This window comes from Delphinus delphis, chromosome X (genome assembly GCF_949987515.2).
Source record: "Delphinus delphis chromosome X, mDelDel1.2, whole genome shotgun sequence".
In the NCBI taxonomy this organism is placed as follows: domain Eukaryota; kingdom Metazoa; phylum Chordata; class Mammalia; order Artiodactyla; family Delphinidae; genus Delphinus; species Delphinus delphis.
In genome coordinates, this window is record NC_082704.1 from 94646805 (window position 1) to 94698918 (window position 52114).

The following is a 52114-nucleotide window of genomic DNA, read 5'->3' on the forward strand; positions in this document are numbered from 1 at the left end:
TTGCAGGGTTGGACAGGGAGATGCCAACCTCTACACTGCACTGTCTCCAGTAATGAAGAAAGTCTAAACATATTTGATGATCTTATTTCAATATATTTCGAGGAAATACTTCACCTCCATCCAGCCAAATGATAATGAATCAGTTGGAGTATCTGTTGCGACAAGTTATGGTATGTAATTAATTAGACAAAGCACGGAGACTTTTAAAAATTGGAATTATTACTGAAAAAGACATTTTAACTCTCAAGATAGGAGGAAATTTGCTGGTTTGTTTGTCTTTAGGGCAACCTAGTTGTGCAGTCTGAGCTATAATTTTGCCATTTCAGAGGTATAATACAAATAATTTAAAAACAAGATTTCTCAGTTCACTATGACTTAAATTGTGGCCATGAAGAAAAAAAGCAGTGGCTTCTCTTCCCCAAAGTGACTAGACGTATATGGCCCCAAAGCAGGGGTATCTGCATATCAAGAGTTAAAGATGACAAAATGTCCAATTTAGTTACCAAACCTCTTTATCCTTTTAAATGTGGCTTATAATTGGGCTTTAGGAGTGTGACAGACCATCACTGTCAGTTTGGTTTGGGGTCACTCAATAGGCTTACCTACATTCTACCTTAAAATGATTTTAAATGTAGTTGAAGGCCCAGATTTTGTAGTGGTTCTTGAGACAGGCTTCCAAACCAAGGCTGGGGAAGTACCAGTCTCTCCATCCCTGGCTAATTCTGGCCATAACTCCTACTCAAACTCACCATTTTAACCTGTCCCCTGACAAACTAGCTGTTAGAAACTCCATGGGTCAGAAAGTTCAGCCATTATGAGTCCTAAGACTGTCAACCCTGATCGACCTGCAATGTCCAGCCTCGTCAGTGACGTCACCTGCTCCCAGGTGTTTCATCATCAAGGTTTTTATGGTAGAAATAATGGTACTAGATCTAGGCATTTTTCCAAGACAACTGAGGATATTCTACAAATCCTTTTATGAAAGAAATATGGTTCCAGATCAAAGGAGAAATTATACTGAAGATAGGAGAGTGTAGGAGGATAAAATTGAAGTTCTTATTCAAATTAACTCATAATCATACCAAATCAAAATGCATTCAGTTAAAGATAAAAATCTTCTGGTCATGTTAGCTGTTTGCAAAATTTAAAAGTTTCTGAAGTCAACATCTAACTGAAGGTGGGGAACCCTTTTCCTTCAAATAATGAAAATTAAAATGGCCTATATACATATGCTAGGTGAGAAATTTCTGTGTTTTCTAGAAGAACTTAGGTTAACCAAGGTAACTCTTGTCTAAAACTTTCCTGACAGGCAAGGAAGAGGTGGAGTAAAGACTATGGGTTTTATTTTCTTCTTTCCTAAGAAGGCAAATCCTAGCAAATTCTACTAGAAATTTCCCAGAACTGTAAGACAGGACTCAACCTTGATGAGGTTAAGCCTACCTTCTAGCAGATTCATCTTAAACTACCACAAGAAGGTAAGAACTCTGCTTATAAAAGCCTACAAACACTTTGATATTTTAACAACCCTCTTGATCCAGAATTTCTTCAACATATTGAAGGAACACAACTTTTCTAAAATTCTAGGGCTTCCATAACCAAATTTAGAATTCAATTTTGAATCCATGGATCCTTGAGAATAAAGTCTCCAAGGCTGCTACAGTTGGTTGTGTACAAAGAGCCCTGATGAGATGAAAATGGAACATCTGTCTATTCAAAAACCAAACTTGAACAGCCCTCTCTGAAAACTCTGACAGGACTGTTGTGGCTGATGGCAAAACCCCAGTAACCATCTGTGGTCATCAGATAACTCTTGGGTGAAAACTACGTTCAGGGATAATAAAACATTAGGCTACCTAGACCAGCAGTCCAGAAAACTAGAAAACAAGTAAGCCCTTGCCCTCATTCTACCTGATGGATCTAACCAGCCCAACTCAGATATCATGGGTACTTTGTCAATGAAAAGGCCAGTAACGTCTGGGAGAACATGGTCAACTGTGAATGGTGATGCCTTAGGCTGCCCCTGCAACGCTCAGCGGTTTCCCTGGCTTCTCTCCATGGTTCCCACATGCCCACCCGAGAGCTCTCCGAAGGGGAGAGACTCACAAGGAGTTGAGAGATAACTTCCTGCTTTGTTAACTGTGCAGGGCCCATCACTTGTATGAAGAACAGGGATCAACCCAGCAAACAATACATCTGTGCCTCAAGAGACTCAGGTCCCATTAAGCAGAAAAGAGCTCATCGGCATTCAAGATCTGGCTGGGCATAGAACTTATTTTACTGCTAGAAGGGGTTTCCTCTCTGTCTGCGGATGACCTTAGATCCGTCTTTTCTGCAGACTCAGAGGATTTCCGCCGCCTGCAGTCACAGCAAGCACACTTTAGCCACTCCTGAAAGCTTTCAGAAACACTAGAGGAAAAGAGCTTTTTGCAAGGGTGGAAGAATTGATAGAACACGATCATGAATAGAATGGCCGTGCAGTACCCAATGAGCAGCTGCAGGATCAGCAGGGGTGCGCACACATACATGTAGATGTCAGTCTTGTAAAGATACCACATGAGGAGGAGGAAGGCGTTCTCGATGAATCTCAACATGTAGTACACCAGCAGCTGGTACCAGTTCTGGGACTTGCTGATGAGGTCGGGGTTGTTGATTTTCAGCTGTACCGCTGACCAGCAGAACATGTTGATCCCGGCGTACAGTAAGGTGAGGAAGCACAGCACGATGGTGGTGCCCACCCGACTGAGGGCCTTCTCGATGTTCTCAGGGAAGGGGGAGCCACTGCACCAGAAGAGGATCCAGGGGTAGAAGAGGAAGCTGAGGAAGTTGAGGAGTATGTCTATCACCACCCAGGTCTTCAGGACAGAGGTAAAGAGGACCAGGACAATGACTCGAGTGGCAATCTCAAAGCTCCTCCAGAGGAAGATACAGACATAGGCCAGGGGCTTCACTTTGACATCATATTCATCGTATTTGATCTTGATGGCGAGGATGTTACAGCGCAAGGCTCCATACACGATGGACAATAGGGAGAGGACCATGAAGAGACCTGAGGAGAGAAGAGAAAGAGCGCTCTCAAGTCTCACCTACACCAAGAATCCTACTGTGGTGGCTGCTGGCAGTCCTCTACCCATATTCCTTGGACCCCTCTGTTTCATGTGCACGGGCTGGCTTCCAGCTATCAGCGTCTGCTCACTGCACCTGAGGGCTTTTCCCAGGGCTGCAGAAGCCTGCTGTGCCCAGGTGCTGGGCAGGCTGAAGTGCCCAGGAATTAATACCCCTGGGAGAGCCCTTCAACACCCCAATCCTAGCCCTGAGAAGAGCTGGAATATAACGAGCCCAGTTCCCCTACCGTTTGGGTAGAGTAACTCGGAGGTGTGTGTTCTATACTGTTTACCGGTGTTTCCTCATAAGATTACTTTCTAGTCACCCACGGTGACTGTTGTCTAGTAACGTTGTCACCTTTATTGGCCGCCTTCCCTGTCTCACTTCCCTTCTCCCACGCTTCTTATACCTTCCTCCAGACAGACATGCACTCAAGTGCTTGTCTCAGGGTCTGCTTCAGGGTCAGCTGAAACTAAAACACCTTTCAGACCCCATCTGCTCTGTCTGAATATGTGGAGTCCTTTACACGGTGCGTTTTGTTTCCTCAATCAGCTTACAAGCTCCTGAGGAGTCACGAGTGACCATGTCTGATATTTCTTCTTGATACCCTCAACATATACCAGTGTAGAAACTGAAACAGAAAGCACTCAATAATAAATTGTTCATGAGTTCCTCTCTATCTGCAGGACCTTTTAAATTTATATACTGACTACAGATTGCTCACTTTTCTTTGCTCTTCAGTTATATTCTTAAATTCCATACAGTGCTGAAGAAATGAGAACCTCACTGTTACTGAGTCAATCTGTCTTGGTCTAAAAGGCCTTAATGTTTCAAGGGGTCTCAACTCTAGCTGTTTATTTCTTCAAATGACTGACGGCTAATGGGTTTACCCGGTTTATACCGAGCAGCAGTGTTAGGGGACAAGATGTGGTTCATTTGAATGGAGCATGGTACTATGTTTCAGAGCATGACACTGCTGGCTGTGAGTTCTATTATCTAAAAAATGTACTGCCAACCCATGAGCACAGACTGTGTGGTCAAATCTGAAATACAATCACTTACTGCAGGCTGCCACGACCTCCAAATATTGGAGCAGGGAGGAACCGAGAGTCTGGCTGGGTTCTGTTTTCTTGCCCATAAAATTGAGATAATACCTTCCATGCCTACCTCCAACGTACATATAACAAAATTGTTTTTACTTATAATTTAAAATGCATGGGAATAAAGGGTTCATTTTCTTATTTAAGTTCTGAATCAATGGAAGACATCTACATTTGATGGGCATAAAAACTCGGAAGCTTGGGTAGTTAGTTGCCTGGGAGAAGCTCAGTTTTACTCAAAGCATCAACTCCTCTCATAGCCTTTTGGCACTGATTTAAATCATCGATATCATTCTCTGGAAAGACTGCCATGTACTAATCAAATTTAAAAGACAGAAATACTATCACAGGAGTAGCCTGGGAAGTAATTGGACTGAGTTATTTTTTCTGAGAGGCTAGTTCAATGGAGCATTATAAAGCAGTACATATTGCTGATACACTGTTTTTATTGAAATACAGTTGATTTACAATGTTCTGTTAATTTCTGCTGTACAGCAAAGTGACTCAGTTATACATACACATTCTTTTTTATATTCTTTTCCATTACGGTTTATCCCAGGTGATATACTTTTATATGTATTACACATTTCTACAAACCTTAAGAATCTAGTATTGGATCCTTTTCTTTTAGTCCTTCTGTTTTTTCTACTACAAGAAAAATAACTTCAAATGTAGAATATGAGCTAAGCGTAAATTACCATATAAATTATGTATTCATACACATGCAGTATTTACACTGTTAAATTTACGGTACTTCATCTCCAAGTTACTTATTACTTTTAACAATGCAATGACCCAAACAATTTTTTAACCATCAATCCATTTTTCTCGTTAGGTCAATTATTTCCAAATTACGTTTTTTTTCTCTGTCAAGAGAGTTAGCCAATTATTACCCAATTGCTGCTTAGTAGGAATTAACTGCTAAGGCCTTCTGAGAATGCAAAGAAATGACTGTGAAATCACTAACTTCAATTATCATTACCAATGTTGGGTGCTCCCTGCTCCCCAAGAAAGGGGCCAGGAAGAGAGAGATACTTGGGAGACAAGAAACTTGAACAAAATGCTTCGAATGTATATTTCTACCTCTAGAGTTAAGCTGTTATCTAATGAATAGCTAGGATGATATTTATGCAAATATCTACTTATTCAGACTTAAATGGAGAAAAGTTCCTGACATCATTTCCCAACCTTCTCTTCCCAGAGTCCACACAACAGGGGATCCGTTGGTGGTCCTGACCTTTTAAGTGGCATGTCATAGAAGTCTAACAGCCCCCAATAATCTTTTTTTCTAAACATCTTTATTGGGGTATAATTGCTTTACAATGGTGTGTTACTTTCTGCTTTATAACAAAGTGAATCAACTATACATATACACACATCCCCATATCTCCTCTCTCTTGCGTCTCCCTCCCACCCTCCCTGTCCCACCCCTCTAGGCGGTCACAAAGCACCGAACTGATCTCCCTGTGCTATGCGGCTGCTTCCCACTAGCTATCTATTTCACATTTGGTAGTGTATATATGTCCGTGCCACTCACTCACTTTGTCACAGCTTACCCTTCCCCCTCCCCGTGTCCTCAAGTCCATTCTCTATGTCTGTGTCTTTATTCCTGTCCTGTCCCTAGATTCATCAGAACCATTTTTTTTTTTAGATTCCATATATATGTGTTAGCATACAGTATTGGTTTTTCTCTTTTTGACTTACATCACTCTGTATGACAGACTCTAGTTCCATCCAACTCACTACAAATAAGTCAATTTTGTTTCTTTTTATGGCTGAGTAATATTCCATTGTATATATGTGCCACATCTTTATCCATTCATCTGTCACTGGACTTCAGGTTGCTTCCATGTCCTGGCAATTGTAAATAGTGCTGCAATGAACATTGTGGTACATGACTCTTTTTGAATTATGGTTTTCTCAGGGTATATGCCCAGGAGTGGGATTGCTGGGTCATATGGTAGTTCTATATTTAGTTTTTTAAGGGACCTCCATACTGTTCTCCATAGTGGCTGTATCAATTTACATTGCCACCAACAGTGCAAGAGGGTTCCCTTTTCTCCACACCCTCTCCAGCATTTATTGTTTGTAGATTTTTTGATGATGGCCATTCTCATTGGTGTGAGATGATGTCTCATTGTAGTTTTGATTTGCATTTCTCTAATGATTAGAGATGTTGAGCATCCTTTCATGTGTTTGTTGGCAATCTGTATATCTTCTTTGGACAAATGTCTATTTAGGTCTTCTGCCCATTTTTGGATTGGGTTGTTTGTTTTTTTGATATTGAGCTGCATGAGCTGCTTGTATATTTTGGAGATTAATCCTCTGTCAGTTGCTTCGTTTGCAAATATTTTCTCCCATTCTGAGGGTTGTCTTTTCATCTTGTTTATGGTTTCCTTTGCTGTGCAAAAGCTTTTAAGTTTCATTAGGTCCCATTTATTTTTGTTTTTATTCCATTTTTCTAGGAGGTGGGTCAAAAAGGATCTTGCTGTGATTTATGTCATAGAGTGTTCTGACTAGGTTTTCCTCTACAAGTTTTATAGTGTCTGGCCTTACATTTAGGTCTTTAATCCATTTTGAGTTTATTTTTGTGTATGGTGTTTGGAAGTGTTCTAATTTCATTCTTTTACATGTAGCTGTCCAGTTTTCCCAGCACCACTTATTGAAGAGGCTGTTTTTCCTCCATTGTGTATTCTTGCCTCCTTCATCAAAGATAAGTTGACCATATGTGTGTGGCTTTATCTCTGGGCTTTCTATCCTGTTTCATTAATCTATATTTCTGTTTTTGTGCCAGTACCATACTGTCTTGATTACTATAGCTTTGTAATACAGTCTGAAGTCAGAGAGCCTGATTCCTCCAGCTCCGTTTTTCTTTCTCAAGATTGCTTTGGCTATTCGGGGTCTTTTGTGTTTCCATACAAATTGTGAAATTTTTTGTCCTAGTTCTGTGAAAAATACCATTGGTAGTTTGATAGGGATTGCACTGAACCTGTAGATTGCTTTGGGTAGTACAGTCATTTTCACAATGTTGATTCTTTCAGTCCAAGAACATGGTATATCTCTCCATCTGTTTGTATCATCTTTAATTTCTTTCATCAATGTCTTATAGTTTTCTACATGCAGGTCTTTATCTCCCTAGGTAGGTTTATTCCTAGGTTTTTTTTTTTTTGGCAGTACGCGGGCCTCTCACTGTTATGGCCTCTCACGTAGTGGAGCACAGGCTCCAGACGCGCAGGCTCAGCGGCCATGGCTCACGGGCCCAGCCGCTCCGCGGCATGTGGGATCTTCCTGGACCAGGGCACGAACCCGTGTCCCCTGCATCGGCAGGAGGACTCTCAACCACTGCGCCACCAGGGAAGCCCTATTTCTAGGTATTTTTTTCTTTTTGTTGCAATGGTAAACGCGAGTGTTTCCTTAATTTCCCTTTCAGATTTTTCATCATTAGTGTATAGGAACCCAAGAGATTTCTGTGCATTAATTTTGTATCCTGCTACTTTTCATATTCTCATTTCCTATGTGAGTGTGTGGAGTGGAGGGGCGAGGTCGGAGGGCATTTTGCTGTTTTTATCTTTTGTTAGAAGGTAAGACATCACTTTGGGTAAAGCTGAAAGGAAGGCTTTGGCAATATTCCAAACCCCTGCCACACTTACAAAGTTTCTTCCCATGTAATTCCAGCCAAACGAACTCCTTCCAAAGGAACTCTTCCTATTTCACAGAGAAAATAATTGCTATTAGGAATGAACTTGCTAATTTCCTGACTTGACATCAAGACCTTAATCTTTGTGTTAAGTGGTGGAGAACATTTTATTGCTCAGGATTCCTCTTCGGAGGGGAATTCTGTTTGTAGGACAAGGCAAGCACTTTCTCTGTGGCTTATCCTAGCATTCATTATAATAGCCTCTCAATTTTTTGTATGTAGGAAAATTTCTATTGATATAATAATGCTAAAAGGAAGAAAGGAGGGAGGGAAGGAAGGAAGGAGGGAGGGGAGAGAGGGAGGGAGGGAGGGAAGGGGGAAGGAGAAAGGAAAGAGGAAGGAAAAAAAGGGTGAGGGAGGACCCTTCCCTTTACCCTACACTCCTTTCTGTCTACTGCCACACTCTCTTTCACACTTTTCCTCAACCCTCTTACCACTAATCGAAACACTCGTTTTCCAATCCTCAACTCCTTGCAGTCTGGATTCTAGTCTTGCTCCTTCCTCATCTCTCTGCAACATTTGACATTGTTCATTCCCACTTTCTTGAAACTTCTTCTGTGGAAGTGATCATATCATTTTCTCCTAATCATCCTCTCACTTTTCTTGCAGTCCCTTCTCAATTTCATTCATAGGCACATCTTTCTCTTCTACTCAGGAACCATGGTCTTATTTTTCTCCTTCCTACCAGATTTCTCTTCCGAGATATCTTTATAGGTGCCTCAAAACAAAACAAAACACAAAACAAAACTTATATTTCCTTGAAAATCTCCTCTTACATTCCCTCTAGCAGCTCACAACACCATCACTCCAGATCATTCTATCCAGAAATTTACATGTTAATTAGGACTTTTCACTTTCCTCTCCCATCCCACTCAAATAGATCTCTAAGCTCTTGTTACTCAGTGTGGCTCATGGATCAGAAGCACTGACATTGACTGGGGGTCAATGAAGTGCTCTAGCTTAGACCCTGAAATTCTGAGTCAGAATCTCTATTTTAACACGATTTTCCGTTTTTCTCAGGCTTTAATGTATGACCATTAATGTCTGAGAAGTACTGCTCTAAGTTCATTTCTTCCTCCCTTTCTGGCTGTGTCCCTTGTTAACTCTCATAATGGCTCTTACCACAGGGTCCTAACTCATTTGTTTCTCTGCCACCAGCCTTCCTCTCCTCTTCGTCTGCCTGGATAAACCCTACTTGTTCTTCAAGGTTCAGTTAAAGTGTTACCGCCTCAATGATGCCTTTTCTCGGCCTTTATTCAACTATATTTATTCAGTTGTGCTAAATGCTTCCAAGACTCTTCTAAGCTCAGTTAACTGCCACTCTATTGGGAACTCACAGTCACTTAATGCATACGTCTCTTTCCTCACTTGGTACCTTTGGTTTAGTGCAATCTCCTAGAGGCAGCTACTGTTTCATACAGAGTTTTATTACAGCACCTAGCACAGTGACTGGCACAAAGTTGGTAACTGATATGTCCGTTGAATAAGTGAAATAAAAATTGTACAATCTGTGACCTGCCCTTTTTTTTTTTAACCACTGAATGAGTAATTGAAGCTCCAAATCTCTCAGAGACACGACTGAAGTGAGCCATGAGAACTCTCAAAGCCCCTTCCCAGATGGTGACTTCTGGGGTCATGGGCTTCCTATGCAAATGCATCTGCTTTATGTGCCTTTCTCAATCAAGAAGTTGCACGTGTTTCCAGCACTTCCAGAGAAATAGGCTCCAAATTAGAAAAGGTCTTTGAGATTTAAGTTTACACTCTAAAAAAAACTCTTCTAGGTATATGAGAGGCTTGCAAAGCAGGGGGATTTAGGAACAGTGCAGTACTTTCTGACCACGGGAATAACTAAGGAAGGTAAGTCCTGCTTCAGGATGTCGGGCCCAGCCAGGATTAAGACAAGTCTGGATTATCTCAGCAGTGTTATCTTCCTGGTCAGTTATCCAGATCACTGCTCTTGCTGGATTCCATGACTTACTCTTACTTGAGTTACCTTTGACCATGTATTACAGGACCCAGGGTTCTGCTTTAATTCCACCCCAGGCCCTGACAACTGGTCAGCAAACTTTTTTTTTTAACATCTTTATTGGAGTATAATTGCTTTACAGTGGTGTGTTAATTTCTGCTTTATAACAAAGTGAATCAGCTATACGTATACATATATCCCCATATCCCCTCCCTCTTGCGTCTTCTTCCCACCCTCCCTATCCCACCCCTCTAGGTGGTCACAAAGCACCGAGCTGATCTCCCTGTGCTATGTGGCTGCTTCCCACTAGCTATCTATTTTACACTTGGTAGTGTATATATGTCCATGCCACTCTCTCACTTCGTCCCAGCTTACCCTTCCCCCTCCCCATGTCCTCAAGTCCATTCTGTACGTCTGCGTCAGCAAACTGTTAATGAAGAGAGTGAAAATGAGAGAGATCGTCAACACCATGAGCTTGTATCCACATCTGTCACCTTCTCTCCCCAGTTGCTATCATAAATATTGCTTTGGTCCTTTATTGTAACAGCTTTATTGAGACATAATTCGCATACCATACAATTCACAATTTAAAGTGTACAATTCAATGTTTCTTTTTTGTTAACAATAATTTTATTATCACAGTTATTACTGAATAATTATGATGTCCCCAACACCACGCACTTTACATATATGATCACATTTAATCCTTATCAGTTGGTTCTAGTTTATACCCATTTTCCAGATGAGAAAGATGAGGTTAAATAGCTTTCCCAATGTCATACAGCTAGTAAGTGGTCATGCTTGGATTCAAATTGAGAACTGTTTGTCTCTAAACTCTTTCTTTTTTAGTTGGAGTATAGTTGCTTTACAATGTGTGTTAGTTTCTCCAGTACAGCAAAGTGAATCAGCTACACATATACATATATCCCCTCTTTTTTGGATTTCCTTCCCGTTTAGGTCACCATAGAGCAGTGAGTAGAGTGCCCTAAGGAGGCAAGAAAATACAATGGAGAAAAGACAGTCTCTTCAATAAGTGGTGCTGGGAAAACTGGACAGCTACATGTAAAAGAATGAAATTAGAACACTCCCTAACACCATACACAAAAATGAACTCAAAATGGACTGAAGACCTAAATGCAAGGCCAGACACTATAAAACTCTTAGAGGAAAACCTAGGCAGAACACTCTATGACATAAATCACAGCAAGATCCTTTTTGACCAGCCTCCTACAGAAATGGAAATAAAAACAAAAATAAACAAATGGGACCTAATGAAACTTCAAGGCTTTTGCACAACAAAGGACACCATAAACAAGATGAAAAGACAAACCTCAGAATAGGAGAAAATATTTTCAATGTTTCTCTAAAAGCAGATTCGCAGATATGTGTATCTACTTTTAGTACGTTTCATCACCAGAGTCACATTTAGTACGTTTTCATCACTTCAAAAAGAAACGCTGTACACTTTAGCTCTCATTCCTCTACCCCCCTCCCCCACCCAGTCCTAAGCAACCACTAACTACTTTCTGTCTCTATAGATTTCCCTATCCTGGACTTCTGTATGAATGAAACCATATAATGTGTGGTCTTTTGTGACCGGTTTCTTTCACTTAGCATAACATTTTCAACACTCATCTATCTTGTAGCATGCATCAGTCCTTCATTTCATTTCATGGTCAAATAATATTCCATTGTATGGATATACTACATTTTGCTTATCCATCCATCAGCTGATGAAAATTTGGGTTGTTTCCACCTTCTGGCTATTGTGAATAGTGCTTCTACAAACATTTGTGTGTGATTTTTTTTTTTTTAATTTGGCTGCATTGGGTCTTCGTTGCTGCACATGGGCTTTCTCTAGCTGTGGCGAGCAGGGGCTACTCTTGGTTGTGGTGCGTGGGCTTCTCATTGCAGTGGCTTCTCTTGTTGCGGAGCATGGGCTCTAGGCACGTGAGCTTCAGTAGTTGTGTCTCACGGGCTGTACAGTGCAGGCTCAGTAGCTGTGGCACATGGGCTTAGTTGCTCTGCAGCATGTGGGATCTTCCCAGACTAGGGCTCAAACCCGTGTCTCCTGCATTGGCAGGTGGATTCTTAACCACTGCACCACCAGGGAAGTTCCTATGAATATATTTTTATTTCTCTTGGGTCTATAGGAGTAGAGTTGCTGGGTCATATGGTAACTTTGTGTTTAATTATTTGAGGAACTGCCAGACTGTATTCCAAAGTGATTGCACCATTTTACATTCCCACCAGCAGTGTATGAAAGTTCCAATTTCTCCACACGCTCACCAATGTTTGTTATTATCATTAAGTTCAATTTTTATTATAACCTTTTGATTCTAGTCATCCCAGTGGGTGTGAAGTGGTACACCTTTGTGATTTTGATTTGCGTTTTCATGATGACTAATGATGTAGAGCATCTTTTCATGTGCTTATTGGCCATTTGTACATCTTCCTTAGTTGCTTTGGTTCTTAACTATAGAACAAACTCATAATAGATTTCACAATTTCTCATATGTATCCCAAAAACTCTACCAGAATTCAAAGGCCAGATTTGCATAGACTTATTTAAGGACAATATATTAGCTTCACCCTCAGGTGTCAATGAGCATTTAAAATGAAAAAGAGAGAACAATTCTGATTTCTCGTGCTTTTTAACTTCCCTTAAAAAGGCATTAAAAAGCAAAAAAGAGGATTTCCATGCTGACAATGGCAGATTAGTTTGTTTTGGTTCAATATTTCTGCCAAGAGCAACTGGACAAACACCTGTTTAAAGGCATCAGAGATCTACCAAAGAAAGCAGTCAGTACTTTCGGGCCAAGATCTTAAAGAGAAGAAAAGTCCTAAGAGAAAATTCTGAAGCTGCTCTTCCCCTTGAGACATATGCCCATATGATACTGGGTACAGTATTATGGAACATGAACACAGCTTTCAGCAGTCTCTCAAATCTGGTGGGTGTGGGAGCAAATATTGATATTGTGGCCCTATAATGGTCCTGGAGACAGCCAAAGCTTTCTGGTGGGAACCCCGAAGACTAGACACTGGGAGTAAGGGTGACCAGAAATAGATAATCCCTCATAAAGGCTGAAGTACACATTTCAACCAACTCAAGTTATGACTGGATCAATTCAATCTATATCTAACCCAATTACCTGCCATAAACAAAAGTAAAATCTTCCTGGAGAAAGAGAACTCATCCAGAGACTCAAAGTATCTCTCTCTTTTTTTTTTTTTTTTGCTGTACGCGGGCCTCTCACTGTTGTGGCCTCTCCTGTTGCGGAGCACAGGCTCAGGACGTGCAGGCTCAGCGGCCATGGCTCACGGGCCCAGCCGCTCCATGGCATGTGGGATCTTCCTGGACCAGGGCACGAAGCCGTGTCCCCTGCATGGGCAGGTGGACCCTCAACCACTGCACCACCAGGGAAGCCCTCTTTTTTTTTTAATATAAGCATCTGACATTTAATTAAAAATAACATGGCAAGCCAACAACAAAAACAAAAAAATAATCTAAATCCAAGAATTAAAATATATCCATAGGAAATAGAGATATTGTAATTATCTCACATGGACTTAAAAATATTCATAATTACCCTGAGGAAACCATAATTCAAAAAGAGTCATGTACCACAATGTCCACTGCAGCTCTATTTATAATAGCCAGGACATGGAAACAACCTTAGTGTCCATCGACAGATGAATGGATAAAGAAGATGTGGCACATATATCCACTGGGATATTACTCAGCCATAAAGAGAAATGAAATTGAGTTATTTGCAGTGAGGTGGATGGACCTAGAGTCCGTTATACAGAGTGAAGTAAGTCAGAAAGAGAAAAACAAATACCGTACGCTAAAGCATATATATGGAATCTAAAAAAACAGTACTGATGAACCTAGTGGCAGGGCAGGAATAAAGATGCAGGTGTAGAGAATGGACTTGAGGACACAGGGAGGGGGAAGGGTAAGCTGGGACAAAGTGAGAGAGTGGCATGGACATATATACACTACCAAACGTAAAATAGCTAGCGGGAAGCAGCTGCATAGCACAGGGAGATCAGCTCGGTGCTTCGTGACCACCTAGAGGGGTGGGATAGGGAGGGTGGGAGGGAGACACAAGAGGGAGGAGATATGGGGATGTGTGTGTATGTATAGCTGATTCACTTTGTTATAAAGCAGAAACTAACACACCATTGTAGAGCAATTATACTCCAATAAAGATGTTAAAAATATTCATAATTAATATGTTTAAGAAATTATGACAAGATAGAGAATTTATCAGAGACTGGAAACTATTCTAAAAACTCAAATGAAAATTCCAGAACTGAAAAATACAATAAGGGCCATTAAGAAATCAACAGATGGGTTTAATAGAATAGAAATTGCTATAAAGATTATTAGTACTAAGCAGAAGGCAAGTCAGAAGAAAATGGAGAAACAAAAAAGCATGAGAGACTTACGGCAAAGTGAAAATGTTGGAGAGAGAGAGAAGAGAAGAAAAAGAATGGGTCGGAACCAATACTTAAAGTGATAAAGTCTAAGAATTTTCCCAAACTGCTAAAATATCAAACTAAAGCCCAAGTAGGATAAATACGAAGAAAACCTCAACTAAGCATGTTAAAACTGCTGAACATCAAAGTCAAAGTGAAAACCTTAAAAAGCAGTTAGAAACAAACGAACAACCAAAAATCAGATGAATTTCAAAGGAGCAACAATAACAAGAACAGCTGGTATCTCAACAGAAATAATGGAAGCCAGAAGACAAAGGGATGGTAACCTCAAAGTGGGAGGAAAGTAACCACTAACCTAGTCCTCCAAACACAAAGATGAAGGTAAAAGAAAGACATTTTATGACAAAACAAAAATGAGGGTATTTTTCACTAGTAGATCTACTCTAAAGAAAATACTAAAGGTAGCATTTCAGACCCAATGAAAATGCTCCCACATGGAAGCATGGAGATACAGGAAGGTCTGAACAGGGACCAAAAGGATAAATACAACTCAATTTTTATAATCAGCCAAAAGACTTGCATGGTCACTTGACACACACACACACACACCCCAAAATGGTCACTAAAAACACGAAAAGGAAGTCAAGCTCATTAGCCATCAGGAAATGCAAATTCAAACTAAAATGAGACACTACTACACACACCCACTGTAATACTGAAAGTAACAGCAAGTGTTGGCAAGGATGTGGGGCAACTGGAACTCTTATACACTGCTTGTGGGAGTGTAAAGTGGTATAATGACTTTTGCAGTTTCTACTAAAGCTAAACATAGGCATTTCCTGTGACCAGCAATTCTACCCGAGTATAGGTGTAACAGAACTGTATATATATACGTATACTAAAAGGCACGTACGAGGATATTTTCAGCAGCATTATTTTTAATCCCAATCTGGAAAAAACCTAAATATTAATCAAGAGAAGAATGTGTCAATTCATTGTGGTATATTCATACAATGGAATATTACATTACACAGCAATGCTAAAGAACAAAGTTCTGCTACAAGTCACAACATGGATAACTCTCACAAATATAATGTTCAATGAAGGAAGCTAGACCTCTGATTCCATTTATATCAACTTTTTAAAAACCAGGAAAAATTAATCTGTGATGTTAGAAGTCAGCTTTCTTTTTTAAATTTAATTTTGACTGGAGAATAGTTGATTTGCAATGTTGACTTAGTTTCAGGTGTACAGCAAAGTGAATCAGTTATACATGTACATACATCTATTCTTTTTCACATTCTTTTGCCATGTAGGTTATTACAGAGTACTGAGTAGAATTCCCTGTGCTACACAGTAGGTCCTTGTTGATTATCTGTCTTATACATAGTAGCGTGTATATGTTAACCCCAACTTCCTAATTTATCCCTCCCCCCACCTTTCCCCTTTGGTAACCATATATTTAGTTTCTAAGTCTGTGAGTCTGTTTCTGTTTTGTAAATAAGCTCATCTGTATAATATTTAAAGATTCCACGTATAAGTGATATCATATGGTATTTGTCTTTCTCTGTCTGGCTTCCTTCACTTAGTATGATGATCTCTAGGTCCATCCATGTTGCTGCAAATGGTATTATTTCATTCTTTTTATGGCTAATATTCCATTGTATACATGTACCACGTGTTCTTTATCCATTCATCTGTCGACGGAGATTTAGGTTGTTTTCATGTCTTGGCTACTGTAAACAGTGATGCGATGAACACTTGGGGTGCATGTATCTTTTCAAATTATAGTTTTCTCTGGATGTATGCCCAGGATTGGGATCGCTGGATCACATGACAGCTCTATTTTCAGTTTTGTAAGGAACCTCCATACTGTTTTCCATAGTGGCTGCACCAATTTACATTCCCACCAACTGTGTAGGAGGGTTCCCTTTTCTCCACACCCTCTCCAGCATTTACTGCTTGTAGACTTTTTTTTTTTTTTTGGCTGCGCTGCATGGCATGTGGGATCTTAGTTCCCCAACTGGGGATTGAACTCGCACCCCCTGCAGTGGAAGCACAGAGTCTTAACCACTGGACTGCCAGGGAATCCGCCTGCCAATGCAGGGGCATGGGTTCGAGCCCTGGTCCGGGAAGATCCCACATGCCACGGAGCAACTAAGCCCATGCACCACAACTACTGATCCTGCACTCTAGAGCCTGCGAGCCACAACTACTGAGCCTGTGCGCCTACAGCCCGTGCTCTGCAACAAGAGAAGCCACCACAGTGAGAAGCCCGCGCACTGCAACGAAGGGTAGCCCCCGCTCACCACAACTACAGAAAGCCCATGCACAGCAACGAAGACCCAACACAGCCAAAAATAAATAATTAAAAAAAATTCTAAAAACATATAGGTGCATTACTACTATACTTACTAGGCAACTCAATATATTTGTATTAAATTGAATTTTTTTAAAGGCAAAAGACTACACTTTCATTATTGTAATGAAGTTATTTCAGGAATAGTTTCCTTGCCTACCCTGGCAAAATGCCATGGAGAAAACAAAACATACTATAAACACCTACTTGAATCACTATAGCAAAACTGGTTCTACAGATGTAACCAGGATGACATCCTAATACTGTAAAACACATCTTAAACTTCTAGCAACTAAGACCTTACTGTTACCAAAAGGCCTCTTGAACATGTGCCAGTTTACCAGATGTTTAGTCAGAAATTGAGGACTTTCCTTTCAATACATAGTTACATCCTGTTTAGTATTCAGAATTGTCAGAACAAATTATTATGGCATGTCAATCACAGTACATGTGATGTGATTATTACTGTTTACAATCCCTAAAGAGCCCGAACGATTTTTGCTATTTTTCTCCCAGACACATTTCAATTTCTTACCTAAGGAAACTGGGTGATAAAATCTCTTCTGGCTCATCTCTCTTACGCTGAAAAAAATTACTGTAGTCTTCTCATGCCAGGGACTATTGTAAGCACGTTACAGGTACTAATCACTTAATCCTAACAATTCTATAAAGTAGATACTGTAATTATCCTCATTATGCAGATGAGAAAATAGAAACACAAAGATGCTAACTAATTTCCCAGAAATCACTCAGCTAGCAGAGTTGGAATTCATACCTAAGCAGTCTTGCTCTAGAGTCTTGGTCTTAACCAATAGGCAATTCTGGCTAAATAAATATTAAATATAATGAGGCCTATTTCCCTAGCAGTGGTCTTTTTTTTTTAAGCATCTTTATTGGAGTATAATTGCTTTACAGTGGTGTGCTAGTTTCTGCTTTATAAAAAAGTGAATCAGCTATACATATACATATATCCCCATATCCCCTCCCTCTTGCGTCTCCCTCCCTCCCTCCCTATCCCACCCCTCTAGGTGGTCACAAAGCACCGAGCTGATCTCCCTGTGCTATGCAGCTACTTTCCACTAGCTATCTGTTTTACGTCTGGTAGTAGATATAAGTCCATGCCACTCTCTCACTTCGTCCCAGCTTACCCTCCCCCCTCCCCGTGTCCTCAAGTCCATTCTCTACGTCTGCGTCTTTATTCCTGTCCCCTAGCAGGGGTCTTAGCTCTACTTTTTACCTCTTTTATCAATGGGAGGCAAGGAGCAGGAGCCTGCTACCCTTGAATCTGTCCAGGGCCTCAAGGAGTCTGGAGACTCTCCCCCTACCCCCTGCCTAGAGTATTTTGGGGAGTTGCCCAATTCTTCTTTACTCCACCTGAGCCCAAATTTAGTATCTATTTTCTATTATATGAGTAGTCTATATATAAAAACTTCTGGAAATCATGCTGTCTAGGTACCTAGGAGTTGGTAAGCCTCACTGCATTAAGCTGGTTTCTGGGAATCACCTCCCAAGGCACAACCGATGATCAGAAAGAAGAGGGGCAGGCTCCCCTATCTGCCCTCCCAATGTTCTTATCATCCTGCCTCAGGCAGAGAGAAGAGGCATCAGTGAGTTGAGCTAGAGAAAGGAACACCCTTGTCCTCCATAGCCAAACAAAGGAAGTTAGTACCTGACCCATGTGCGGGACCCTCTATCAGGTTTTCTAACAGCAAAATAGTTAGCAGGACCACTCAGAACCCCAAGGCAACAGTTCTGCATTCTGCTGCAGATTCTTACCTCTGGCAAGGCAGAGCAAACCTTCTCAAAACACAGTCACTCATGTACAGTGAACTCTGTAGATAATCAGGCACAGCCACTTGAGCCTCCACAACTGAAATAATCTCTTGTATTTTCTGCCTTCGCCAACACTTGAACCATAGACACTCACAAACATTTGCACACACATCCTTACCTCCACTAATCTTTTCTAGTATAATTTTTTCCCCAAATCTATCTTCCCTTCCCTCTTTTCAAATGCTTTATTCTATTCTTATTTAATAGTCTTGTTTTATATGCGTTCATAGCTATATGCAACATGAAAACTTAAAAAAATGTAGGAAATAAATAATTTTAAAAATGGATAAATAAATGGCTTGGAACTTGCAAAGAAGACCTCAGTTCTCCTGTGTATGACTGTACCTGTTCAACACGCCCGATTCTAAGCTGCACCACCAGGACCTACTTACTTTACAGACATGAGTGAGGAATCAGAAGGTCCTATGCTAGATTCTTCAAACATGCGCTCTAGAAGTAAACGTGAGAAGCTACATAAGCAGCACTGCTAGGCTCCAGTGAACCCAAGCACAGCCTTGACAATGCACTTACACGCAGGGTGGGGAGGAGTGTGTGTCTCCCCACTGAATAGCATTAAGTAACTTCCACTGGCTTGTGGCCACAGATTCCAGAAAAGAAAATCGGAGCCTATAACCAGGCAAAAGCCAAGCCTGAATGAAAAGTGTTGGTGGTATACAGAAGCATTTTTCCCCAGTGCATTTGGGGGTGAGTTCGGTTTCGGAGCCATGGATATGAACTCACCCGCAGGTCTTGCACGCTTCATATTGTCTTACACACTGACATCCACCATTACACAACCATATAGACCATTGTTTAGACTGCTATAGCAGTTATGTATACTATACTGAGTATAGCTGAAAATGCTCTTTGGTATAGAAAAAATTAAATAAACAGTTAATATTCAACTATATATATATATATATATATATATATATATATATATATATATATATATATCACATCGTTCTTGGATTTGTAAGAGTCAAATAAATTCATCTGGGTATACAGGTAGATGAGAGCAGTGTGGGATCCAAATCACAGACATCTAACAAGGAGTAGAAGTCTGAGAAACTTTCATACTGGAGCAGTCAACACAATATACCTAAATCAACCTTAGGGTAAGAAGAAAACAAACTACAGTAAATTATTTTACTGCTTAATTGAGCTATGATTTACATACAAATAACTGTACATATTTAATGTGTACAGTTTGATGATTTTGGACACATGCAAGTAAAATTTTTAGAAACTGAAATTTATTTTATTTTATTTATTTCTTTTTTAAACATCTTTACTGGAGTATAATTGCTTTACAATGGTGTGTTATAACAAAATGAATCAGCTCCACATATACATATGTTCCCATATCTCTACCCTCTTGCGTCTCCCTCCCTCCCACCCTCCCTATCCCACCCCTCTAGGTGGTCACAAAGAACCGAGCTGATCTCCCTGTGCTATGCGGCTGCTTCCCACTAGCTATCTACCTTACGTTTGGTAGTGTATATATGTCCATGCCACTCTCTCACTTTGTCACAGCTTACCCTTCCCCCTCCCCATATCCTCAAGTCCATTCTCTCCTAGGTCTGTGTCTTTATTCCCGTCTTGCCCCTAGGTTCTTCATGACCTTTTTTTTTTTCTCTTACATTCCATATATATGTGTTACCATAGGGTATTTGTTTTTCTCTTTCTAACTTACTTCACTCTGTATGACAGACTCTAGGTCCATCCACCTCACTACAAATAACTCAATTTCGTTTCTTTTTATGGCTGAGTAATATTCCATTGTATATATGTGCCACATCTAGAAACTAAAATTTAAAATAATCACAAACTTCAATTTGCCCATATTTAACCAAATTTCCAATTAACCAATGCTCTTTTAGGTAAAAGAGAAATATTCATATCCCTAACAGAATACAAGCTCAATACAAACAGAAATTTTGTTTTATTCACTGATGCCTGGTACCAAGTACAGGGCCTGGCACACAGTGGGTCTTCAATAGATATTGTTGAATAAGTTAATTGATAACAAGGAGTTATTATTAAATTTTAAAAAACATTGTATTCAAGCCAGTGTTACACAGCTTCCTCATTTACCAAACTATATGCTACAAACATGTTCCAAATGGTGCACCTCAATCATTGAAGAATGTTTCTAATATTTATGGGCTCTTCTCCAAAGAAAGGTATACAGATCACAAATATAAGGCTGAAAAACACACAAGCAAAATATACTTCTGGATGGCCTATGTTTACCAGAAAATCAAATGCCCAGAAATCTCCATTCCCTTTGGATTGTTTAACTGAGTTTCATGGCACATTTGACACATTTGTTCTGCCAGTCACTTACTTTGAAAGAGAAGAAATTGGATAACCAACTCTCTGCTCAACGTATTATCATCCTTTTTACTAAGCATTCACTAAAATAATTCAAATGTACTTCTAAAAGGCTTAAAGATGAATAAGAAAACTTTGAAATCAAAGACTAATAAGTAAGTTTTCTAGATTCTTTCTAGGTATTCATCACTTTACACACACACACACACACACACACACACACACACACACACACTTCCTTTAATTAACCTTGTCATTTGGATCCTGGTCCACATACAAAAGAACAACTCAGAAAATGTTTACAGAAGCAAATGATAACAACTGCATGTCCTTAAGTAGCCAATTCTCAGAAGGTCTAAAGTCATGAATTTTATTGTCTTACTTTTTCCTCAACATAGTGAACATATACCATTGTAATAACCTTGTTATAAGATGCTTTCAATTTATGTTTAACATTATCTTCCCTAGAGAAAATTCAATTTCATTCTATCCACTGAGCCCAAATTACTTTTTGGTCTCTTGAGGCACAATTAGAAATACCAGAAATAGCTTCCGACCTGAAGCAAGCATTAAAAACTACTTATCTCTGGAAATATAAAGGTTGGCTATCTAAATCTTCTTTCTCAGGCTCTTAAATGCGAAAAAACTGCAGAATCAGCCTTAATAATGAAAGGCCAGCAACACCAATGACTACTACCCATATCATAATATAGCTGTGAGAGCCAGTCTGACCCTTTCCATGTGTTCCCCTTGTCCATGGGCAAATCTGCAGCCCTTAGCCAACCTAAGGGTAAGGCGATCTTTAACTGCAGAGGATGTGGAAGGATCGAGTACGTCACATCTGAGAAATGAAAATGTGAATTCGGTTCAACTTTTTAAAAAAGCCTTTAGTATGTCCACATGCCTGACACCAGGCTAGGTACTATTAACCATGTGTTTAAGGCATTAAAAAAGGTGTTTGTAGTATGGTATGAGGGATGCTATTATTTATGCATATTTTTCTCAAATTAAAGTTCCCATTTTGGGATAGTTTTAAAAGTAGACATACGAAGGTTGATTCTTTGAAAAGATCAACAAAACTGATAAACTCCTAGACGGACTAATCAAGAAACAAAAGACACAGAATGAATTATGAATTCCACAAATGAGGGAATAGCATTACAGTCCTAGACATTAAATTATATAAGGGAATATTACTAAACAACTGTTGCCAATAAATTCAGTAACTTAGGTGAAATGGAGAAATTGGTAGGAAAATAAAACTTACCAAAAGTGACACAAGATGAGGTTAAAAATCTGAACAGCCGTCTAGCCATTAAAGAAATTAAATTATTAGCAAAACTTTCCTACAAAGAAAAATTAATTCATCACTGCTTTGCATCAAGACCAGAGAAGGTGCTGAAACACCTAATCCAAGCTCACCTTACTCACCTTTTGTAAGGTTACAAGTTTCATTAAAATCCATTCAAGTTACCAGTGCTATACAAAAAAAGAGAAAAGTAGGCACATACTCCTTGTGGACTTGCTGTCTAGTGCAGGGACCCTCAAAGGGGACCCTCTGTAAGTAAACAATAAATTATAGTAATTAACCTCCATAAGTAATATAGTAAATTAACCTCTAATGAGCATTTCACCAAGGGTCTGCACCACATACCAACATTTTTAGCTCATCATGTTTAATTTTCACAACAATCCTGTGAAACCCGTGTTGACAGATGCAGTTGTGATAGATGAAGAGGCAAAAGGTCTGTGAGGTGAGACTGGTCACACTGCTATTCGGTGGCAGAACAGGCCATCTGCCCAGACCTTAGTCCAGCACATTTAAACAAAGTAACAGCTGTGTTCCACTAACAGGCTGCCTAGAATGAGAGTGCGTCCTGAATTTCCCAGCCACGGATGCCCCAGAGCTGCAGAGAAACTGCCAGCAAGAACGTAACATTATACACTTTGGGCTCAGGCCTCCCCAATCCCCCATTGCCTGATAGTGTCTTCCCGTGTGTCTCTGCCACCTAGATTTCTCAATGAGCTCCCATATTTCTTCATGGAAATTCAATTGAGAGCCTACATAGGCCAGCAAAAAGGAAGGAGGAGGAAGGAAAAAGAAAGAAAAGGGAAGTGAGAAGAGAGGGAAGGAATAAAACAGCCTTTAAAAAAAAAACATTTCAAAGCACTTTCATATCCATCATCTGCCTTATCTTCCTACCCTCCTGAGGAAGCAGGCAAGACAATCATTCTGCTTTATAAAAGGAGAACCTGAGACGTAAAAAGCCATATAAATCAAAAGGAGGATGGAGAAATAGTGTTAGAGTCAGATGGTAGAACAGGGGTTGGCAAACTAAGACCTATTTTTGTACAGCCCAAGAGCTAACAGTGTTTTACACATTGTTAAAGGGTTGTAAAAACAAAAACAAAGAAGACTGTGACACAGACCATAGACGGCCTGCAAAATCGAAAATATTTTTTATCAATCCCTTTTAGAAAATTGTTGCCTGCAATAGAATACTTAGCCACAAAAAGAATGAACTAGCACTACATTCATCAGCATGTATAGTTCTTAAAATATTATGTTGAGCAAAAAATGCAAATTACATAATGATAGCTGCAGTATGAGCAAGTTTAAGACCTACGAAACCAATATATATTACTCATAGAGACGGTGCATATGTAGTTAAGTTATAAATCATGCATGAGAATGATAAACTCTGAAATCATGACAAGGAAGGGTCACGGGTTGGCCCAGCTGTACTAGTAATGTTTTGTTTCTTAAAGGAAAAAAAAGATAATTCTGAAGCAAACATGTCATGTGAATATTCGATAAAGCAAGCAAGTAGGTATATGGGTGTTTGTTATATTATTCTTCATTCCTGTCTACATGCTTTAACATTTCATTAATGTACAAAGAAAACATCTGCAGTTAATAAGTGAGGAGATATTATAGATATCGTGTGTGGTTTTCAGCAAGGCCTCCAGAAAAAGCCCAATAAACCAAAAAAAGCCCTCTCATGATGTCCTTGTGAATGAGTCAGAGAAAATGCATACGCTAATATGAGTGCAGTGGAGATGCATTTGCAACTGGATGTGCAATCTGCTCTCATACGCTTCACTACGTCCTTTCAGGCTGAAGGGCAATTGTCAAGGCGTCCGCAGGGCTGTGGTTTTGGGGCTGTCCTAGTCTCACTTTCTTGTTAACTACTGCATGAAGACATAAACTTATAGTTGGCATAAAACTAGGAAGACAAGAGAATCATGATTCAAAATTATCTGAACAGGCTGATATCCTGGGCTTGAATCCAAGAAAAGGAAATATAACAAGAAAAAATATCAAGCCCTACCTTTATATATGTAAAACTATACTGAGCAGGTACAGGATGGGTAAATCTTGATTTAGCTGCTCTCAGTATGAAAAAAGAACTGGGAGAATTTATAGGACCATCGATCAATATAAACCAACTGTGTGATTCAGTTCTTCCAAAAGCTACATTTGGGCACATAAATAAAATCACAGAGTTCAGATTAAAGCAAAAATAAAATAAAATAAAACATAGTCCCACTGCTATAAGCTTATCAAAATAAGTCTGCAATGTCACATGCAATTATGAATGCCACGTGTTAAGAAAAAAGTGACAAGTCAGATTGTATCTCAAGTACAGCGACCTTGGTGGCTACCAAGCATGCCATTAGAGAAATGACTGGAGGGTCTGGAGATCGGAAAAGAAAAAGAAGACAGGAGAGTTGTGAATATGTGCATATTTGGAGATCTGCCATATGGTAAGGGGAAGTAGTTGTGTTAGTGGTGCTTTAGCAGGGAAAAATCAGGTCTAACCAACAGGTTGAAGACTAAAGGAGGCTAATTTCCATATAATATAAGTGAAAATGCTCTACTTAGTAGTGTCACCTTGGTGGGGTACCATCACGAAAGGGATTTAATTTTCTCCCCCAATCTCCTCTCAACTGTGCTTTGTGGAAATAGAATGTGGAAGAAGTGACAGTGTCCCAATTCTGAGCCTAGACCACAAGAGGCTTTGCATTGCACACTTTGACTCTCTCAGAGCCCTGCCACCACCAGGCCAGCCTGCACAGGAAGTAATCACTTGGAAGAGAGCCATTCCAAGTGCAGCCATCCTAGACCAGTTATTCCCAACTGACCCACAGGCTGAGTGTGAACTCATAGGTAAGCTCAGTCAAGATCAGCCTAGCCGGACCCAGACCAGAACTGCCCAGTTGACCTGTAGACTATTGAGCAACAATAAATGCTTATTGTTTAAACCGCTAAGTCTTGGGTAGTTTGTTACTCACAATAGCTAGCTGATACAGTGGAGACTTCTCGTCCCCTTTCCAGGCACATGGCACCATAGTCTCTCCTCACCCAGGCTAGTCACTCAAGTCTCCCTCCTTCAGAAACCTACAAATGAGAAGCAGGCCTCAATCTCTATGATCATGAATGCTCCTAAACTCCAGGGTACCCACAACAAGCTATTTCTGAGGGAACCAGCCGTGGGTTGGACCTGAGGGCTCCCAGCTTAGAAGGCGGGGAGTCAAGTGCTTGGCTACCCATGTGGTGAGCATCCTCCATCTTGGAATCTCACTTTAGGTGGCTTCTAGGAGGGCAGGGAGTGGCCTCTACCATAGATAGCATATTACAGAAACCCCTATTCTCTCACCCCTTCCCCCAGGTATTTCCTTATAGAATCTGAGAGTGGGGATGCAGGGGGTTGACCCTGGTAGGGCTGGCTTGTCACTCTTGGAAAATCCTGAAAAAAGGAATCTGGCCAATTCTTAGTGGCATTTTTTTCTGAATACACCTAGGTGGTGTATCCAGCACCTAGGACTGATATCATTTTTTGGTGGAAAAGTCTCATTTAACTTACTATACAAGGAAGAACATTCTAACAAGAGTGTTTTGTCAATGGAACAGTGCATTTTGAGTACTGAGAGCTCTACTATTGAACATAATCAAGAAGAGAGAGGCTGGTGGACCAACTTTGAGGGACACTAAGGAAGGGATTTCTACAGAGAGTGCAAAGTCAGACATGATGACCTCTTAGATCCCTTCTACCTCTTAACATTCTACAACCCTGTGCAAAGCAGTGTTGGTTAAAAGAACTAGCTGTGGGTCAAGCATCCAAAAACCTGGGTTTGGGTCTCAGCTTTAAGTTGGGCCCTTAAACTTCTTGAACCTTGGTATTGCAGATACTATGGGCCTTCCACTTAATTGGTATCCTTTTTCCACTCTCCCTTGAAGGCAGAACTCTAATTGTGATTACATGCTAACCCTCCCATGTGTTCAAAAAAAAGATGATACAAGGTTCAGCCCCTGGAGTAAATCAAGATTTGTGTAAGACCAGTCTCCTATTTTTTTGTGTGTCACAAATAGAAAAAATGATACTTGCATGGTGTATTCACTGGGTTAATTGGATGAAGTCGATCTATCCATTCTGGGCCCTATCTATACCTTAGAGGCCTCTGCATTCTACTTTCTATCCCTGTGTCTGGGGATCAGTTTAGCATGCACCTGTGACCCATGTCTGGCCAATGGAACCTGAGTAGAATTATGCTGAAGGAAAAGGTATTCATCCTCACTAAGAAGAAGTATACAGGAAGAAACCTCCCTCTTCTTCCTGACTTGGTCATACCTGCATATGATGTCTAGGCCTATAAAGACCTGTAGGTATTTTAAAACATGGCTCCCCAAATTCTTTACTATTCCTCCCATCAAGAAGTAGAGTTATGTCTCCTCTTCTTGAATCTGAGCTCTTTTGACTGCTTGAATGATAGAATATGGCAAAAACGACTGCCAGTTTCTGGGCCAACGTTATTAAGAAACAAAACTTCCACTTCATCTCTCTTGGGACACTTACTCTTTTTTTTCTTTTTTTTTTTTTTTTGCGGTACGCGGGCCTCTCACCGCTGTGGCCTCTCCCGCTGCGGAGCACAGGCTCCGGACGCGCAGGCCCAGCGGCCATGGCCCACGGGCCCAGCCGCTCCGCGGCACGCGGGATCCTCCCGGACCGGGGCACGAACCCACGTCCCCTGCATCGGCAGGCGGACCCCCAACCACTGCGCCACCAGGGAAGCCCCTTTTTTTTTTTTTTTTTTTTTTGCGGTACGCGGGCCTCTCACCGCTGTGGCGCACAGGCTCCGGACGCGCAGGCCCAGCGGCCAGGGACACTTACTCTTAAGACCTAGCTGCCATGCTATGAGGAAACTAAGGAGAGGCCCACATAGAAAAGAACCAGCTAAGCAACCAGGAGGAAACACAGTACCAAACTGTCAGCCATGTGAGTAAGCCATCTTGGAAGTATCAATAGATTCTCCAGCCCCCAGTCAAGATGCTCCAGCTGATGCCACATGGAGCAGAGGTAAGCTGACCCTGACAAGACTTGTCCAAATTACAAATCTGTGGGCAAAAGAAATGACTATTTTTAATTTAAGGCACCAAGGTTTCTGGTGGTTTGTTACGCAGCAATATATAAAAGATACACAGTCTTCTTGCAATCATGAGGGGAGAAAGACACAAAGATAGAAAATGCCTAGGTCCTTGATGATACTGCTGTGCTGATAAATGAGCCGATCGTGGGTTCACTCTGCCTCTGAATTTATTATACAAGGCAATCATTTTTTTAAGTCCCTTTTAGTTGGGTCTTCTATCACTTGCAACTGTGATATCTTAAATGATACACTGTTTTTTCATCTATAAAAATGAGATCAATATAATTGCCCTGCTTGTTATTTTTCACCATTCACTGACCATACATTGAGAACCTGTATGTGTCAAACTAAGCATGCAGAAATCAGTAAGACAGAGACCCTCGGCTAGCCCCAGTAGCTCATGCCTGACCATCCTCCCTGCCCCCAACAAAAACTAACAAACATTCATTGTGGAAACATGAAAAACACAGATAAATGGAAAGCAGAAAAAAATAACCCATAACCTCTGTATCCTAAGACAACAACTAATTGACATTTCGTTTCTGACTATTTTTGAAGTTTTATATTTTGTGTATGTTTCTGCATATGTGTACACACATGCAAAAAACTGAGATGTTGTGGCAGAAGTTTATAAGCTTATAACATGTAGAGCAACACACATGCTTGTGCACGTGTACACACACACACACACACACACACACACACAGAGCTATCCTTCAACTTCTCTCTCAATGGGCCTCTGAGAATGTATGAATTAAAGCTATTATTTTTTAATTAAAAAAATTTATTTATTTTTGGCTGCACTGGGTCTTCATTGCTGCACGTGGGCTTTCTCTAGTTGCAGCGAGCGGGGGCTAGTCTTCGTTGCGGTGTGTGGGCTTCTCATTGTGGTGGCTTCTCTTGTTGCAGAGCACGGGCTCTAGGCGTGCGGACTTCAGTAGTTGTGGCTTGTGGGCTCAGTAGTTGTGGCTTGAGGGCTCAGCAGTGTGGCTCGTGGGCTCTAGAGCACAGGCTTAGTAGTTGTGGTGCACGGGCTTAACTACTCTGCGGCATGTGGGATCTTCCCAGACCAGGGCTAGAACCCGTGTCCCCTGAATTGGCAGGCAGATTCTTAACCACTGTGCCACCAGGGAAGCCCTAAAGCTATTATCTTTAGATTAGTTCATAAACTGCAATTGGTTCTGGAAACAGGCAACACATTAAATGTTTTTTTCTGAAGCTAAACAATGTGTCTGGCTAAGGTATATCTTGGAGCAGTAAACTGAGTAAAAGAAGGCAATTGTGTCATGTTACCAAAGTTAAAAGAACTGTATTATAAATTTAGACTTCTGACTCCTAGCCTATTCAGCCTTCCCTCAAATACAGGAGAAATGAAATAGTAGGGATGAGTTTTTAAGAGTGCTTTCCTAGAAATCCAAGATGCAAGAAGCACGTCTGAAAGCACTAATTGAAACACCCTATGCCAACTACCAACTTCTACACATTCAACTCACTTGTCTAAGAACTACCATAATTTTTTAATATCCTTATCAAGCCCTCAAATCAAACGAACCCTCTATTTTCCCTCATCCAGCTAAGAATCCTTGGTGCCCAACTTCATTCAATCTGTTACGCAAACCTCTCTATTCTTGCTCCTCTATTCTTTTGCAGCCTCCATCACAACGTGTACCCTGGAGGAACTTAGCTGCCTTTTCCACAGCTGCACGTGCTGGGCCTGCTGTGACTCAAATGACCACCTCCACTCAGATGACTACACTAATGGCAGAGCCTGAGACAAACATTTGGATGCAGGCAGTTCATCTGGGAGGGGAGCCTAGGAAACAGAGTGAAGGAGGGAAGGAAGCCAGGCTCATAAATACTACATACACTATTAAAGCTGGTTACCACTGTGGCAAATGGGCCTCATTCCCACTGGGGATCCACAAAGGACCATATATACCGGACCACCACAGGAGGGAGACCACCTCCTGTGGTGGTCATGGGCCTTGTTGCTTGCCAGCTCCAAGATCCAGGCTGTCAGGTCACAGATACACACGCAAAATGCATTATCCAGTAGAGGTTCAATTGTCTTCCCTCTCACAATGTAATAAAACCAGTCTTATTTCCAATTACACACTTTTTTCAGTATTCCTACTCAACATTCCTTTGTTCCCTTTTGAACTGGTTTTAGCATCTGTCCATTCCCTCATGAGTAATAAAATCTTTAATGTGTCCATATCTATATGAGCGACAAGATTTCATCCTTTTTGAAAAATATCTTTTAACCGCTCTGGAGCTCACAATGAGATACCCAATAGATTCACCTGTCAGAGCCAGGTAAACACTGTTCACGGAGAAGTGTGCCTTGTATGCAGTTAAAGCCCAGTCGTGTCTTTTCTTGGCTCTCCTGGGTGAAGCGAGAGCACGGACAGAACTGTGTTGACTCTGTGTTCCTCTAACTTTAAATTGCCTCTCTACTAATGTCGTGTTTCGGTTTTGTTTTCTTTCATTTATGGCCATTAAGTTATTCCACATCGTTGGCAGAAATGGATGGGGATTTGGTTTGAGGGTCTGACCATCTGGAGCCCTCTCTAAATGGGTTCATGGTTTAGAGAGATTCAGGTCCATACGATTCAGGTCCCTGCTAGGTGTGAGGCAACAGAGAATCTGGTTTGTCAGATTTATTTCTCAGTCCATTTGTTAGTTCATATCAATTTAAAATTTCATGCCCTTTGGGAAGAAAACAGCTCTTTGAAATCTGGACTGGGGAGATTTTCTGTTTGTGTTTACTCTTGATCTGTGACTGAAATTGTAGAACTGAAGCTATTTCTCTGTGGCTGTATGTCTATGTGTCTGTAATTCAGAAATTTCTTCATCTTTGTGTGAGTATGTAACATTTTCCTACCTTTGGATAGTATTAATACATTAGATTATAAAGTCTCTTAATTTAAAGGACCTCTGTTCTGATTGGCATATCTAAATAAACAATTGCTTATATAAATTGAATATAACTAAAATTTCCTAAAATACAAACACTGAACGTGGATGCATCTAGAGACTGTCATATAGAGTGAAGTAAGTCAGAAAGAGAAAAACAAGTATCGTATATTAACTCATATATGTGGAACCTAGAAAAATGGTACAGATGAACCGGTTTGCAGGGCAGAAATAGACACAGATGCAGAGAACAAACGTATGGACACCAAGGGTGGAAAGTGGCAGTGGGGTGGTGGTGGGATGCATTGGGAGATTGGGATTGACATGTATACACTGATGTGTATAAAATGGATGACTAATAAGAAAATAAATTTAAAAAAAATTGAACTACTAGTATTTTAAATGTGCTAGATTTTTATAATACTTTAATAGTTCAAATTTACATAATTTATGTAAATCTTTGACAATGACGACTAGTATAATATTTTGGGTTTAATGACAACTAGGTCCTCTCTGATTCATCAGTGTTAAGTATAATACAAGCATACATTTTTAAGCCTCTTGGGTACATTTTTCTTAAATTTGTATAGATTTATGATCAAATGAGCTAGAATTACTCCTACTGAAGGTCTAAGATTATGAAAAAAAGTCAATTTATGTTTAAGCAAATCGAGTCATTGTTCTGACAAACCAGTATTTTCCACAGTAATGAGATTTTGTAGTACGTCCCCTTGAAGAGCATTTCCAAAATCTTTAGATAGCTGAAGTCTCTGGACTGATATTATGAGATAATTTATAGAAATTCAATGGATGCCTAGAAAATGTCTAAGAAAGGATACTAAAACACTGATTACTAAGTATAATTTGAGTTTATATACTTTTGCTTCTTATTTATATATTCTACAAAGAGGCTATATCTTTGGGTTTGTAAATGAATATGTTCATTTCTGCCATGATGTGAAACTATAGAAAGGAATTGCGTGGCTGAATAAAGCTGGGTTGAATGTATTCATGAGTTCTACTAAAATGACAGAAATTTACAGCGATCAACCCCCTAGTTTGCGCCATGAAATACAAGTGAGTGCTTAAAAGTTATACTTAATTTATGTAAATGAGACTCTACAAGAATGAGTCTCTACTAGGAGTCTGAAGATAATGAGACACTTTTAAAATTAGGGGCAAAAAAGGGAATGTTTCTGTCCTGAAGTAAAATGACTTGTTCCAGAATGGAAAAGAGGAAGAATGGTGAAGAAAAAAACCTGAATGAATACAGAAAGCTGTAAGTCTGTGGAAAGAGAATCTGAAAAGTAACACCTATCTGTGTTAAAAGTTTGCCAAATCTGCCTCAGTTTTGATGGGTTTACTTGTAAGATTGTCAAAAAGAGATTGTGGGTCCTTTAAAATGAAATATTACATTGAAGCAAACCTAGAATTTATTTGCTCTCTGTGAAAATGAGAAAGTTTTTTGGAGTATTGGTCTGCTCCTAATAAGAGGTTACTCTGCACCTGTATTAGTTTCCTATGGCTGCTGTAACAAATTACCACAAACTTGATGGCTTAAAACAACGCACATTTATTCTTTTACAGTTTTGGAGGCCAGAAGTCTCAACTCAGTTTCTCTGGGTTAAAATCAAGGTGTCATTAAGGCCATGCTCCCTCCAGAGGCCCTAGAGAAGAATCCATTTCCTTGACTTTCCAGCTTCTAGAGCTGTATACCTTGCATTCCTTGGCTAGTGGCTCCTTCCTTCATCTTCAAAGCCAGCAGTGTAGCAACTCGCTCCAGTCCTCACATTATCATCTCATTCTGTAATCAAATCACCTCCTGCCTCTCTAAGGACACTTGTCATTACATTAAGGGCCCACCTGGCTAATCTACAATACTCTTCACGTCAATCTCTTTATCTGGATAGTCCTTTTGGCCATATAAAGTTCACAGGTTCTGGGGATTAGAAACTAAATATCTTTGGGGTCATTAACCAGCCGTCGACCTCACCTTCTACGTAATCTGTCCAAATAGCAGAGATTCGATATCTCACCACAATAACGCTTTGCTATGACTTTATCATGCCCTTGATTATTCTCTTTAAAGTAAAAGAAACAATAGAAGTTCTGCATTTACCATTGTGCTAATGATTTTTTTGTATTTAATTAAATGCTATATTGTCACTTTATTTAATAAATAACCAAGCTATAATCATTCATGTACTCAGATACCCACGATCTTATCTTAATTCTCAAACCTCCTGGAAATTTTTCAATTTTGCCTTCCAACACTGAATCCAAAATGAAAAGTGAAATGAAACTTCACAACATCTTTTGGATTTAAAACTGTCTGAGATTTCCCAGAGGCCCCCAGAAAGTAAAAAAGATTTGTTCCTTCACCTTATAAAAAGAGAAGTGTTAGAAATAATTGGCTTCATTTCCTATGTTAGTATTGATTAGTTGCATGAAAAAAAGTCAAATCAAAAGAGGTATTAGCCTTCCCTAGATTAAATGTGAATAGGGAAATATTATTAATATCAATATTTCAGAAGTTTTATGTTGTAAGTGACGTTCTTGGATATTTGTCAGCACCCTTACTGTCCATTATATGTTTCTAATTATCAGAGCCCTGCTGGTGCCTTCCCTGACGGTGTTAGGTAACAAAATTATAGTGTTTTTGGTCATATTTAAGTAAATTAAAAAAATAGTCGGGCACACCTTTCTTCTTAAATTTTACTAACAATTTCTAGACCAGTGCTTTTATATATATATATATATATATATGTATATATATATATATATATATATATATACATATATATATATTTTTTTTTTTTTTTTCAGTACACGGGCCTCTCACTGTTGTGGCCTCTCCCATTGCGGAGCACAGGCTCCGGACGCGCAGGCTCAGTGGCCATGGCTCACGGGCCCAGCCGCTCCGCGGCATGTGGGATCTTCCTGGACCGGGGCACGAACCCGTGTCCCCTGCATTCGCAGATGGACTCTCAACCACTGCGCCACCAGGGAAGCCCTAGACCAGTGCTTTTAAAATGAGGAGGCACATCAAACCCTTCTATGGAGTTTTATTAACATAAAGATGTTTAAAATCTACTCTAGACTTCATTGGAGACAGGCTTAATCATTACATTTATAGATATTTTCCCCATACCTCTTTTTTTTTGGATTGGCTTTATTATCCTATTTTGCATGTTACAAAATTTTTCCTCTTCAACTGTACCATTTTCATTATGCATTCGTACCAGACTTTTCACCTGTGAAAATTATCACAAGTCATAAGTGACCCCCAGACATTTAAAGTCTCTGCTATCTCCAGATACATTTTTACTAACTCTGAGGCTACCCTGAAGGCCCTACAATCAGCTACAGGACAGAAATCTTGTCTTCAACAAAGCAGGATGGTCTCAGAACTCTGTGGAAAACGACAGTAACTCTGGTACTTCAAGAAAAGGCTGTTGAGCACAGGCTTCTGACGTCATCACATAATCCCCTTTGAGACCACGTCAGTGGACAGAGTCAGAATTTCAAGAACACCTTAATTGAGAAGGAAATGGATTCATCACACGGCTCTCACACTGTCCAATGGAACAAGGCCTAGGTATACAAAGTCTGAAGACCTGTACTATAAAATCAGCCCTTTGATCCTAATCTGTCTGGCCTCCAAATAAAACACAAGTGGAAGTTCTTGAGAGTGAATTGTTGAGAATGTTTTCCTAGAAACCCAGGACACCTTGACACCTCTACACTGAAGAGTTTGGCTTCCTTTCCCCAGGGGAGACCATTAAACCCTTTCTATGTCAAGACCACCCATTTCTCAGGATACAGCAGAGGAGGCTCAACAACAGGCAGCAGGGCTGGGCTCTCGTCCCTACTGTGGACCCACTTGCCACGTGACCTTGGGAGAGCTGATCGGCATCTCTGGGCCAAAGTGGCCTCAGCTGTAAAATGGAGACCCTAAAACCAATCCCTGTCCTCTGTGCCCCACTTTCAGTAGAGAACTTTCCTTAGGAAAAGATCACAGACTGGTAACTGTACACCTCGAGCAGATATTTGAGATAATTCAGTCCAACCTCCTCATCTTATAGCCATGGAAGCTGACGTGCCCCAAGTAAACTACACTTACAGGAGACCAGAACACAGTTTGCCCCCATCTTCTTTCACTATTTTGCACTTTTGTGCCATGAAGACTCTCTCTTCCACAGTCCAGTTGGTGAATTCTTCTCATCCTACATCTCAGAACCCAAGTATCTCACAGCCGCATTATCTAACCTGTCTCCCTGCTGCAAATTGGTTTCCTTTAGTAGATTTTGCTTTAACAGAAGTTTAGACAGATTTTTCCCCACCGTGATTCTACAACCCTAAATATCAGAGAAAGCAATCTTCCGTGTTCACGAAGAACTGTAGAGAAATACTAAACGATACAAAATGAAGTTCCTTAGATTTAAAACCATACCCCTAAAAGAATAAAATAAAATAAATTCATCATCTCAATCTGTTTGAACTGTGGATTGCAGACTGGTACTGGTCAAGGAACTGTTTGTTACTGGCCAGCTCCAAAAATGGAAATTGAGAGTCAGCATTTAGGAACACAGCAATCTGGCTTCACCCCAATATTTAAGGGAGTGGGCTCATCCAGTGAATAGGGTCTAAACCAGTCCTGGAGATGTGGTACTCCAGTGATGAGTCAAATGTGAGCTGTATATCAGTCATGCATAATAGGACCTCCTATCAGTTCATAAGGAATTAGAACAAGAAGAACAGATAATACTGGCCCTACACTAAAGGCAGTTTGAGAAGCCCTGTACTATAATACATCATTAAATGAGAAAATTGATCCTTCTGAATACTGTGAACTGAGAATTAATCTGTGGTGTGAGTAACAAGTTCAAGTCTCTGTAGTGGCCAGACAGTTACTAGAAGTGAGTGAAGTGGGTGAGACATGAAATCCAAAAGAGACAAGTGGCAGACCAGAGGCCTGACCTTAATGGGAGAGCATCTCGTATCTCCAGTTCACTGCAACCACAGGGACACCCAGACATTTTGATTTCACGAGAGAAGCCAGAAATCCAGATATTCAGGGAAAAAGTCTGTGATTTTAAATGTCAGCAGCTTATGAATTTTCTTTCAAGACGTCTGTGTAGGACTAACAAATGCCATCCAGATTAGGTCTGTAAGCTGCCACTGTGCAGTTTATGCTTTAGGAAAGGATGTATTAGAGGTTACTAGAAGGTCCCTCATTTTAAAATTCTAATTTGGGGCCCCAAAGTCCTGTTCTAAAAAGTCAGAGCCACATGACTGCAGGACCTGTCAGACTCGGGGACCAGGGGAGCCTGGGCCTTCAAAACACCTCTCTTCTCAGAGGTTGTCTTCAGTGGGAGGCCAGCCTAGGTCCCAGGCCTCGTGTTCATGCCAACAGCAAACCGACGTTACTCTCCAAGGTCTTTCCAGGCTCGACTCGGGGGCTCATGCCGTCCCACACGTGATGTTTTCCCGTGTGTTGACCTGTGTCTGGTGTCTGACCCTGGCCGGCCCTGACACTGCTTTTGATCACAGACCTCGTTTGGCAGCCACACCCTCCCCAGCATCTGTCCCTACTCACGCCAGTTTTAGTTTTCCCACTCCCAACAGGGCACTGGTCGTCACTGGTGTTCTCTCTGTAGGGCTCGCGTTAGAATAAATCCCTCTTCACCATCCCCCTTCCCACCTCTTCAAAATGTACAAAAAGCCTAAACCTGGTTGCCTCATGCTTTCCCGGGGCAGTGGTTCTCACCCTCTGCCTGCCCTCCTCCCCTGTGTGGACGATTCCCGGTCCCGTGTAGGAGGGGATTTGGCAGGGGGCGCAGTTAGACTGATGACGTGCTGGCCGGGGGGCCCCATGTCTCCTGTTAAAGCCACAGGCACAGCTGAAGCACGATTCTTAAAGGGATGGTGGTATAACTCTGCCTGATTCTCCCATGTCCAGGTGACTCTGCAGAAGGTTTGCCAACACGAGGTCAGTAAAGCTCAACCTCCAAACTCGGACATCAAACAGAGAGTGTAAAAGAGCTCAGGAAGCCTGGCTCCCTGCAGGTGTCCCGGGGACCACTACTGCTGACTACGGCATGGACTGTAAGGGGACCCCCGAGCACACACACCTGCTAATCTGATGTGGCTTACCCACCTACTATGACTTCTCTGGCCCTTAAGGAATTCCTCTGGTGTGACTTTTTTTTTTTTTCACATCTTTATTGGAGTATAATTGCTTTGCAATGGTGTGTTACTTTCTGCTTTATAGCAAAGTAAATCAGTTATACATATACATATGTTCCCATATCTCTTCCCTCTTGCATCTCCCTCCCTCCCACCCTCCCTATTCCACCCCTCCAGGCAGTCACAAAGCACCAAGCTGATCTCCCTGTGCTATGCGGCTGCTTCCTACTAGCTATCTACCTTACGTTTGGTAGTGTATATATGTCCATGCCTCTCTCTCGCTTTGTCACAGCTTACCCTTCCCTCTCCCCATATCCTCAAGTCCATTCTCTAGTAGGTCTGTGTCTTTATTCCTGTCTTACCCCTAGGTTCCTCATGACATTTTTTTTCCTTAAATTCCATATATATGTGTTAACATATGGTATTTGTCTTTCTCTTTCTGACTTACTTCACTCTGTATGACAGACTCTAGGTCTATCCATCTCATTACAAATAGCTCAATTTCATTTCTTTTTATGGCTGAGTAATATTCCATTGTATATATGTGCCACATCTTCTTTATCCATTCATCCGATGATGGACACTTAGGTTATTTCCATCTCTGGGCTATTGTAAATAGAGCTGCAATGAACATTTTGGTACATGACTCTTTTTGAATTATGGTTTTCTCAGGGTATAGGTCCAGTAGTGGGATTGCTGGGTCATATGGGAGTTCTATTTGTAGTTTTTTAAGGAACCTCCATACTGTTCTCCATAATGGCTGTACCAATTCATATTCCCACCAGCAGTGCAAGAGGGTTCCCTTTTCTCCACACCCTCTCCAGCATTTACTGTTTCTAGATTTTTTGATGATGGCCATTCTGACTGGTGTGAGATGATATCTCATTGTAGTTTTGAGTTGCATTTCTCTAATGATTAATGATGTTGAGCATTCTTTCACGTGTTTGCTGGCAATCTGGATATCTTCTTTGGAGAAATGTCTATTTAGGTCTTCTGCCATTTTTGGATTGGGTTGTTTGTTTTTTTTGTTATTGAGCTGCATGAGCTGCTTATAAATTTTGGAGATTAATCCTTTGTCAGTTGCTTCAGTTGCAAATATTTTCTCCCATTCTGAGGGTTGTCTTTTGCTCTTGTTTATGGTCTCCTTTGCTGTGCAAAAGCTTTGACGTTTCATTAGGTCCCATTTGTTTATTTTTGTTTTTCTTTCCATTTCTCTAGGAGGTGGGTCAAAAAGGATCTTGCTGTGATTTATGTCATAGAGTGTTCTGCCTATCTTTTCCTCTAAGAGTTTGATAGTTTCTGGCCTTACATTTAGGTCTTTAATCCATTTTGAGCTTATTTTTGTGTATGGTGTTAGGGAGTGATCTAATCTCATACTTTTACATGTACCTGTCCAGTTTTCCCAGCACCACTTATTGAAGAGGCTGTCCTTCCTCTACTGTACATTCCTGCCTCCTTTATCAAAGATAAGGTGACCATATGTGCGTGGGTTTATCTCTGGGCTTTCTATCCTGTTCCATTGATCTATCTTTCTGTTTTTGTGCCAGTACCATACTGTCTTGATTACTGTAGCTTTGTAGTATAGTCTGAAGTCAGGGAGTCTGATTCCTCCAGCTCCGTTTTTCGTTCTCAAGATTGCTTTGGCTATTTGGGGTCTTTTGTGTTTCCGTACAAATTGTGAAATTTTTTTTCTAGTTCTGTGACTTCTGGTCAGGCATCCAGGAGACTATGCTTTGTGCTAAAACAAGCCACGGCCAGAAGCCAAAGTAAACAGCTTTTCCTAATCAAATGCTAGTTAACCAACATGGCAGGATTTGAGTATCATGATCGATTCCCTGGCACCACCCACCCTGGAGGCATCTCCCTGTTGGCTGAAGGTCACTGGAAGATGAGGAACCATGCCCTGGACACCAAGAGGCTCCACTTCAGGGACGGGGTGGCACTGTTGGTGCCATGATGTGACCAGCTGAAGGTGACTCTCCACCTGCAGTCGCTGGGGAGAGGCCTGCTGGCCACTCACGTGAGCAGAAGAGCAAGAGGGGGGCTTGGCGGAGGCCAGGAGGCCTTCACGGCTCTTCTAACGAATCACAAATTTGTGCGGTGGACATCTTGGCAATGAGGCTTCTGTAAATGTTTGGCTGAATGAGCACCAGGTGTCAAGAAAAGTTTCCTGGATTAAACAAGCACCTACTCCACCGAGCTCTAAGCACACCCGACACTGTTACTCTAGATAATGCTGTGAAGTTGGCAAAGGCTCAGTCAGCTCCAAGCTTTATTAGATGGTACAAGGAAGCAGAGATGGTGAGTCACCGGGCAGAGGGGAGCAGACAGGGCGAGGGCTGTCTGGTTCCCGGATGCAGCCCTGGCTTTCCCCCTGCACAGGAGGCACTCTCACTCTTGTCCCCCCACGAGCTTCGAGCTTTGGCAAGCCGGGGTTTTCACAGCCAGAGGCCCAAGCATCCAGCAGTCACGGGAGAACCAGGCCTGGCGGCACCTTGGGGAAACCTGTCTGAGCATCTGGTACACGGGGAGGGAGACACAGGCAGCCATCTGTTAAGGGCGTGCCCTGTGCCAGGCTCTGTGTTAAGCCGCGGTTTACAGGCACACGGTGACTTAGTCTTTGGGAAAATCCCAAGATGGAGGAACGCTGATTATCCCCGTTTTACAGGTGAGGAAGTTGCTGCCCACAGGAAATAGATGAATGTCCAAGATCATGTAGCCAGAAAGTGGGGAACTGGGATGGTGAACCCAGGTCCACTGATGCCACAGTTCAAGCCAGCTGCGCAGCCTCTGATCAGTCCTTTATGACAGGCCAAGAGGCAGCAGACGGTGGCCCTTCAGCATATGATGAACAGGAGAAAATGCCAGATGTTGACATGGCTAGGAGAGCAATTAGATTTATTCTTCACTTGATGTGACAACTCCTTTTTTAACCTAACACAGCACGTAGAGTGTTTATAAGAATTGTGTGTACTTTTGAGTCTATCACTTGGGACAGAATTTATATACTTATACATCTTAAAACATGTATTCAGCCACTGCTAACTCTGTTCCTCTCTCAAATAAATGATCATAGGTTAGGTGTTTCATCTGAGAATGAGATTTATAATTGTGTTTACAATGGGATACATTCAAAAATAAGTCCAGTAATATTTAGTAATCACAAGAACTGCTTGAATTGCAGATGGTAGGTTTATATAATATTACTATTTAATTTACCAGTGTCCACAAGAGAGGACAGAAGGGTATCTTCCACAGAGAGTATCACAGAACTAGCTAAAAAGCCCTGTCTCAAGTCCTTGTTTTGTAATGAGGCAGGATATAACGAAATAATATATGTCAGGAACCTGGGAACCATTTTTGACATCTCTCTCTGCCTCACCTTCCCATTCAATCAATCATCACCTTGTTCCACTTCTACATCATTAATATGGCTCCAATAACCCATTTCTCCTGTTCCAGCCCAAGCCATTATCATTCTCAACTTGACCACTGTAGCAGCCCACTTCCTGGCCTCCTTGTTTCTCCCCTCACCCCTTCCAATCCATTTTCCAGAGTAATCAGCTTCTAAAACTAAATCTGATCATGATACTGTGTTGTTTAAAAATCATCAATGGCTTCCTCTTGCCTCTGGGATAAAGTGTGAAATGCTGGGATGCCCTTTCTTGCTTTTCCTTCATTTGACTTCTCCTCATCTACCAGATTTTGGTTTCAACTTAAGTTCCTCTGGAAAATTTTCCCTCATCTCCCAGACTTGGTTAGATTCCCCCAATAGACCCTTACACAGGACTTTCACTTTGCAGGATTGACCTGAAATAAAATAAGTATATGACTATCTGTTTCATGTTTCTCTATCATGTTCCAAAAGGATATGTGCCGGTCCACCCTGTTCACCACTTTACCCTCATAGCCCAGCACAAGGTCAGGAACACAGGACGTTTTCAATACATATTCATTGACTTCATGAATGAATTCACATAAATCTAACCCCAAATCCTGCCTCCTCTGGTAGACAATGAGTACAATTTCCAACTTTAATAAGATGGAGGTAATCAGATCTATCTCACAGGGATGCTGTGAACATGAAACACAATCATGCCAATCACAGTGCCTAGCACAAAGCAAGGATCTGAGAAACAGTCATCATTACTACCAACAGGACCACCTTGACTGGAAGAGACAAGGGCACTTTGAGATCCAGGCAGGCCAAATGGCAGGACGCGGGGGCCTTCACAGAGCACAGTAACCTTGGTGCACTCACCTGGGCCTCAGACCAACCTATCTTCCAAGGTCCAGAGACTTGATCAAGCCCCTGAGAGCTGACTAGTCTCACGCAAAGACTGAGGCTCATAGACAGTGTCCATTATTCACTGACTATGGGAAAAAAACTCTCCAATAATGTATGATTTCATTTATATGAAATATGTACAATAGGAAAATCCACAGAGACAGAAAGTAGGTTAGTGATAGCCAGGGTCTGGGGAGGGGAAATGAGGAGTGACTGCTAACGGGTATGGGATTTCTTTTCTACGTAAGGAAAATATTCTAAAATTAGATAGTGGTGATGGTTACACAACACTGTGAATATCCTAAAATCTACTGAATTGTACTCTTAAAATGGTGAATTTTATGTTATATGCATTATACTGCAATTAACAAAAACCTCTCCAGTGGACCACGTGGCCAGCTCCACCTCCCCTTTAAGCTCTGCCAAGGCCAAATTCATCAATGTTTGCTCAGTGAGCATAGAATCAGAGAGAAGGGGTTATATAGACTTTGAAAGTTGAATGGGGTCAGGTTCTGATGGACTTCATGTCCCTCTCCTGTCAAGAATGGACATTTCTATTGGTCTGGACACAAGGTGTGGCAGATACTGTTAGCTGCCCACTCAATATCCATTCCTCCTCTTATAGTTTAAGAAAACATAATTTCCTTGTGGGTGGCAAGGGGCCCAACCCTGCGCAGGTTATGACTAGTCTAGTCCAGCGTTCCCAAACTTTGCTGAAGATAAAAATTACCTGGAGCATTTATTTAAAAAACAAAAGAGAAAAAATCAAGAGACATATCGTAGGCTCCCATTCCATACCCAGCAAATCACAATTTCCAGGTTATCTGTAGATTTTTAACAGGCCTCCCCCCCCCCCACCTCCTGTGACTCTAATCAACGTCAGCAAAGTTGAAGGAATGCTGCTGTAAGCCACTGGTGGCAATCATTTCTATGCCCAGCTTTCCTAGCATTTCTTGCACCGAGGTGACCATGTGACCAGTCCTGGTCAATGAGACCTAAATAAAGTCTATTAGGGAGGTTTCTAGGAAAGCTTTTCCTTACTAATAAAGGAAGAAAGACACTCGCCCTTCTGCCTTCATCCCTCTTTCTACCTTGAATGCAGCTACAATGGATTCTATGCAGTAGCAACCCAAAAGAAAGACCAGTGGAACTTCAGGAACATCAACTCTACCATTGAGAGCAGCTGATATAATGCCAGCAACGGCCTAACTCCAACTTCATCTTAGATAAGCAAAATAATGGGTTGTTTAACCTTGTAGTCAAGTGTTTATTCCTTGCACCAAATGCATTCCTAATCATATGACAGATATTGCCAATGTTTGCCTCTGTGACACACCCCAGCCTGTCCTCCAATTACAACTGCCTTTCCCCTTCCGGGTGAGGGATCCCTTCCTCAGATATGTTAAGGCAGTGATTAGGGTTAGTCAAAACCTACACAACTGGCAGTCATCTACATTTTTAAGAGGACCATGCCCACTTCCTTTCTCTCTATATATTTGATTGATCATTTAATTCTCAGAGGACTTATTCCAAGTTCTTGGGGGGCATGTCACAGATATTCTTTGTGACACTGACATTTTATGAGATATCTCATATTTTATGAGATAGACATTTCATTTTCCTGAATAGAATTCTGTCTGAAAAACTGTAACTAGGGTTGGCAAACTTTCTGTAGAGAGCCAGACAGTAAATACTTTATGCTTTGTGGACCATGCTTTCTGTGTTGCAACTATTCAACGACTCAACTCTGCTAAAAAAACAAACAAACAAACAAAGCAGACATAGAGAACAGGTAAATGAAAGGGTGTGACTGCATTCCAATAAAATTTTATTTACAAAAACAAGCAGTGCCTGATTACACCCATGGGCTGCTGTTTGCCAACTTCTGAACTAAAAGACAATCTTCATTTTCAATAACTTGAGAAAAAAATTGAATCTACTTGTAAAAATCAAATAGGTTATCACCACATCTGGTCTCTTGCTGTGTTCCTGCCACATAGAAAAATAATGAACTGGGAAGAGGGTATAGTGGCATGCAGAGGACTCACCTTGGTCGATGCCCATTCTAGTTATAAGTCCTTAGAGAACAAGGATGCTGCTACATTTATTGAGCACCTACTGTCTACCTGGGGCTGTGGGAGGCATTTTCACATAAATGTTAATCCACCAAGGTCCAAGATCTCAACCTAAAGTCCTGATGTATCTTAAGAATTACAGTCACTCTGAGGTAACCTGGATAAGGGATACAGTCGTAACATGCAAATATCCTGTGACCCAGCCATAAATTAAAGTCATTTTACCATCCAGCCTAGATTATAGGCAGAAAGAGGATAATACTGAGGGAAGTGAGATTAATGAGTGATTTATTTTAAAAGATTCCAGTTTCAGTGCTGTCTTAAATATGTATTTTTTCAGCCTAAGGCTTTTAACTCACTTTTGTTTATCTATATAGCAAAACTTACCAGAATATCTGGTTTTCATTTACTAATAATATTAATATTTGTGAAGGATTCTTTCCTCTTTTCATATGAAGGTTTTTCACTTGTGTCCAATGCATGTACAGGTTTTTTCTTTAAAATTTGGCTTAATCAAAACCTGCCCTCAATTTGATGATGCGAGAATAGCCCAAAGGTTAGAGAACTGTGTTCATTTTAAAGCTGAGATACCTATTAGAACTTCAAGAAAACAGGACAGTGCTCTTGATTCCCTCATTCACCACAAAAAAGCTGTTACAACCAACTGTGTATCAGCTGGTTTACAACTATCACTGAATGACAGAGGCAAAAACCAAAGAGGCCCAGCCTCTGGCGGCTGTATTTTCAGCCTACGGCAAGTTGTATTTTCCAAAATGGTCACAGCAGTGAACTTCTAGAACTCTGCCATTCCCCAACAAAAGTCAGAGATTCCTTTCCTCCCTTTCCCTTGAACCTCTACAGGATTCCTGACTGCTTCAACAAAGAAAATACAGAAGTGATGCTGCATGACTTCCAATGCTGGATCACAAAAGGGATACTCTACCACCTGGCCCTCTCTCACTCTTCGGATACTTGCCCTTGAAAGCAGCCACCATGCTGTGAGGAAGCCCAAACTAACCTACATGGAGAGATGAAGTGGGGAAGATCTGAAGCCCCGAGCAACAGCCAGCATCGACCATAAGAAATGCGAGTGAATGAGTCCTCAATGGATTCTAACTCTACATCTTTGATCTACCCCGGCTAATACACAGTGGAGCATAGGTGAGCCCTGCCTAAAGGGCAGATTCATAAGCAAAATAAACGTCGTTATTATTTTAATTCACTATGTTTTGAGCTTAGTAACTGGAACACAGACTTAGGATTGGATGCACATATAAACGAACTTCGCCAAAAACAAGATAAACCTTATGTTTCGCTCTCCACTTTGATTCCCAAATGCAAATAGAAATTAAAAAATATACATACATCTTCCGATAGTGACATCCTGCTGCAGGGCGGTTATATACAGCTGCAGGGTCAGTTGAGGGGCTGAGCCCAGGAAAGCCTGGATCACTGATGCCCGGCTGAATGCAGATCGGTGGGTGAATAGCTTGCCCTCTGCCTGGCCCACTTCCTTCTCAATTTCCTCTGAGAGGCCATTTTTTGGCATCTGTCGCTTCTTGGTGATGCTGACATAAGGCTCTTCAATGTGGTTTGACTGACAATAGATGCAGAAGACTTCAAAACACCTGGAAACAAACCAGCAAGTCATGATAATCAGAGGCAGACAGGATTCTGTCTTTTCTCAGTCACCCTGCTTTCACTTAGCCTGATTCTCAAAGCCTTGACTTGGTTACTCTGAACCGTAGCCTCTCCTCTAAAATCATCCTCTCTAAGGACCAGTTCTGAGCATGCAGTCCTCTTGAGGCCCTCCACCAGGTCAACTGGCCTGAGTGTGAACCAAATTCAGAGGTGATACCGAAGGCCACTGAGGCAAGGAAACCAAGTAGAGAATGGAATAGGAAGTGGTTCAGGCTCCAGAGCCACAGAAAAACATTCCATTTCCCTTCCTGACACATATTAGCTGTGCAGCCCTGGACACGTCATTTAACCCAAGCCCTTTCCCTCAATTACAAAGCAGAGATAAAACCTACTTTGCTGCACTGTTATGGAGATAATACAGTATATGGGTATGTGTGTATGCATGTATATACACACACACATATGTTTGTGTATATATATAGATATATATATATGCACATATATATTTTTCACATCTAATAGATGTCCCAAATCACCTCAGTTAAAACAGCAGCTACGGGACTTCCCTGGTGGCGCAGTGGTTAAGAATCTGCCTGCCAATGCAGGGGACACAGGTTCAAGCCCTGGTCCGGGAAGATCCCACAGGCCACGGAGGAACTAAACCTGTGCGCCACAACTACTGAGCCTGCGCTCTAGAGCCCTTGAGCCACAACTGCTGAGCCCACGCACCTAGAGCCCGTGCTCCACAACAAGAGATGCCACCGCTCGCTGCAACTGGAGAAAAGCCCACGGGCAGCAACGAAGACCCAACGCGGCCAAAAATAAATAAAATAAAATAAATAAATTTATATATATTTAAAAAAAACAGCAGCTATGGTTGGAAGATCCCCCAGTAGTTTCCCATCTAGAATTCCCCTGGAAGACCACATTACCATCTCTGCTCTCTTAAGCTTTTACGGGACATGACTAAAGTCAACCATGCCTGGAAGCCTGCCAGCTCTGTCTTATCTATGGAGTTTCAAGCCTGCCCTAGGGATGGAGCCTTAAGCAGTCACCCTTCTAGACTGATAGAGTACCTGGCTTTTAAAATTGGATTTCCCTCTTTAGGTAATGATATGGGTATCAAAGACAGGAAGAGTACTGACGTATACGATTTATACACACACACTCACAAATGGATTGAGGGATTGATATAGGAATGGACAGATGTGTGAAATAAAACATTAACTGTAGAATCTAGGTGACAAGTACTTGGGTGTTCACTGTACAATTCTTTCAAGTTGTCTTCTGTATGTTTGTAAATTTTCATAACAAAATGTTGGGGAAAAGTATTTTTTTCCTAGGAATAAGAAAAACGTTCATGGCCTTAGGTTTAAAAATTGTTAAAGGACATTTTTTTCCCCAAACGTGCATTTTTATAACAACCTTATAATGCTGCCAGAAGATTTTATGGCTTCGTTTATTTTATTGAGTATTGTTAACTTTGTTCTCTCACCTCGAGGCAACCAGGGCAACAAGAATACACGCATAATTTGAAAGAATAAAACCTGATGTAAGAAACGAAATGCAGGAACTTCTTTAGTGAATACAAACTGGATATATTTTGTGATTATTATCCTTGTTCGTTTGTTCCTGAGAGAAAAAAAGGTACGTAGTAGTATGGGGGGAAGGGGAGGGAGAGTGACAGGCAATTATCTGCTACATTTTGTCCACTGGGGTCATGGACACTTTATTACATGAAAATATGTAAAACAGTGTGGACCAGCTTGTTCAGCTGAAAACAATGAAGTTCAAGGTTTTGAGTTCAAGTCCAGCTTATCCAACTGAATTTGTTCTGAGGAAAAACTCAAATCTATGACTGAGGACTGCTTGAGGCCTAGCAACTTTACACTGTTGGACCACTGACCACAACAAGGACTAGAAGACAGAATAAACTGACCATCTTCTTTATTCTCAAATATGTGATGAATGCAGATGCACTCTGCTAAGTGCTGTGGGGAATGCAAAGATAGCTGGATACCCCGCCTCATTCAGAGGTGCTCACAATCTAAGCAAGAATATGGGACCTATACATAAGAAGGATAATAAATAATTAATACAACTAATATTTATATAGCCCTTTCAGTTTATAAGATATTTCTCATATATTTCCTCACTTAGAAAGAAAGCCTACTGCAAAAATTTGAATCATACCATTATTTGTAATAGCAAAATTCTGGAAATACTCTAAAGGTCCTCAAATAAAACAATGATTAAATAAATCCTAATATATGTATTCAATGAAATATTATCCAGTCCTTAAAATTGACAGTATACACATACATATACTGATATATAAAAATGTTTCCTATATTTGGTAAGCAAAAGGAGTAAATTACAATGGAATATATATAGAAAATTCCATTTTTAATAAAAAGAAAATTACATATATATACATACACACAAATCACACACACATACACACCTATACACGTAAATAGTAAAGTGCCTGAGCTGGCTCATACTGACTCATGAGACAATTAAGTAGTTCGGAATTTTTTTTTTTTTTTTGTGGCTGCATTGGGTCTGTGTTGCTGCACACGGGCTTTCTCTAGTTGCAGCAAGCAGGGGCTACTCTTCGTTGCAGTGCACGGGCTTATCATTGCGGTGGCTTCTCTTGTTGCAGAGCATGGGCTCTAGGCACACGGGCTTTAGTAGTTGCAGCATGTGGGCTCAGTAGTTGTGGTACGCAGGCCCTAGAGCACACAAGCTCAGTAGTTGTGGCTCGCAGGTTCTAGAGCACAGGCTCAGTAGTTGTGGCACATGGGCTTACTTGCTCTGCAGCATGTGGGATCTTCCCAGACCAGGGATTGAACCCACGTCCCCTGCACTGGCAGGCAGATTCTTAACCACCATCCCACCAGGGAAGCCCAATAGTTAGGAATTTTGTGAGCCAGTTCTTAAACAACTTCATAACTTGAAATAGGCCATAATGGAAATACTTAAATCACAGAAATCAGCAAATACTACAAATCAGGGCTTCCACTCCCGCCCTGCCACCCCCAGACAGTTTACGGTTTACCAGCTTACCACTGTAAAAATATTAGTAAGGATATACAACAAAACATTAAGAATTGTTTTCTTTAGTTAGCTGGATTAGAACTTTAAAATTTTTTTAGTTGTGCTTATCTGTTTTCTGCCCTTCTGTTGTTTCAACAACAAATATATTTTACTTGAATAATAAAATCAAGCTCAGAATTTTTTTTTTTTTTTTTGCGGTATGCGGGCCTCTCACTGTTGTGGCCTCTCCCGTTGCGTAGCAACAGGCTCCGGACGCGCAGGTTCAGCGGCCATGGCTCATGGGCCCAGCCGCTCCGCGGCATGTGGGATCTTCCCGGACCGGGGCACGAACCCGTGTCCCCTGCATCGGCAGGCGTACTCTCAACCACTGTACCACCAGGGAAGCCCAAGCTCAGAATTTTTAAAGACTAAAACAAACAAACAAGTGAAACACCAGCACATGTTAAGAGCTGAATGAATAAAATGAAGGTTCAGAGGAAAAAGCAATTCTCTGGATGCTGAGGAGGGGCTGTGTTTAATGGAAAGCATTTGCAGTCTACCAATGGAAATGAAAGAAGGTCCCAGAAGGAGCTAATCACAGAGGTGGCCCTGAAACCCAGGCGTACCCCCTTGCAATCCACTGTTCTTCCCAACTAATAAAAATCTTAGCACAGAGTTTCACATGTAGTAGGTGTTTAATAAACTTGTGAAAGGCCCTAAGACTTCTGCTATTTGCCACTACTGGTTAAGAAAGCTGATAAGAAACACACTCTACTATTCTTCTTGGAATTCTGCAAGACTCATACAATTACTCCAAACGAGTTTTGTTTTGTTTTGTTTTGTTTTACTTGAGAAGTTGTCTAAATGTAGCCATAAATTAAGTATTTTCATCAAAATCATTCAAGGTAGTTTTTCAGTATTGCGTAGACCAAGGTTTGGCAAACATTTTCTGTATTTACAAAGAGTAAATATTTTAGGCTTTGCAGGCCCTGGTCTCTATTGCAACTACTCAACTCTGCCACTGTAGTGCAAAGGCAGCCACAGACTACACAGAAATGAATGAGCGTGGCTGTGTGCCAATAAAACTTTATTTACAAAAACAGGCCATAGGGGGATTTCACCTGTGGGGCATAGTTTGCTGATTCCTAATGTAGGTAATCAGCAGGTTGATCTATTTTTTTTTCCACTTTATCCCATTTTCAAGCGCCATAGTGGAAAGAGTTTATTCCTTAGCTGAAACCATGCATGTTGGTGTCAGCACAAATAATCTGTGGTACCAGAGACCCTCTAAGGTAGTTAATAAAAACACGTTTTCAAAAGAAATACTGATTATGATTTCCTATACGCCACGTTATCTTCCTATGACACACATGCTCTGAGAAGCTACACAAGAACCAAACTGGTTAAAAAGAAAGAAAAGCCACTTGCATAATCTCACTGAGCCTCAATTCTCAACTGTAAAAAAAAGATAATGACAGTTAGCTCACAAGGTTTTACAGTGGATGGAATTAAATACTGTATGTAAAAGCACTTTGCAAGCAACAAGAAAACTCTTCAAACTTAGGTCATTATTATTTTAAAGTCTTTTGAAAGTTTACTAAAGAGAGAAGTACAATGGTGAATCATCTTGCAATGTTCTATAAAAAATACTAGACTCACAGATATAGAGAACAAACTAGTGGTTGCCAGTGGGGAGAGGGAAGGGGGAGGGCCAATATAGGGGTAGGAGATTAAGGGGTACAAACTATTAGGTATAAAATAAGCTATAAGGATACATTGTACAACATGGGCAATATAGCCTATATTTTATAATAACTATAATTGGAGTATAACCTTTAAAATTGTGAATCACTATATATTGTCCACCTGTAACTTATATAATATTGTGTATCAACTATACTTGAATAAAAAAATTACTAGAACTTCTTAGCTTTTACTTTATAAAGCCAGATTTTTATGTACCATTTTTCCTCATTATACCAGTGAAGAAGAATGGGGGAAAATTCCTAGAACCTGTAACTCATTTATATTTACTCCTTCTCCCAGTTAATTTAAAAAGTTAACATAACTGTAAAAGAATGATAAACAAATTTTGCTGTTGTTAAGAGGTGCTTTTCCCCACTCTGGTTTTCCAGAGTATCTATTATCATTCACAGTAAGATTGTCCTTAAAATAGAAAAAAATAAATTCAAGACATTATTCAATGTTTGTATTGTTCCAACCTAGGCTTAATGAGGAAACAACCCTTCAAATTGCAACTACAGTTTTAAATATAAGACTGATATAAATGAAATATGGTGCTCTCCCAATGCCTCCCTGAAGAAGGAGCGGGGCCTAGTTTGCGGTCTTTAGCCCATAATTATTACAGTGTAATGTAATGCAGCTGAACTGAGTGAACTCAAAAACATCATCTCACCTAAAAAGAACATGAGTTTGGTTAGTTAGTACCCACCCCAAATTAAACAGAGCTAAATTATCCCAAAACAGTTTTAAAATATTACTAAGTTCAATCGATAAGAAGGGAAGAGAGACTCTCCTTTGTTTGGGGGAAATAATTTTGATCTTTATGTGAAGCTGATGTCTTAGAGTTAGAATAGAAGCAAACAGTCAGCAGGAAGAACTTGCAATAAGATATTAAGTCACACTAATACACAACATCAAGTTGCTTTTCTTTTCATCTGGAAGCTAAGAGGCTTGGAACCACAGTTTGCGTATCTCAGCGTGGGTCCAATATCTTCTTGAAAGAAATCAGCTGCATTAGAATGAAAGCGCCCTTGTTAACGGAAGCGGGTTGTTTATTCCTTTGTTTTTTATGTTTTATTTTGCTTTTCCCCCAAAAAGACATTGACCCGTTCAGAATTTTCTGGAAATAGGTCTCTTTATGGTATTGAAACTTTATTTATAGTTGAGAAGTTATCTCTCCAAAGCACCAAACTTTCTTTCTTTAATAAAGTTAAAATATTTTTACTGTAAAAACTGAAACATGTAGAAAAGTATAATAAAAGAGTAAATGATGCACTTTTCTATATTTTTCAGGAGAAAATGAAAATCACCCATAACTCCATCATCCAGAAATTACTACTCTTGCGTCTCTGGCCTTTCCACCTCTTCCAATTCTTCTACCACCTACATCTAAAGTTCAGTATTATAAATTTGTTTCTAATCCAGATAGAAACCCTTTGTTTTGCTTTTCCTACAGAGATGAAAGATATCAAAACGACACATTTAAAACTCTCTTCATGGTCCTTAGATAAGCCAAACTCTACTTCATTACCAGGGATTTCTTTTTCTACTTGCTTTGTGTTAATACAGTTTAATTTCCAGAAATGTCACTAACAGTTTTTCTCAACGCCCAGCAAGTGTTGGGGTCTTCATGACACTTGTGTTCCAACTTCACTGACTGCGTTTAGAAGTTAGGCAGGGCCCCGAAGACATTTCTACAACCCCGTGTGTTACACATCCGAGAGAAAGGAAAGATGCGTGGATTTCTAGAGTCATGTATGTCATGTATGAGAATTACGTTAAGTTAATATTTGTGAAAAGTGCAGAACAGTGCCTGGCACACTCCACGTGTTTGATCAATTTAAATTCAATCAGCTGTATACACTTCTACTCTAACGGCCATTTAGAACCCACTTCCTAAGGGCCCGTCATGACACAAACTCATCCTGCCAGATCTCACCTGATCTCAGGGAAAGCATGTCTTTTATGAGGTCGAAGTGTATAAAACTGACCTTTCTGTTCGTCAAATTCAGTTGACTATCAGCAATTTCCTACGCTCGCCCCTAACAGGAAGGCGGTACGCCCCGGCTCGATTCCCACTCTCCCAGGTTCCTGTCGCATTCCTGTGACAGCAACGGTGGAGCTCAGGAGCCGAGGGGCCGGCGTGGGCCCGGTCCGCGACGCCGGCCACCTGTCCCCTCCCCCGGGAGGCCCGACCCCGCCGCCGGGGGTCCCGCACGCACCTGAAGAGTGGCCCGAGCTGTAGCAGGTGCAGCAGTAGCACGAGCGGCCGGTCACGGCTGAAGTCGCGGTGCACGAAGAGGAGCGTGAGCTGCACAAGGGCGCAGGGCAGCAGTGAGAAGAGCAGCGTCAGCGCCTGCCACATGCCGTCCCCGCCCGAGCGGTAGGTGCTGCTCAGGTACAGCGCCGCCGTCGTCTCGGCCACGAACAGGAACACGGACGCCAGCACCGAGCCCGGGAATTTCATCTCCGCGCGTCAGCGGCGCGCACCGGCGACAGACGCGGTGGCGGTAGCGGTAGCGGTGGCGGCGGCGGCTGTCCCGGGGGCTCCCGGCATGCCCGGCCCCAACTGCTCCCGCGCTACGCGTTGCCCGCCAAGGGCGCGAGACCCGGGCCCTGGAGCTGGGCCTGGGGTCAAGCAAACCCGCGGGGCTGGGGCGGGGCGCGCGGCCGGGTCGGGACACGCCCACGCGCACCGTGCGCCGCCCGCGCGCCTCAGTGCCTGCCGCGTCTCTGCGGTGACGAACCGTAGGCAGGCCGCGAACCTGCGCCCAGCTATAGCCCGCGCCGAGCCCCACAGGAGGCGGCGGGTCCCGCCGGCCCCGCGCGCAGCCGCTGGGTCCTAGAGCCCTTTGGTCGGCGCTCGCGTGGGAAACCGTCACATCCCTTCGAAAACCCGCAGCCCATGGGGCCCGGAATCGGGGTCAGGATGCCTTTCCAGCCCAGTCTCTATT

General features: G+C 41.3%; 1 protein-coding gene across 1 annotated transcript; it reads right to left on the reverse strand.

Moving 5' to 3' along the window:
• Positions 1 to 2008: 2008 nt before the first annotated feature.
• Positions 2009 to 51661, reverse strand: XK (X-linked Kx blood group antigen, Kell and VPS13A binding protein). The gene is made up of 3 exons (XM_060002183.1): positions 51383 to 51661; positions 44103 to 44365; positions 2009 to 3046 (listed from the first exon to the last, which is right to left on the reverse strand). Exons 1-3 carry the CDS (start codon positions 51625 to 51627, stop codon positions 2220 to 2222), a joined length of 1335 nt encoding a protein of 444 aa, XP_059858166.1. The 5' UTR covers positions 51628 to 51661; the 3' UTR covers positions 2009 to 2219.
• Between the last annotated feature and the right edge of the window lie 453 nt (positions 51662 to 52114).

Coding starts and splice junctions, on each gene's coding strand:
- XK (XM_060002183.1), bottom strand. CDS start 51,627: ATGAAATTCCCGGGCTCGGTGCTGGCGTCCGTGTTCCTGTTCGTGGCC. Junction 44,366..51,382: donor CAGCTCGGGCCACTCTTCAG/GTGCGTGCGGGA, acceptor GTTTGTTTCCAG/GTGTTTTGAAGTCTTCTGCA. Junction 3,047..44,102: donor GGATGTCACTATCGGAAGAT/GTATGTATATTT, acceptor TTCTCTCCTCAG/GTCTCTTCATGGTCCTCTCC.